This window comes from Antechinus flavipes, chromosome 5, assembly GCF_016432865.1.
Source record: "Antechinus flavipes isolate AdamAnt ecotype Samford, QLD, Australia chromosome 5, AdamAnt_v2, whole genome shotgun sequence".
Lineage (NCBI taxonomy): Eukaryota > Metazoa > Chordata > Mammalia > Dasyuromorphia > Dasyuridae > Antechinus > Antechinus flavipes.
This window is the reverse complement of record NC_067402.1, coordinates 225,190,308-225,262,396: the sequence shown is the minus strand read 5'-3', so window position 1 is coordinate 225,262,396 and position 72,089 is coordinate 225,190,308. Positions and strand designations below refer to the sequence as shown.

General features: G+C 38.7%; 2 protein-coding genes across 2 annotated transcripts; one reads left to right on the top strand and one right to left on the bottom strand.

Annotated features, from left to right (window-relative positions):
• The first annotated feature begins 24,249 nt into the window (after nt 1-24,249).
• KRT7 (keratin 7) lies at nt 24,250-42,819 on the top strand. The gene is made up of 9 exons (XM_052001154.1): nt 24,250-24,722; nt 27,423-27,634; nt 29,907-29,967; nt 31,735-31,830; nt 33,815-33,979; nt 34,585-34,710; nt 36,192-36,412; nt 39,295-39,329; nt 42,367-42,819. The coding sequence occupies exons 1-9, from the start codon at nt 24,348-24,350 to the stop codon at nt 42,528-42,530; spliced, it is 1,455 nt and encodes a 484-aa protein (XP_051857114.1). The 5' UTR covers nt 24,250-24,347; the 3' UTR covers nt 42,531-42,819.
• A 6,279-nt stretch (nt 42,820-49,098) lies between these two features.
• LOC127564151 (keratin, type II microfibrillar, component 7C-like) lies at nt 49,099-60,435 on the bottom strand. The gene is made up of 9 exons (XM_052000489.1): nt 60,052-60,435; nt 57,637-57,845; nt 56,180-56,240; nt 54,816-54,911; nt 54,028-54,192; nt 51,715-51,840; nt 51,149-51,369; nt 50,875-50,906; nt 49,099-49,709 (listed from the first exon to the last, which is right to left on the bottom strand). Exons 1-9 carry the CDS (start codon nt 60,433-60,435, stop codon nt 49,525-49,527), a joined length of 1,479 nt encoding a protein of 492 aa, XP_051856449.1. The 3' UTR covers nt 49,099-49,524.
• Nucleotides 60,436-72,089: the final 11,654 nt, after the last annotated feature.

Here is a 72,089-nt window from a genome sequence, read left to right as displayed (position 1 = left end):
TGTATATATGTATGTGTGTGTATATATGTATATATATATATACACAATACACATATATAATGTTATATAATATGTATTACATTGTATAATATGTATTACATATGTATAATGTTATATTATATATTATATAATACATATTATAACACACACACACACACATATATATATACATACAATTAATAAGTGTTAAGTGTCTGAGGCTAGATTTAAACTTAGGAACATTCTGACTCCTAATTTGGATATATAATATAGAATTCTAAGTGCTTTACAAATATTTTTCTAGGGGCAGATAGAATGGTGTCTGGCATATAGTAGGTACTTAATAAATGCTTGTTCCTTTTTTCTCTATACACATTCTATCTCCCTCCCTTTTCTACCTGCCGGTCTAGAAAAGGATTTTGCTTTCTCATCATCCAAATTAGGAGTTTGGAGAGAGAGAATTACTTAGCACCATAGACTTTTCTAGATTGTTATGGTTTGGTGGTATTTATTAAAATATAAAGGCATTGCTAGAAATCTTAGCCTAAGCCACTCAATATAATAGTGTCATTCATACAGACTATCACCTGACCCTTTTCACTTCTGGGTTCTTGGGTTGCTTGGTTTTGGTGGATGATCTGGGAATTTCAATGACCATGGGTCAGCTGAATGTATAGAATCAATAAATTAAGGTTGAAAGATCCATTAGAGATCTCTTAGTCCAACATCTTCATTGGACAGAAGAGGAATCTGAGGGGAAGAGACTTGTTTAACATTCCATAGGTAATAGGTACAGAACTAGTGCTTGAACCCAAATCTGTTTGGGTTCAGATAGAATTAGGTTCTAATCTATTACTCTTTTCAATATATCATGCCATTTCCTCCATAGAAGAGATCCTGATCCCAGACTTAGTCCTTTCTGATTCAGTTTCCTGAGGCATCACCTCCAACCATTGCTACCAGTCCCCACACCCTCTCATGTAGTCCTGGAGATGTCACTTTTGACTATGCTTTATGTTCTCAACCCCATTTATCAATACACCATTTGAGATATGAAGAATTCTTTAGCTGACTTGGCTCTAATCTCAGAGATCTGCCCTTTGGTTACCTTTCTCCTTTCTGCTGATATTATCACTGTATCTAAGTTCCCATTTCCAATACACAGTTCTCTCTCTCTCTTTTTTCTATTTCTGTTTATCATCCTCATAATTACAGATTACAAAAGGACAATTTTTTAAAAAGGTTTGCTTACAAGGGAAAAGAGAAAGTGCAAATTCAAAAATAATGTACCAGAACCTAATTAAAATAGCTCTTTAAGGGTTGCAAAGCACTTTATATATATTATTTCATTTGATTCTTGTAAAAAATTCTGTGAGGTAGGTGCTTTTTTATCCCCATTTTACAAATGAGGAAACTGAGGCTGGAAGGAGTGACTTTCCCCAAGTTCCAAGACTAGTGTCTGAGGTAGCCTATTTGGGAAAGGAATTTGCTTCCTGACTCTAAGCCCATTGTTCTACTTTCACTATGCCACTTAGCATGCCTAAATCGAAAGTGTGGATAAAAAGATAACTGCTCATTGCCAGACTAAGTGGCACCACATTTCTTGAGCTACTGAATTTGCCTTGGGTTTGTTGAGCCTTCGATGGCCCATGATGCTCTTCAGGTCACAGAAGACTCCAGAGCAGAGTGGGTCTCCAAGCAGATTGGATATTTGATACCTATCTGGATCAAGCTTATTGGTCCTTTTCTCTAGTTCCAGGTCCACTCTTAGGCAACCGAGAAGCCTCTTTCATGGCATGACATGCTTAGGTTGCTGCACATATTACACCACATAGCCACTTAGCCAAGGCACCTGGATTCTTCCTCCACCAAGAGAAAAGATGGGACCACAATAGCACAGCCAGGGTTCTCCTTGCCTCAAAAATCAAAGTAATTCAACTTCCATGTTCACAAAAGACAATAGTGTTTCTTACATTTATTTGTACTTGGGAGGGGATAAAAAAGTGAAGGGAAAATGAAGCTAGCTTAAAAGAACTGTAAGCCAGTGTTAAGTACAGTTATAGGACCATGACATCAGGGAGGTGATGTCATAACACGTAAGTGAATTGGGTTTAAGTGAGGGAGGACTGTGCAAGTTCTCTGCTCACAGTTCTGGTGGCATGCCACACGCAAAATACCTTTATATTTGAAACCAGAGGACTTGGGCTGGAATCTGTCCAATAACCCTGAATGACCCTGGGCCACTCATTTGGATCCATCAACAAGCATTTATTAAGCACTTACCATGTGCCACTGTACCAAATGCTGGAATACAAAGAAAAAAAATTCTCCCCCCCCCAAAAAAAAGATAAAAAGATAGATCACTGGATTTGAATTCCAGAAGATCTAAGTTCAAATTCAGCCTCAGATGGATGCTGTATACTTACCAGATCAAAAGAGCTGATTGTTAAATTTCCAGTGTAAATATTTACACTTTGGTAAATGCTCACAAATCAGAGCTTATTGTTTTGTTAATTGTTTAAGCTTATGATGGACAAATGTTAATAATTCAGATTTAACTTAAAAGTATCCCCTGCTGCTAGAGAGAGTTAAGTATTTACTAACACACTATTATGTGTGATATTGTCCAACTCATCTACTCTAAAAGAAATTTAATTTTTTCTTCCTCAGTTTCCTTATCAGTAAAATGGGAATAGTAATAACAGCTACTGCCCATGGTTGCTTTGAGGATCAAATGAGATGACATTTCTCAAGTACATAAAGCATTACACAAATACTAGTTATTATCATAACTATCATTGCATCTCCTAAAAATGGTCTTTACTTTTAAGGAGCTTGAAGACATGGATATATTTGTAGAAAGCAGATAAGGAGCCATTTCATAGAGAAAGATGAAAGCTTAGAGGGGCAGTCTGGTTGAATGGGTAGCAAGAGATGAGATTAAGGGTACACGTATAGAAGATAACCTTGGAAGAAGGGTCACTTCATATCAGAATCTGGAATGAAGAAGATAGTGAGCCATGATGTCAGAGCAGAAGTGAGATAAGGAGAGAAGAGGGAATTAACTCTGAAAATGGTGCTGCTTTTTTTGGTGACTACAGATGAGGTCTTCAGCTGGGAGACTGAGAAAGGCAATGTTGCAGGGAGTCTTGAGAAGAGGATAAAAGGTTTGGAGGGAGTAGAGAATTAATTAGAGAAAATAATAAGGGTTGCGTTGCTTCCATGAGAACCAAATTGAGATGACATAACCCAAACAAGTAGGATTTTATTTTGTTATTAGGACACGATGGAAATGATTCAACAACAATAATAACATAAATCTGTAGTGGTCCAAACTGGTAAGGTTTGTTGAGTTTTCTTCCTAAGTCAGATACTCCTTGAGAGGAATATCACCAGGCACATTGATGACTAAAGCAATACTAGATCAAATGGAGAATATTGTTGGAGAAAGGGGGATGTTGTCCAAGTTATGATCAGACCCTCTGAGGAGTTATAGGGGGTCAAATTGAAGTTAATAGGTAGTGCCTATTAACAGGCAGGGTGAAGGGCAGGAAAAGAAGGTTTTAAAGAAAGCATTGTTTAATCTTTCTCCTTAAAGTTCATAGGATTCAGAGCAAGAAGGGAAGAAGGGACTCTAGTTGGGGAAGCTGGCATGGAGTCATGGAAAATGATAACACAAAACAGGAGCTGTAGGGAATTCCCGAGTTAGTCTCCTTGCCCAAGGAAGGATTTAATTCTTTTATGGTTTCACTGTTTTTGACATGCCCCCTCCTCTGCTCTGGTGCTACTGACACCTCAGTATCATTCAACATGAAGCATACCTCCAAGTTCTTAGAGAAAGAAAGATATTTCTTTAGATTAGGACTGGAGAACATATATATTGTGGACTGCTTCCAACTCAGCTACTTTAAAGGAATAAGGGAGTAGATTATATCATTACCCCAAACAAAGCCTTAAACTCCAGCATTCACCCCTCTTATCATCATATTCATTCTTTCTATCACCTCTGGCTCAGAACCCTTGCCCTACCACCCTCAAAGGAGGAGGCGCATGAATGAGGATCAGTCCTGGCTCGGATCCCCCTCAGGAGACTTTCTTTCTTTGGCGCTTCCCTAAATTGGAATAAAATTCCAGGGAAATCTCTAAAACAGAGTTTATGTATGACTCAAGCCTTGGCTGGCCTCCCACAAAGGTACTGGATGTACAATATGGGTATTGAGTAGGGGGCAGCTTTAATTTCTGCCAGTGCAGAAACAACAGAAGGGCACAAAGGGAGCCTAGGCATGCATGAGCAATTGCAAAAAAAGTAGCCCATTATATTCCCCTGGAAGGTAAAGGGCCTTTGTGAGACTGCTGAACTGGTTTTTCTCATTCACTGAAATGGGCTTTCTTATCCAGCTGTAATAAGAGTTTAGGCAGCTAAGTCAAGTATTGGATAGAGTACGCCCTGCATCTGGAGTTACGAGTCCTGCTTCAGATACTTATTAGCTGTGTGATCTTAGGCAAGTCACCTAACTTATTTACCTCCGATTCTCCATCTGTAAAATGGGAATGATGATAACATAACTTAATTTCCAAAGTTGTTGAGAAGGAAAGAAATGAGATAATGAAAATAAAACACTTGGCAAACTTTGGGTACAAATGTTGACTAGACTCCTCTAGTAGGACAAGGGACCAAGGGATTCAAAGGTAGAGGATATAGGTTCTTTCTGTTGACATTCCTCTCCTCCTCCAAGAAGAAAGCTATTAATAAAATGCTCTCCCTCTGGACAGCTGGTGCCCAACTCTCCAATTCAAGAGCTCTCAAATGCAGCATTATCCAAAAGGTCATCCCTAAGGCTGGAAATATTCATGCCTCAGGATTGCTAAATTCTGCTAAGAAAAAGAAATAGAAAGACAGAAGAAGGGAGTTAGGAATTGGAAGACAAAGGAATTCCAGATTCAAAATCTTTGTGCAAACATAAATCAAGCTCTATGTGTTTTTCTCCCCCTTCCCTTATCTTCCCACTCCATTGCCTGGAAGGAATAATGAAAAGGTCTGAAAAGGGGTAAGGCAAAGTTCTTCCTTCTGGGCTCCAGCCTACTAAGCAACAGCTGGCAGCTTCTGCTACTGAGGAGCAGAAGAGTCCTATGAGTCCTCCTAGAAAGGGTGCATCCTTGTCAGCAAGGAACTGGGTTAAAGTTCTCTGAAACAGTACTTGTCTACCACCAACAGACATCTCTGCTCTGGATCACCTTTAGCTTCAATATCCTGGTATTAATTTGCTTCACTGCAGATTGCTTCTATCTCCCCCTCCTCCTTAAAAGAAGGGTTAGAATGTTTATCTCCTATTCATTTCCTATACTTACTTGTCCAGAACCACTTTACTCACAATCTCTCCTGGTTCTCCTTTCATCTGGCAGCTCCATTCTCCCAAGATGGTATCCTATCACCCTTCCCTTTGGAGATAAATGTTTTTTTTTACATCACATAGTCATTTCTATTTGCTCAATGACCCATGGGAAGAAAACTTTTCCAGAAAGCAACAAGAACTATGTCTCCAGGCTATATGCATTTGGATTTTTTCTTTCCAAGTTTATTGATGACCTTTTGCTGCTAACTCCAATAACTTCTTCTCATTCCTCATTCTACTTGAATTCCTTGAAACTTTCATGCTACTGACCACTCCCTCCTGTTCAGTAGATTCTCTTTTCTTGTGACCTGCTAATTTGACTACTCATATTCTGAATCTTTTCTTGGATCAGCATCTATGTCTCACCCCTTAATCATAAATATTTTCCAAAATTTTGTCCTGGGCCCTCTCCTCTTCTTTTTTTACGTTAAAAAAAATTAAGTGACTTCATCAGCATCTATTGGCTCATCGCCTCCATGTAGATGACTCACATATCTATATTTCCACTACCTGAGTGTCTATATAATAAGTGAAATTCAACATTTTCAAAACAACATTTCCTTTAAGTCTATCACTCTGCCACACAGATTTTGAACCTTAGAGAGTGAGCCATGACTTTTTCCACTCTTATCTCTCATATCTAATTGATTGTCTTGTCCTGCTGATTTTACTTTTACAATATGTCTGGCATTTATTGTATTATTTCCCCACAGATAATTATTGTAAAGTCTGGACTAACTCCTCTGGAGGACCTTGGTACCAGCCCGAGTCCTTGGTCTTAGAAGAGGAGTGAAGAGGCAGGACTCACATGGATGGTCAAACATAGAGTCTGTTTATTCCAAATTCTCTCAGCCTTATATACCTTAATACCCTTACATAACCACAGCATACTGCACATGCACTAACTATGCATGCAGAACCACATAAACAACTTGCTATTATGTGTAGATGACTCTTTGCCACTTGGCATTGCTCTGATTTAATTACAATATAAGTTGTCACTGCTCCCTGACTTTTCAGGAAGGGTGAGAGCTTTTAGGGGAGATGGAGAGCCGAACCAGACATTGTCAGCAGGTTCCCTCTGGGCTGAAAGGTCTTATACCTCACCCAGAGTTCCCTCACTATCTGTGGCCCTCTATAATAGTTGCTATTATTTCAGGTCCTCAGACTACAGTCATTTAATGTGTAGCTTAAATGGAGATCTATTATAAAGATAATCTTTAAGCATACCAGAACATGAGAAAATGCCTAAGAACAAAACCAAAATGAAGGTAATGACTTTATTATCCTATGATTTGTATTTTTTCAGCCTATTGCTCTTTTGCAAAATCCTTTTCAAAATGCAATCAACATATTGATTATATCCTCAGAATTTTTTCAATGTGTTTGAGAAAATTTTTTTTATATAACTGAAAGAAATATATCATTCCTATGTCTTTCATTTTTAAAATCTATGAATCTGACTGGGTTTTTTGCCTTTTTGAAGGACATCTCTTTAATGAGGCATCTGCTTTCTCCTTCTGACACTGAAGTATTTAAGTTACCTACTTTAAAAAAAAATTATAGCTTTTTATTGCCAGAACATATGCTTGGGTAATTTTTACAAATTCTCCTTTGCACTCTGTTCCAACTTTTCCCTTCCCTCCCTCCACCCCCTTCCCTAGATGGCAGGCAGTTTCATACATGTAAAACATGCCTAAAGTATATCTTAGATACAATATATGTGTGCAGATCCATACAGTACTCTTATTGCACAGAGTTTGTGCACTTTCTATTGCATAAGAAAAATTGTATTCAGAAGGTAAAAATAGCCTGGGAAGAAAGCAAAAATGCAAGTAGTCCACATTCATTTCCCAATGTTCCTTCTCTGGGTATAGCTGATTCTGTCCATCATTGATCAGTTGGAACTGAATTAGATCTTCTCTTTGTTGAAGAAATCCACTTCCATCAGAATACATCCTCATACGGTATTGTTGTTGAAGTGTATAATGATCTCCTGGTTCTGCTCATTTCACTCAGCATCAGTTCATGTAAGTCTCTCCAAGCCTCTCTGTATTCATCCTGCTGATCTTTTCTTATAGAGCAATAATATTCCATAACATTCATATACCACAGTTTACTCAACCATTCCTCAATTGATGGGCATCCATTCATTTTCCAGTTTTTAGCCACTACAAACAGGGCTGCCACAAACATTTTGGCACATACAGGTCCCTTTCCCTTCTTTAATATCTCTTTGGGATATAAGCCCAGTAGTAACACTGCTGGATCAAAGGGTATGCACAATTTGATAACTTTTTGAGCATAATTCCTAATTGCTCTCCAGAATGGCTGGATCCATTTACAACTCCACCAACAATGCATGTGTCCCAGTTTTCCCACATCCCCTCCAACATTCGTCACTATCTTTTCCTGTCATCTTAGCCAATCTGACAAGTGTGTAGAGGTATCTCAGCCTTGTCTTCATTTGCATTTCTCTGATCAATAGTGATTTGGAACCCCATTTCATATGAGTAGAAATAGTTTTAATTTCGTTATCTGAAAATTGTCTGTTCATGTCCTTTGACCATTTATCAATTGGAGAATGGCTTGATTTCTTATAAATTAGAGTCAATTCTCTATATATTTTGGAAATAAGGCCTTTATCAGAACTTTTAACTAGATTATCTACTTCCTGTTTTGTTTTATTTCTGTAAATAATGATCCATCTCTTTAGGTTCTTCAAATTTATTAGCACAGAGCCATGTGTAATGGTTCCTGATAAATTTCTTCTTTTACCCGACTAGCAAATTATTTTACTGGTTTTGTTAGTCTTTTCAAAAAGACAGCTCTTCAAATTATTAATTTGTTTTCTTATTTTCAACAATTTTAATTTCTTTTCTTAGTTATACACACACACACATGGCCAAGGATTCCAGATTTACAGCTAGAAGAGATTTTTTTTGTTTGGTTTCTTCAGCCTTTGGATCTTTGGGATCCTATTTGGGGTTTTCTTGGAAAAGATACCAGAGTTCTTTGTCATTTCCTTCTCCAATTCATTTTACAGATGAAGAAATTGAAGCAAGCAAAATTAAGTAGCTTACCCAATAAGTATCTGAGGCCAGATTGGAACTCACTCTTCCTGAACCTGGAACTGTGCCTTTTAGCACAAAAGGGACCTTGGAGGTGAGCTAATCCAAACTCCTGTTTTACAAATGAGGAAACTGAGGTCCAGAGAGACTAAATGCCAGGGTCACTTAGTAAGTGGCAGAATCAGGATTTGAACTCAGGTTCTTTGCCTACAAATCTAGCATGCTTTCTATTCTAATTTTGGTTGCTTTGTTCTTTTTTTCAGTTTTAAGTTGAAGATGTCCACTCAATTTGTTTCTTATTCAATAGATATTCTGTGTTGTGCCTATAAGGATTACTTTGACCATTTTTCATAGATTTCTATATGCAATATCTATATTGTTATTATTATTTGTATAATCTGTTACTGTTTTTTAATTCCTCTGTCATTATTTAATAAATCATCTTTATTTTCAAGAGAGCCTTGTGCACTTTATTCATTCCATTTTTGGTCTAAACTAAATGTGGCTTTGGGAATTTTGTTATAATCAGCTACCAGATATTTTCAATTTGGTCTATATGATATATTTGGTAAATTGTAAACTATTTGATATACAAACAACTTACCTAAAAGCAGGCCAAGGAGACTCACCTTAGAATTATTGGACTCCCTGAAAATAATAATAAAAAAGAAAACCCCAGATTCTACATTTTAAGATACCATAAAAATTGCTCAGATCTATTTCAACCAAAGAGGAAAATGAAGAAATATAGAATTCACTAATTACCTCTTGAAAAACCCCACAAAAAGACAAGTCCCAGGAATGTCATAATCATAATCCAGAGCTTCCATATTTAAGGAAAAAAATACTGAAAGGAGCTAGAAAAAGTTTAAATATCAAGGAACCATGGTCAGGACAAAGCAAGACTTGATAACTTCTCTAAGAGAGCTTCTAAAAGAAAAAAAAAGATGTGAACTTGCAACCAAGAATAACTTACTTTTAAAATTAGTATTTTATTTTTCCAAATACATAAAAAGATAGTTTTCAACATTCATCTTTGTAAAATCTTGGGTTCAAAATTTTTCTTCCTTCATCCCCTTCCTCCCCAAGACACAAACAATCCGATATAGATTAAATATGTGCAGTTCTTCTAAACATATTTCCATATTCGTCATGCTGCACAAGAAAAATCAGATCAAAAAGAGAAAAAAGACACAAGAAGGAAAAAGGGAGAAAAATTTAGAACACAAGGTTTTGCAAGAGTGGATGTTGAAAACTATCTTTCCATTGCATTTATTTTGACAAAATAAAAAACTATTATAAAAATGCATAATCTTCATTTTTTTCTATTATGTGTCCTCCATATATTTATTAGGTCTGGTTTGTTTAAAACTGTTTATTTCTGTAATATCTTACATTTTATTGGATTTACCATATATAGATAATAGGATATTAAAATCTAACTACTATTTTAAAATTTGATTTCTTCACAAATAACTTTAGACTTTCTTTTATGAATTTTACTGCAAATTATTAGTGCATCTCTGTTTAAGACTGAACTGCTTTCATTCGCACGTAATCTTTTCACATAATGCAATGTCCTTATTTGTCTCCTTTAACGTTTTCTAGTCTAAATCCAACTTCACCAAAATACCATTTTGGTCATTCTCACTATTTCTGATTTGGCATGGTAAATTTTGGAACACTTTCATTTTGAGTTCCCTTAGAAATGTTCTAGATTAAATATGTTTCCTGTGAATAGCGGAACCCCCTACCCCAAAGTCCATTAGTCTCACCTTCTTGGTTCCTTCATGAGGGATGGGGCAGAGTTGACAGGTAAGAGTTTCATTAAGTTTTAAGTATTATTTATGATGTCTCTTTGGGATCTACTGGGTTTCCAGTTTCAAGAGAGAATTTGGAAGAATCCAACCCACTTTAGATTGCTGAAGAAAAAAAATGTTGGGAATACATGAAAGGAACTGGTCATCTTCATCATATCCCTATTCTTAGCTTAAGACTCTAGAAAAAGCTGTGTCATTCTGTGTTACCTGGCATTTATTCTTTTATTTACATTTTTTGTTTTGGGATGATTTAGGGAAATGGGATTTATTATTATACTCTATGTTTGTTCATTATGGAACTGACATCAGGTAGAAAAGGGGTTAAACTTTTGATATAGAGTTTGGGGTTCCACTTTCCCTTACAAATGACACAGTGATCAGATGCTAGGTATTCAATCATATCCCCTAAAAGAGAGCAGATAGATATAATTCTAGCCCAGTACTCCCTCTCTCTGAAGGTAAAGGTCCTCAGCCTCAACTTCCTGCTTCCCCTACTGGCAGGAGAAGGTTGGAGTTGTTAGAAATATCTATTCTGTCTCCCTTCAAGACAAATATTGATAGACTAAATGAATATGTAGGCCCCTGTCCACATATAGTATACCCTTAACCCCACTCTATTTGCTACCGTAGCTTAGTGTTAGTTTTTTTTTATTTTTAAATTAAAATTTTTTTTCTCTATGATTTTTTTCTCATTTTTTCCCCCTTTTTGATCTGATTTTTCTTGTGCAGCATGATAAATGTGGAAACATGTTTAAAAGAATCACACATGTTAATCTATTTTGGATTACTTGCTGTCTAGGGGAGGAGATGGGAAAAAGAAAAATTTGGAACAAAGTTTTGCAAAGGTAAATGTTGAAAAAAATCTTTGCATGTATTTTGACAATAATAAAAATTATTAAAAAATTTAAGAATATGCTTCAATATGCATTCTGATTCTGTCACTTCTCTTATCTGGAGATGGATAATATTTTTTATCATTAGTCCTTTAAAGTTGTGGTACATCATTGAATTGATTAGAGTTTTAACTTGATGTTCCTTACAAAATTGCTGATGTTGTGCAGAGCCTTCTTTACTTTATATCAGTTCATATAGTTCTATCCAGATTTTTTGAAACCATCCCCTTAATTATTTCTTAGAAAACAATCGTATTTCATCAGGTTTGTAGACCAAAACTTCTTCAACCATTCCCCAATTGATGGGCAGCTCCTCAGTTTCCAATTCTTTGACACCACAGAAGAAGGTACTGCTATAAATGTTAGTGTACATATAAATCCTTTTCCTTTTATCTCCTTAAGTATTTAGTAGCAGTATTTCTGGTTCAAGGGGTATGCACAGTTTTATATAGCCCTTGGGGCATAGTTCCAAATTGTTCTCCAGAAATGTTGGATTAATTGATAGCTCCATCAACAGTGGATTAGTGTACTCCCTCCACCTTCTTCCCCTCCAGCATCTGTCATTTTCTTTTTCTGCAATTTTAGCTAAGCTGATGGATATGAGGTAGTAGCACCTCAGAATTGTTTTAATTTGTACTTACCTAATTATTAATGATTTAGAACATTTTATTGATAATTGATAGCTTTGATTTTCTTCTATGAAAATTGCCTATTCATATTCTTTGATCATCAATCACCTAGGTAATATATCAGAGCTCCTCTAGAGTTGCTCTGCTTCCTAATAATAAATACTTAAACTTGCTCTCCTTTTTTAAGGTTATGAGCTTCATTTTGGGATTACCTTTTTCTTTTCTTGAATACCATTCCTCCTTTTTAATTGCCCCATTCCCTTTTCTCTGAAACACCCTTAGAGATTAAATAATTTAGGTTCTGTGAATTCTGACTTGTTAGTAAGGCATTCCCTTTAGGAAATACAGTTTCAGAGTAGTTTGGATTACCATTGATTCAAAACCATTGTTCATGTCCTTACCAAAATATTTCTCTCTGTCAAGATCACAGTAAATCACAGTAAACAAAATTTAAAAAAATGTCTCTGGAAGGAGTTCCAAAGCAAAACAAAAACAAACCAAGAAAAGTCCAATTTAATTAACTAACAGGATAGCCAGGTAAATAACAAAGAATCAAATCAGATAGTAAACGTTTCCAAAATCTGTACAAAAATGTCTACCATTTTCCACATATACAGGGGAATGCAAATCAGTAATTCCTTCCTTAATTTTCCTGAATTTTCAACATAGTGAGAGGACACTTCAGAGCAAATACACTATACCCATACTGACATGCAGCATTCAAAATTTTTGCTTTCTCAGGCTTATCATTGCAGGCTAAAAAATGCTGACTCCTTGGAGGTAGATGAATACTGATGCTTCTTGCCATGGGGGGATAATGGAGTTCAGGATGTGATGGTTAAATTTATGCCATTTACTTTTTCTTGCTTTCTTTTGTTCCTTTTTCTGCTGCCCGCTATCAGACTTTCACAGTACCTTTTAAATCTGCCTACCGTAGAACCTTTTCATGAAACTGGGATCCATACTGCGTGATTTCACTTTTCTTTCCCTTATGATCTACCTTTATGTCCTTGGGTATATGTTGTAATGTTATTTCCACCTTCATCTTCAGTAGCTTGTAAACTTTTTGAGGTCCGAATTCTTATCCTTTTTCATTTTTGTGTATGTACCTTTTGGCATAAAATAGGTACTTAATAATAATTTGATGTTTTGTTTAGTTGAATATAATCAATCATTCTATTCTAAAGGTTTATAGAACTTAGCATCCATCAGAAGGTACCTCAGTAGTTAAATGGTTCAATTTCTATCTGAAACATTAATCTACTTTACAGCATTTCTAACAAATAGTCATCCAACTTCTGCTTTAATATACTAAAGATAGTGAACACACTATTTCCTGAGACAACCACACTGGAGCCCTCCTGCCAAGCCTCCCTGAAACGAGAGCAGATGTATTATTGGGAGTGTCCTCCTTGTCATATCTACTTGTAGCATACAAACTCTTTCTTTTTGCACCCCATCTCTCTACATGCAACTTTCATTCCACTCCATCTTATCTCCTTCATTGGATTCTCCCCTCTATCATCCTTGCACTCAAGTTAATCTTCAGTTTCTCATTATTTATTTGTTGCTTTTTTGTTGCCTAACAACCTGCTCATGTCTCTCTCATCCTTATAATAATAATCCTTTGCTTGATTTAAAATAAATCTCTCCTCCCTTTCATGATTCAATTCTTTGAGAAGGCCATCTATCTCCACTTCCTCTTTCATCATTTTATCTGAACCTTCTCTAACTGAAACTCCTGTTTTCAGGGTTATCAATGATTTCTTAATTGTCTAATCTAGTGTTTTTTCTCAATTCTTATTCTTCTTGATATCTCTGCAACCTTTGACATAGTGCATCATTCTTTTTCTCCTTGGATATTGTCTTCTGTTAGTTTTTGTGACATTGCTTTCTCCTCATTTCACTTTTACCTGTCTGAACTATTCTTTTTTAGTTTCTTTTACTGGATTTCTTTTCCCTCCCTTCCCCAGTTACATACATTAATCATGGGTGCTCTCCAAAACTTCATCTGAGTGTAGAGTATGTTCAGGGAAGACTAACACATTTGGTGCAAAGGATGCTAAGTCCATTTTAGGGCTGCTTTCCATGTTTGGTGTCCACTCGATCCACCTATCACCTATGGCTTCCAGAAGTTATAGCATGTGCAATGGACACACCCCAGCAAACTTTTTGGGCAGATAAGTTAAACAAAGTAACTCAGGGGTCTCAATTCTGTTGGTGAGTGAGGGAAGTGTCTATGTCAGCTTGTGAAGACTTCCCTTGGTGGAATAGGTGGGTGAAAACAATTTGTTCCAATGGCCATGAAGGCAGCTGAAGCAGGCACAGTGGAATACTTAGAGCTTGGTTAGGCACTGAAGATGCCATTTTTTTGTATCTTGAGCCCTTATCAGTCATCTTGACTCTGTCTTGCCACTGAATAATGATGATGATATAAGAGTGTAAGAGGAAGGCTGTCCACTTTGTACAATTCTGCCTCACTTAAATCCAATTTATGCACAAATCAAAAGCCATCACTCCTACCATTTTACCTCTCTCAAAGTTCTTTGGCAACAGGTAAATGATGAAGCAGGAGGTGCAAACACACTGAGAATGGCCTATACATGGATGGCCTGGGCCTTAGGATCTCCTTCTCACTAGAAAAAGCAGGGGGATTTAGCAGCAACTAGGGTATCTGAGCAGTCTTTTAATGACTGCACTGCTCACCTCTTGGTGGGAGAATGGAGCTAGAAAGGTGCCCTAAAAATTATCTGCTTATCAAAGTCTGGTCTGATCACTGTGGCAGGCAGGGATCCTAACTTATAATTGAAATACCCCAAAAATGTACAAGATGATTCCACTCACCACTGATACATGAAATGTGTAGACTCTTGCAGACAACACAAAATCCAATGACCTGAAAAATGAACAGCTCTTGTGAGATAACCCAGTAGATACCACATCCAAATAGCAGCCCTGAATAAAACAAGGCTGGCAAATGAAGACCAGCTCACTGAAGATGGAGCAGGGTACACATTTTTTTTTCATAGAATGGTCATAGTGAAGGGGAGCACCCTAAAGCTGGAGTAGGTTTTGCAATAACAACTAATCTAGTCAACCAACAAGCTTGTATGCCTTCCAAAAGGAGTAAATGGAGGCTCATGACAATGCAATTGGCATTTGCAGAAAAATTCCACATTATTATCACCAGTGCCTGTGGTCCCATGATGAACTCTGATGAGGTAAAAGGAAAAATGTATGAAGATCTGGAGACCCTTATCATTAATGTGCAAAAAGAAGAGATGCTCATAGTTCTGGATGATTTTAATGTCAGAGTAGTCTCAGCTTACCAGATGTGGAAGGGAGTCCTTGGGTGGAATGGAGCTGTGGTCACTTTCTGTTGAAGACTTGTGCATCTCATGACCCTTTCATCACCAACACTATCTTCCATTTACCTAAATGCAATAAAACCTCATTGATTCATCCTCACAGCAAACATGGCATTTAAAAGATTGTGTGATTGTAAGGAGAAGAGACAGATAGGATCTGAGAGGACAAAGGTGCAGAGTGCTGTAACTGATGGTTCCACATAAGCAAAATAACCTTCAGAAGACTTAATATCAGTAGACTAGAACAATTCTCTGAGTGGGAAGAGCCAACACATGGTTAGCCACAGTGGAGTAGAAAAGGAATAAGCAGAGATTTGATGTCCAGTACTGCATTTACTCATGTGGATCAGAACACTAGCAAACATCAAGATTGGTTTGATGAAACTGTTGGGGAAATTCAGAAGTGCTAAATGAAAAACAAGAACTTCACAGATGTACCAACAAGATAGTTCATTCATCTCTAAAAAGGCTTCATTTAATTCCATAAAAAATAAAATACAAGTGAATCTTAGAGAGATATAGGGTTTTTGCCTCAATAAGAAGACAGATGAAATTTGGTTTTATGCGGATAGTAACAATCCAAAGTTCTTTCATGATGCCCTGAAAGGTATTTATGGGCCAAAGACATATGGTATATCTCAACTACTCAGTGCTGATGGAGCCACATTGATTGGGGTAAAGACATGATTATGGAGCAATGGGTTGAACACTTCCATAGTATTTTTAATAGACTGTCATTAATCAATACTGAAGCCAGTGACTGTTTATCCCAGGTTGAAATCAATCCCTCTCTAGACAAATTTCTAACTGAAGACGAGGTTTTGAATGTCATTAGACCCCTCTCCTGTGGCAAAGCTCCTGCTGCTGATTCTATTTCAGTGGAGATTTATTTACAAGGTGGGGAGGTCCATTACTGCTACAAAAGCAACATTTAAAACAAAAAGAAAAGCTATTATTATTTAGAAAAGCAAAAAAGGCATCCAAAAGTTAACTAATATTTTCCAGATTTATATGGTAAGAGGAGGTTATCCCCCAGGAGTTCAAGAATGCCTCCATCATCCATCTCTATAAAGGTAAAGAAAATAGATTGTTCTGGAATAATTATGGGGAGTAGGAGGACCTCAGTTTTGGTCAATGATGGCAAGATTCTTGCCAGACTCTTCCTTAACAGGCTGATCCTTCACCTGGAAGATATTCATTACTTGAGATCCAGTGTACTTTCAGAAAGGGCTGAAGAACGGTCAATACGATGTTTGCTACAAATGTCAAAAGCAGAAAAGAGGTCTGCACACAAGATTTGTAGATCTGACCAAGGCCTTTGATACTGTTTCTCATGAGCACTTATGGAAAATTATGTCAAAATTGAGCTTCTTGAAGAAATTCATCAGTATTGTACGTTAATACTGGGTTCTGGGCAGGCTGTTGACAATACTCTCATGCTTCCCCAGTCATTAATGGAGTGAAACAAGGCTGTGTGCTTGCTCCCATGCTTTTAAGAATGATGTTTTCAGCCATGTTGTCAAACACCTTCAGTGAGGACAAACACAGCATCAAGGTCAACTATTGCACAGAGGTGATTTCTTCACTTTGAAAGGACAATAAGCCAAGGCTAAAGTGGAGGGAGTATGGGTGCATGATTTTTTGTTCGCAGATGATTGTGCACTCAATGTAGCTTCTGAAGCTAAGATGCAGCCCAGTGTGGGTTGATTTCTGCTTTCTTTTAGCCTAATAATTAACTCCAGGAAAACAGAGGTACTCCATCATTCATATGTAGAACCATCAATTATAGCAAACAGAGATGTTCTGAATGCTGTGGATAAGTTCACTTACCCTGACAGTGTACTTTCCAGGGATGTACACATTGACATAGAGGTTGGCCATGCATTGCCAGAGCTGGTTAAGCATTTGGGAAGCTCTGAAGGAAAGTGTAGTCTGATCAAAGTGGGAATCTGATTGGTATAGCACTAAATAAATAGATTAGTTTAGGGAGTATTGTCATTTTTATTATATTTGCTCAGACTATCCAGGAGCACTTAATATTTTCCCAATTGTTTAGATCTGACTTCATTTGTGTGGAAAGTGTTTTGTAGTTTTGCTCATATAATTCCTGACTTTCCTTTGACTGAGGTCATTTCTTGAACTAAGCTTCCAAGCACTCAAACTCTCCTGCAGAGAACTCAACTCTAATGGGCTGGCCACATTATTTGAATGCCAAACATATGCTTGCCCCAAAGACTATTTTATGGAGAACTCATACAGAACTCATGTAGTGGTCAGAAAAGGCAATACAAGGACACTCTCAAGGTCTTTCTTAAAAGCATTGGAACTGATTGCATGACATGGGAGACATTGGCACAGGACTGCCCAGCATGGAATAACCTCAATTAGAGAGGATTCTGTGTTCCTTAAGCAAAGTAGAATTGATGTAGTTCAAGAGAAATGTGCGATGCACAAATTTTGAGAATACACAACAAATGTTCATGTGGGCTATTTGAACCTGTGTTCGAGCATTTTGAGCTCCTATAGGTCTGATCAGTCACAGTCTAATGCACTGCAGCTTTACTCTAACATAATGATGTTATTTTGTTCCTCTTGAGAATGAAAGACAGCAGCCATGTCCAAGGTTTCATCATTGATACTCTCCTTTTTCTCACTTGGTGATCTTAGCAGTTCCCATAGATTCAGTTACCATTTATATGCATATGATTTTGGCCAGCCCTTATCTATCTCCCATTACTAGCTGCCTTTTGGTCATCTCAAATTGGATATCCCATAGATGTCTCAAAATCAACATTTCCAAAATTCATTTCCCCTCCACCCTCTCATCTCTTTTGAATTTTTAAAAAAATTATTGTTGAGGGCACTGATATATTCCTAGATACCTAGGATCAAAACCTCGGTATCACCTTTAATTACTCACTTGAACTTACCACGCCAAGTCTTATCATTTATACCTTTATAAGATCTCTTCTATGTGTCTTCTTTTTACTTACTTGGCCACCCACTCTCCCACTATTAAGTCTCTCCCAGCTCCAGTCTGTTCTCAACTCATCTGCTGCTACAGGGTCCTTTCTAAAGTACAAGTCTGCCCATACATGTTAAATAAATTTCCTTTCTCAATAAACTCTGATGACTCCCTATTTATTACCTCTAGGATCAAATATAAAATCTATTTGGCTTTCAAAGCCCTTTCCAACCTTTACAACCATTCTTTATATATTCTGGGATACAGTGACAATATCTATTTGCTGGTATTTGAACATAAGATTTCCTACTCTATGACTTTAAAAAAAATAACATTTTACTTTTTCCTCAATTGCATGTAAACATTCATTTTGTGTTCCAAATTTCTCCTTCCTTCCCTTTCCCCCTCCCTGAATTGATAAACAACTTGACATAGGTTACACATGTGCAACCATATAAAACATATTTCCATATTAGTCATGTTGTAAAAGAAAACACAAACAAAAAAAAACCCATGAAAAAAATTAAGTGAAAAATAGTATGCTTTGATCTGCATTTAAACTCCATCAGTTATTTTTCTAGAGATGGATGGCATTTTTTTATCATGAGTCTCTTGGAACTGTCTTGGATCATCATGTCATTGAGCATAGCTAAGTCAGTCACAATTGTTTAATGTAACAATATTACTTTTTGTATGTATAATGTTCTCTTGGTTCTGTTTACTTCACATATCAATTCATGCAAGTCTTTCCAGCTTTTTCTGAAATCATCCTGCTCATTATTTCTGTTTTTAAAATTAAAAAAAAACTTTCTAGTTTTCAGTAGTATTTTATTTTTCCAAATAAATGCAAAAATAATTTTCAACATTCACCCTTGTAAAAGGTTGTGTTCTAGTTTTTCTCCCTCCCTTTTTCTGTCTTCCACGCCCAGACAGCAAGCCATCTAATATAGCTAAAGCTTGTTCAGTTCTTCTATACTTATTTCCATGTTTGTCATGATGAGCAAGAAAAAGCAGATCCAAAGGGAAAAAACATGAGAAAAGGAAAAAACAACAATAATAAAAAGGTGAAAAGATTATGCTTTGAGCCACACTAAGTATCCATAATTCTCTCTGTGTATTTTTCATCACAAGTCTATTGGAATTGCCTTGAATCAACTCATTTTTGAAAAGCTTCTCATTATTTCTTATAGCACAATAGTATTCTATCACAATCATGTACAACAATGTGTTTGGTTATTCTCCAAGTGATGATCATGATCATCCCTTCAATTTTATTTATTTATTTATTTATTTGCTGAGGCAATTGGGGTTAAGTGACTTGCCCAGGGTAACACAACTAGGAAGTGTTAAGTGACTGATGCTAGGTTTGAACTCAGGTCCTCCTGATTTCAGGACTGGTGCTCTATCCACTGTGCCACCTACCTGCCCCCCAATTTTCATTTCTTTGACACTACCAAAAAAAACTACTATAAATATCTTTGTATAAATAGGACTTTTCCTTTTTTTCTTTTTTAAATCTCTTTGCAATACAGACTAAATAAAGATATTGTTGGGTCAGAAGGTATGCACAGTTTGATTGGTCTTGGGCATAGTTTTAAACTGCTTTCCAGAATGTTTGAATCAGTTCACAATTCCACCAATGATGCATTAGTGTCCCAATTTTTCTACAGGCCCTCCAACATTTATCATTCCCCTTTCTGTCATATAGCCATTCTTATAGCTATGAAGTGGTACTTCAGATATTTCATGCATTTTGACTGACTGTTTTCCGTGCTTGGAAGGCTATACTCCTTTCTCCCTCTGATTAGATAATATACCTATTAAACTTCAAAAGGTCAGAAGACTTGGACTTCCCATCAGTGTCTATTTTTGAGAAGAGTAGGAATTTACTGAAGTATCAGTCCTTAGTAGTCAGCAGAGACCTATACCTAAAGGGAACTTCATGAGGACTCCATAAAAGGAGAAAAGAATTTCTAGAAGCTGTGAATTAGCCCTTTGTTACATGTATTCTTTAAGTTAGAACCCACTTTCCCCTGACTCTAGATGTACTTGTGGGAGAGTATGTCCCAGACTTTTGGGGAGATTGATTTTATATTTTATATTTTATTTACTATTTATACTACACCTGCTTAGTAAAAATCCTTTTCTAAAAATCAATTAGGTTTTTGGTGGGCTGATAAACAATGAGAAACAATTGGATTGGAGTTCTTGAAGGAAGTCTATAATTCAGGGTTACCTTTTAAAACCCTGAGAAAGTAATTGTCAGTTTCTCTTTGAAGACTCAACTTGACAGTACTAGTGCAGTTTGAGAGACTGAGTCCAAAGGCAGTGTCACATATTTTAGGTATTTATTGAATTGGACTAAGTAATTTCTAAGGTCCTGGTCAAATCTTTTTTTTTTTCTTTAACTGGTCTTAAGATTTAATTTATGTAAGGAATTTTTGGTAAGAAACTTCAGTCAGTTTGTAGATCCTTCTGCTACTAAGTAAGACTTCATTCTTGCAATATGAGATCAGGAGGTCATGAGGTAAATCCTTCTCCCATAGATAGCGCCAGCAATCAATTCTTGTCATTTTTTTTTTTTTTTTTGAGGCAGTGGTAGGAGACAAAAGGCAATGGAAGACTTGTTTTATTTTTAAAAATATATGTTATTGGGGCAGCTAGGTGGTGCAATGGATAGAGCACCAGTCCTGAAGTCAGGAGGCCCTGAGTTCAAATGTGATCTCAGACACTCAACATCTCCTGGCTGTGTGACCCTGGGCAAGTCACTTAACCCCAATTGCTTCAGAAATATATGACAAAGTAAAACAAGTAAAAACTTCTGCTACAGCCACATCAAGTTACCCAGCACTTATTAAGTACTACTATGTGCTAAATGAAGCATTTGGGTGATACAGTCTGGGGCCTGGAATTAGGAAGGTCTGAGTTCAAATACAACCTGAGATAATTACTTGACTTTGAGGAAATCATTCTGCCTCTGTCTCAATTTCTTCAAATGTAAAATGAAGTTAAGAATAGCGTCTCTCTCTCAGGGTAATTGTGAGGATAAAACAAGAAAGTATTTATAAAAAGCACTTAGCAAAGTAACTGGCAAAAGTGAGTACTTAATAAGTGTTTATTTCTTCCTTCCTTTCTCCTTGCCCAGGGAACCGTTCTGTTTATCTATTTGGCCCTTTACGTCTTTGGGTCTAATACATAATTGGGTCTCTCTTGACCGATTTTACATATTGTTCTCCTCCTTCTAGGCCAAACTGGCCTCTTTGTTCCATTTCCAGTCTCCAGGCCTTTGTACAGGCTGCCCTCGATGCCTGGAAAGTAGTCCCTCTTCACCTTTGCCTTTTAGAATCCTAAGTTTCCTTCAAGGCTCAGGAGATTTCCTCAGAAGCAAGCATTTCACTCTAATGAGCTTATATTTACTTTATATATATTTGCATATACTTGTATGTGCACATATTTATTTCTGTTCCCTGGAGGGTTGATTCCCATTTTTGTTTGTGTCTCGGTAACCCCCATGCTAACACCCAGAAGTCACTGCTGGGAATTCTTGGGACACCAAACATCCAGGAAAAGGGTTTTGTATTTGAATTTATAGCACCACACACATAGGTATGTACACACGCATAAGCATTTACTACTTGCTAGACTGATGAAAGCCGAGTGACAGACCATAGGTCATGCTCACACTTCCACAGACAAGCAACCTACTGTAAGTGCAAAGTATTCAGATTTTGCTTAGGCTAACATCTCTGAGGAAGCTAATACTGCTCAGTCTTTCTTTTGTCTAAATGACATTTCTCTTGCTGCTACAGGGGAAGTTTAATTTCTTTCCCACGCACAAATATCCCGAGGTTCCAGCCACTCCAGGAAGAGAAAGCTTGACCCTAAGGAAGACCAGCTTTTCTTATTTGAATAGTCAAAGTTGTCTTCTAAGGTTTTATATGAAAGGCACCAAAAGTGCAGCTCTGGAGAGTTTTCTGAAGGAACCTCTCAGGCAGCCTGGGGTGAGGCAGGGCTGGCAGAATCTGGCTATAGCCCAGGGTTACATACCTGGAAGGGCTGACCTTTTGCTTCTCTCTGGATTTATTACTCAGTCTAATGTTTATTTCCTTTTAAGCAGGGTTTTAAAGCAGTTGGGAATTGTTTGCTAAGGTCCATGGGAGGATTTGAGGGAGGAGATAGGAGAGGTATGTCTGACTCACTGTTAGGAATTGTTAAGATATTAAACACTCAGGAAAAGGATTTTCAGTTCAAAGCAGCACACACATGCACATGTGGGCACTTATGTGTATAGATACACATAGAGATATACAGCTTTGTACCTACAAAGACATCACTTTGTATATACAGATAATGAAAATACACAAACTCCAAGCAGATGTAGGTACAAGGGGGTAGGTACCAATAAACACCAGATGTAAAGACATACCACAATTATAATGGAATTTGAGATTGGGTGAGTTGAGTTTGAATTCCGCTTGTGTCACATAATAATTGTGTGATTTGTATCATGAAATCTCTCTGAGCCTGTTTCCTCATCAAGATGAATGAAAGAGCTGGACTAGATGATCTTTCCGATCCCTTTCAATCTAACTTCTCATTTTATACATAGAAGCACATTTTGGGACATATATATATATGCATATAAATACTCATATGTATATGTGAGCATGCATATACACACAAATATACTTCAACACACACAAACGCACAGATACATGTACTGGGATAGATATCCACTTGCACAGGTACAAATATATATGTCCCTCATTGTAATTAAAATCTGTGAGCTCCAGAGCTAACCAGGAAGGACTTTTCAGCCATTGTATGAAAGCTGGCAGACAATATTCAAGACTCTTGGGAAGGTGGGGGGTGGTGGTCTTTTATTTGGAGGTGGGGGGGTGGGATGATAAGGATGATGGAGGGAGGTTGTCCTGCTCTGCTTTTTCACAGGGGAGTGAAGCAATAGTTAGGAATGGCTCTGAGCCCCAGATATCCAGTAAAAGAGAAAACCTTCCTGTGCTCTCCTTGCAGAACAGTCTAATCTCCCTTCTATCGATTTCCCTAGCAGAACATTCCATCTTCCATTCATTTCCTCCCCCACCCCACTGAACCATGTATGAATGTCTTTGTGTGAATGAGAATGTGTGTATGACTGGGACATGAGGCAGATTTTCCCAGCATATCTGACCACAGCTTCCTACAAGGGGAGGGAACTGAGAGTTAAGAACCAGAATGGTAAAGAGAGAGGGAGGTAAAAGTGGGACCCTACCTAAAGTACTTCTTAAGTGGAAATTCAGACCTGGGGGTGGAAATGCTCAGGTATACCTGTTAGACTAGAGGCTGAATCCAGCTCTAGGGCCCCGGAATAAGGGGTCACCTTGCTTAAGAGGTGAGCTGTCCCTCAGGGAAGAGGATACCCCTGAAGCAAGGTAGGGATGGGATTATCTTCAGGGCCCCAGTGTCTACACATAATCTTATCTTTTCCCCTCACCACTATCACCACTTCAGTCCCAGATTGAGACACCTCAGGTCAGGGAGTGTGGGGCTTAGCTTTGGAAGGAATCTTGAGGTCATAGACTCCAAATCCTTCATTTTCTAAATAAGGGAACTGAAGACCATAATGAATGAATATTCTTGCCACTGATCCACTTTGTCAACCTTGCTCCACATCCACCCATCTTGTCCCAAAAGTAAAAAATTCCTCCCTAGAAGTTTTAACAAATCCTTTCCCCGTCTTCTCAGAGTTACCAGACTTCCCTTTTTTTCGATCTTTATCTCTATCTTTGTATCCTGAATGGAGGTACTGTGTCCCCCATCAAATGAGATCTCCCAGATGGCAGGGTCAGTGTCTTCTTCCTTCAGGTGGTCTTCTCTGGGGACTTCATGATTAGGTGGTATCGATGGCAGCACAGGACTGGGTGTGGCTGGCCTTGAGACTACACCCCCCTCCCCTTCAGCCAGTCCCTCTGGCAGAAGTGGTCTGGTCTCTCTGGGGAGGTTCCTGGCAGGTTGAGAAAGGTGGCTGAAAGCCAGCCCCGCCCACCTACCTGCTGTAAACTGATCTCTCCAGCTGGCTAGGGGCAGGGCCAGCCCAGCTCCTAACGGATAAAAAGGGGCCAGGCACTGGGGGGGATTCCACAGAGTTTTCTGCTCTTGTTTCATCCAGGCTTGTCCAGCTGTATCCAGCCCAGTTCAAGGCAGCCCAGCCTAAACCTTATCTTCCAACAGAATGTCTGTTCGCTTCAGCTCCCAGACCTTCAGCTCCCGCTCTGCAGCCTTCCCTCGAAAGGGGGGCCAGGGGCTGGTGAGCTCAGTGACCACCAGAGGCAGCTCAGCCGGCCACATAGGGGGCTTTGGAAGCAGCAGTCTCTATGGTTTGGGCACCTCAAGGCCCCGAGTGGCTGTGGGAGTCCACTCTGTCTATGGAGGAAGCTCAGGGGGAGTCTGTGGAGCCAGAGGGGCTGGCATCCATGAGGTGACCGTCAACCAGAGCTTGCTAGCCCCACTCAATCTGGAGATTGACCCCCAGATCCAGCAGGTGCGCAAGGAGGAACGTGAGCAGATCAAGACTCTCAACAACAAATTTGCCTCCTTCATTGATAAGGTAAGAAAGGAGTAGGTTAGAGACTTGTGGGGTAGATTCTCTTTCCCTTTTCTTTCATTTCCCACTCCCCACTCTAAACTATAGAGATCTTTATCGCCAAGTTGCAGGATGGCAGCAAGGAAGTGGGTGAGGGTGAGAAGGCAGACAATGGACATGGGAATTCTTCTACCCTCTCACCCCTTTCTAAGGGCTAGCCTTCTGACCAACCCTTATTTCTCTAGACCCGTTCTTAAGTATCCCTTTCTCCTGGGAGTCTTTCCTGTCTTTCTACCCCACTTCCCTCCATCCCCAACATGATCTAAAACTAGGGGTGTGTCCTACCTTCCCCATCAGACTGGGAACAGGTGAGTTCCACTTCTCTCAGGAGTGAGAAAATAGGATAAGCTAGGTGGATAAATAGTTCCAGTACAAATCCAGTTCAGACACTTACTATCTGTGTGATGGTCGACAAATCACTTAACACTGAGTGCCTCAAAAAAAAAAAAGAATGTAAGCTCAGTGAAGACAGAAGTTATATCACATTTCTATTTGTATGTCCAGTGTCTGGTACAGTGCTTAATACAGGATTATTTGATTAACCAGAACTGAAGGCAATTGGGAAGGATCAAACTTAGACATAACTATTGTGATGTTGTTATATTAAATATTAGAAATATGTTAGATATATAAATTATAAATAAATGTTGGAAAGAACACCATACTTGGAAGCAGGCACTGTGGATCCTGGCTCTGATAGTGACCATCTGACCATCCATAATTCAGTAACTTTGCATTTCAGTCTCTGCCACTTTCAAATGGGGCTAATGATGCATGTCCCCACTGACTCCCAGAGCTGTTATGAAGAACATGCTTTGGTTGCTTTACGCAATGAAGAAGTTTTGAGTTAGCATTGTTCTGTGGACAAAAGCCAGGAGGGATGTAGCGGAGAGTGCTGGCCTTGTAATCACTGGACCTGAACTCAGATCATGCTTCTATACTCACTGTCTGCTTGACCTTGTTTTAGTCATTTATTCCCTTTTGAACCTCAGCCCCCCCATCTCTAAATTGAAGGAATTGGGCCAGATAGTAGCAAATGATCTACATCAGATCTATATGTATCTGAAAAAGAATTCAGAATTGGAGGGGTACCAAGAGAGCTGGGCCATGAAAAGAGGATGAGGAAGGGCTGAGGTTTGATTGCTTTCTTTGGAGGGCAATTCTGGGTGATTTCATATATCCTCATTCCCCTCTCTTGACTTCCCCAGCCTCCTAGGAGACCCAGCTAAAATCCCACCTTGTTCAGGAAAGCCTTTCCCAACCTTTCTTAATTCTGGTGCCTTCCCACATTAATTGTTTCCAGTTTATCCTGAATATAGCTTATTTTTACACACTTGTCTCATTAGATGCTCTTTGAGAACAGGGACTATCTTTTCCCTTACTCCTCAGCAGACACTTAATAAATATTTTTTAAAATGACAGGCCTCTTTACCGCCCTAACCCAGATTTTTGGCTTTTGAAATACTTCATATTTTCAACCTTATTTGTCTAGCATTCCCTGCAGGAACATTCTCCTCCTGAAATGTCCATTCCCTGATCCTATTTCCTTCACTTCCTCATTGTTTGCATGATTCCTCTTACTTGGAATACTTGGCCCACATCTCAGTCCTTTCTTTCTCAATGCATTCTACCCCAAGACAGAGATCAGATTTCTTCTTCTTCAGGAAGCCTGCCATTTACTGGCATTCAGTATACACTGACTTTTTGTTCGCTATCTATTTGTCACCTTGAGTCTTGTCTCCCCAACTAGACTGTGATGGTGGAGATCTGGTCTCATTCACCTGAATTTTTCTATAATACAGAGCAGGAGACATGGACAAAGCACCAGATAATTGGGCTCAAGCCTGTGCTCTGCCTATGAGTAGTATGAGCTGAGTAGTGTGGTCCGCAATTTGTAAAATGGGTGCATGGCCCCAAAAAGTACAAAATGAAGGTAAAGAAAGTTGCTCTTTAAACCTTCAAATTCTTTAGAAATGTTATTGTCATTATTATTAATTATTACTATTATTATATTAGGGATGTCTGGATGATACAGTGGATAGAGCATTGAGCCTGGCAGGAATTCAAATATGGCCTCAGATACTTACTGGTGTGTGATCTTGGACTTATTTGCCTTAATCTATTAGAGAAATAAATGGCAAACCACTTTAAGATCTTTGCCAAAAAACTGCATAAACAGTATTGGCATATTGACCCTATGTGGTCTATGGCATCAGGAAGAGTTGGACATGACTGACTGAACAATAATTTTATTATAATAGTATCCCCAGGGGGGTGAGTACAGGTCTCAGGATCATGAATTCTGAGTTCAGCTTCTAGCTCTTTTTTGTGACTTTTGCTAAATCACTTAATTCCTACAGACCTCAATTGTTTCCACCTGCAAATAGGGATAATAATATTTGTACCATCTGCTTCACAGGCTCATAATGAGGAAAGTAGAATAGAAAGGCGAGTTATTAGCAATAGTAGAGTAGCAGATAGAGACAAAGGGCATATGAATATCGATTGGGATGGACCCTTAGATAGTAAACTGGAATTAGAAGCATGGAGTTCACATGATTAGGAAGTGTTTAAGAGCCTGATTTCAGGGCCAGAAATCTGTCCACTTTGTTACCTGACTGACCCACTCCATCCCTTATCATCCCTTCTTCTTTGGGTTCTCAGGTTCGCTTCCTGGAGCAACAGAACAAGATGCTGGAGACCAAGTGGAACCTTCTCCAAGAACAGAAGTCACCCAAAGGCAGCTGCATTCCATCCATGTTTGAAACTCAGATTGCCAACTTGAGGAGGCAGCTGGATGGACTGCTGACAGACAGGAGCCGCCTGGAGGGCGAGCTGAAGAACATGCAGGATGTGGTGGAGGACTTTAAGAACAAGTAAGTGGAGGGGCTCCTGGATGGGGGCACAGGATTGTGGGGCTCTATCTACCTAAGGAAGTAACTTCTCTCTCATGTAACCTCTGCTCTTATTACCTCCAAAATGTTGAGACTTTCACAAAATCTCAATTCTGAGAGAATTTAGAGACTAGTACTACTCCAATTTGAACCCTAATCCCACCTACCATAACCAAGACATCTCTTTGAATACTCTCCAGTCATGGGGAGCTTACCCCTTTATTAGACAACTCTAATTGTTAGGAGTTTCTTCTGATCTCAAACCTAACATTTGACATCTTCCATTCATTGCTCCTAGTCTTTTTGCCCATTGGGGACAAGTCTCATTCTTTCTTTCCCATAATAGTCTTTTAAATGCTTAAAGGAAGTTTTTATGTTTCCTTCTAAGTCTTTTTGGGTAAGTAATCCAGTTGCAAGTCAGTCTCATCTCCATCTGTTATATAGCAAGCCTAATTTTGTCTTGTTGGAGCTTCAAGAGTGACAGGTTGAAACTGTCTGATTAATGATTGTTTATTGAGAAGTCCTGAGTTGTCCCTTCCTCTTTTTCCCCAGTCTCCCTGCAAACCTGTGTATGTATGTGTGTGTGTGTATGTGTGTGTGTGTGTAGGGAACTGCTTTGGACATCAAAATCCTATGGTCTCTTTTGAAAATCAGCCCTTCTTCTCCCCTATATCTCCCCTTCCTAGTCCAAGGACCTTCCAGAGTCTAATAGAAATGAATCTCCCAAGTTCTTCTATATGAGTTTTTCTAGAACTTTGTATGGGGCAAGTAGTATTCTGAAATTGAGTTTTATAGACACTAGAATAGACAGGATCACAAAAGTGAATTAACTTTGTCTCACTAGGTAAAATTAGGTGTTGGAGAGAGAGGACATATGTTTTTCCTGGACAAGGCATGATCATACCTGGGGTGGTCCCTTCTATGAGTTGCTCTTGAAAGAGAGAGGTGCTTGAGAAGAGAGGATATTTTAATGTAGTAGGGATGGAATTGATTCAGATGGATGAAATCTTTCCAAACGAAATATGGACAATATTTATGTGAGAATGCAGAATAAAGGATTTCTGGAAAGGTGTCAGTGTGATAAGGTGGAAGGAGTAGTAGATAGGGATTCAAAAAGCCTGGGGTTCAGAGATGGGAAAATTGCAACCTCTTTAAGTCCCATTATTGGAAAATGAAGAAGTTGTCTTATTTGAACTTTTGGTTCTAAATCCTATGTTCCTAAGGGACAGGATTGTCAAAGTGGGTGAGAGGAGTCAGAATCCAACAGGAAACATGAAAACAAAAAAAGCTCACCTGAGAATGAACTGGGCATTTTGGCTAGGGGTAGTACCTTTCCCATCTCTCCTGGAGAAAAGTCAATAGCCCTAATCTCAGAGCAGGTGCAATGGAGACAGGTGCAAGAGAGAGATTCCGAGGGATTCTAAGCTCCGGATTCAAGTTCTTTTAACTTGAGGATTTTCTCTCCTTTTCTCCTCTTAGCTGCTAAAACTTGGATCTCTTCTGTGCTTTGTTCTATTGGAAAGCTGAGGAAGGGAGGGCAGGTGGAGAAGGATTCTGGAGGGTAGGGAGGCGGTCTGCTCTACCTTTCTGTTTGTACTACCTTGAAACAGCTGTTCACTTCTTTGTCCCCTTCCTTCCCCCCTCTGTCTCCCTCTGGCCATAGAAGCTAATTTCAAAGGCTAGGGTGGAGCACAGGGAAACCTTGAGGTTTTTTGAGCTATTAACTTAACCTCACTGAACCTCATTTTCCCCAGTAAATAGAAGTCCCTCTTGATTCTCTATGCCATGATCCTTCTTGGTGACTTGGTGACTATCCCTGAACAGGCTATCCCTGAACAACCATCAGATGCTTTCAACTTCATTACCTGCAATCCTATTTAATGTTTTGAGATCATCCAGTTATATAACACTGTATTAAATAAATGTCCTTTCTCTCCCCAACTCCTAATTTTACCTAGTGAGACAAAATTAATTCGCTTTTATGATCCTGTATATTCTAGTATCTATAGACCTCAATTTCAGAGAACCATTTGCTTCATACAGAGTTCCAGAGAAATTTAAAGATTACATTTCTGTTAGACTCTGGCAAATCCTTGGACTTGGGGGAGGGTAAGGGAGAAGAAGGGCTGATTTCCAAGAAGGACTATTGAAGGACTGGATCAATAGATTACTTTCTTTTAAGGTTCTTAGTGGGGTAGAATGAGAAACATCCTTGCTGTCCCACCCTTCTCACTCCATCTATTTCTGTTTTTAGGTATGAAGATGAAATCAATAAGCGCACAGCTGCTGAGAATGAATTTGTGATTTTGAAGAAGGTGAGTAATAATCAGTAATAATAAGAAGGTGGTCAGAAAGTGGCTAGCATATGTCCCAACCATGTGGTCAATATTATGGTGAAAAGACATTTGTGTAGAACAACACTGAGATATAGTTAGAAGAATGCTGGACATGGTGGCTGGAGGTCTAGTGAATACATATCCTGGTGGTTCTGATGTGGATTTCTTCTTTGAAACAATTTCCTTATGAGTGAAATTGGGAACAAAGTAGAATACGTTTTTTTGAAGTCAGCAATAATTTTGCTTTTGGATCCGTAGCACTTATCAATATGTTTTTTGTATAGTAGGCATTTATTAGATGTTTATTGGATAAGTCTTTCTTGAGCCCCCTTAATAATACTGCCTGCCAGCCATTGATTTTTTTGTGTTTTATTTGTATATGACTATTTTTGTTATATCTCCCCATCAGACTGGGAGCTCCTTGAAGAGCAGGAGTTACATTTTACCATTCTTTGTATCTCCAGTGCTTAACATAGTATCTGGCATGTAGTCAGCACTTAATGCTTATTGACTGACTGATTGTTTTGTAGCATTGCCATTTGCTTGTTGTGAGGAAGGTTCTTTATGAACTTTTAAGATACTACCTAAGTGTGAATTTTGTACCTAGGGGATTTTGGTTTTAGTTGTGACTTTGCCACCGAAGTGTTGTGTATCCTTGGCCTAATCCATTTCCCTCTACCACCTTTAGCTTTCTCTTTTGAAAAATGATTATCTCAAAGGTCCTTTTATTTTTGATGTTTGTTAAGATTGTGACTAGGACAGATAATGTCATACCCTAAGGTCAATAGTCTTGCTGAGGTAGAGCAGGGCATGGATGGTTCAAGTGTAATGATTTCCAGCTCTGGGTGGATCAGGTTCCTGTCTTGTACTCTGGGCTGTACTCCTAGTCTTGACCAAGTACCCCAGAAATGGATAAGTGTTCTTCAGAGAGTATAATTGGCTCAACACACACCCATCTTTACTGATGGAAAAACCAAGTGGGTCCGAATTTTCATCTTCACAAAGAAGACAGCACACATAATACATGTACTAGTTATATTAAAAACCACCATGATAATTAAAGATTATATTTGTAAGATACTTTGAACTATTCTGAAAGTACCTTCATTTCCATTATCTCATTCAATCCTCTCATAGCCTTATGGAGACATCAAGATAACAATTATTTTAAAACATTTTTTACAGATAAGGAAATAGATTCAGAGAGGAAAAGAAACTTTCTTAATTAAGGTCATGTAGCTGGTTGGTGATGGAACTGGGAGTCTAATCCTAGCTTGAATTTTAGGAAGAGATTACACTGCTAAACTTGGAAATTCAATGTATCTTAACCTAGTATTAAGATCATTTATCAAGTATGTTGGGTGATAGAATATGGAAAGAGTTTTGGAACTGGATTCAGAAGATCTGGATTTCAATTTTGGCTCTGCTACTTTATGTGACTTTTGCTAAGTTACTATAATTCTCTGAGCCTTCTTTATAAAAGTGGGAGGTTGATTCTATGACCTCAATGCTCCTTTCTAGCTCTTGTCATGCTGATCCAACAATCGAACACCTCTGTGATTAAGAATAACCAATAGCACTTGGTTATCCGGGAGATAGCCTGTCTTCAAGTAAAGGGGACATACATGTATAAGCCATGATCTTAAATAAAAATGCAGTCAGTAAAATCATTTGGGTGGCAGTGGTTCAATGTGGCTGCTCCTAGTCTTGTGGACTCATGCTGTGTTCCTTTCTCTGACACTCCAGGATGTGGACAATGCCTATATGAATAAGGTAGAGCTTGAAGCCAAGGTGGATGCTCTGACTGATGAGATCAACTTCCTGAAAGCACTTTATGAAATGGTAAGTACTTCTGGGAGAATGAGATTCTTAGGAACTGAAATTGGGAGATCATTTGCTTTGGGACAGAATGACACCTGACCAGATATCTTGTAGAGAGTTGGGTTTTGGTGTATATATGTGTGCATATACATGCTGGTAATTCTTTATACTATTCTACTAGGTGATAAGGACTTATGTCAAGGAAGGTTCATATTCCCTCAATCAGACTTTATGTGGGTTACACATTTGGTCATCATTTCTTTTTTTTTTTCCTTTTTTTTTTATTGAAAAACGTATGCAAGGATGATCTTTCAATACTGATCCTTGAAAAACTTATGTTCCAGTTTTCCCACCTTCACTCCACTTCCTCCCCTAGATGGCAAGTAATCCAATATATGTTAAACATGGTAAAAAATATGTTAAATCGAATATAGGCATATATATTTATACAATTATCATGCTGCACAAGAGAAATCAGATCAAAGAGGAAAAAAAGAGAAAGAAAATAAAATTCAAGCAAATCACAACTAAAAGAGTGAAAATGCTATGTTCTGATCCATCCTCAGTTCCCACAATCCTCTCTCTGGGTGTAGATGGCTCTCATAATCACAAGAACATTGGAATTGGCCTGAATCATCTCATTTGTTGAAAAGAGCCACATAAACAGAATTGATCATCATATAATCTTATTGTTGTGGGGTCATCATTTCTAAAGCTGTTACATCAGTGATATTTTATCATTTTATATCATCTTAGAGTTGAGAACATAGGAAGAAATAAGGGAAACTGGGTAGGGTCAGTTATGGAAAGTATCGGAAGTCATGTGTTATATATGGAAAGAGAAAAGGAAAAAGTGGAATTGTAAGTGCAAATGGAGGAGGAATTGACCTGGGCTGAGAGGAAATTGGAGAGACTTCCAAGTTCTTTATATGTATGGAGCTAAAAGCCAGTTAGGATGAAACAGGAGTCTAGTCAACATGGAAGGGGTTTGTGTAGCTGAAGACTTAACATTTGTACATTGAACAACCATTTCATGAGAAGTCTGAGGTGACCGGGGTTTTAGAATATGCTGCATTATTTGTTCACATTCCTTTCTTCTGTCACTATTTTTGCTGATTCTTTCCTACCTATTTCTAATCAGTTCTCACACTCTGACTCCAATCTTTTTTATACACTCTTTCCTTCCATAGAACCATGTACATTCTCATCAGATCAACTTAACTGTTCCTTGTGTGTCTTGGTGGAGATGTGGAGAACTGGACGCATAATGTTCATAGAATCAATTAGTGTGTGTGTGTGTGTGTGTGTGTGTGTGTGTGTGTGTGTATGTGTGCGCCCCTAATTCAAAGACAAGCTTACACGTAACTTTTCTGTACAGCAGAATTACAAGCAGAAATCTAATTCTTAAAGGTGTTGAAAAGATCTTCTCTATCTATGTCTCTCAACACTTTTGTCCTCCCAGTCTCCTTGTATCTTTAGGTATCTCTGTTTAATCTCATATCTCTCTGAGTCTCTCTTTAAGTTTATCCCTTGCAATATCTTAGTATTGTGCTAGAATTGTGGTCAGGAAAACCTGAATTCAAATCTTGCCACTGACCACATAAGCTGTTTAATCTTTCTGAGCCTCAGAAAAGCTCATCAATAAAATGAGGATCACAATACTTGCAGTGCCTCCTGTGTAGGCTTACTATAAGCCTCAAAGAAAATAACATGTAAGCTATTTTGAAAATTTTAAAGTGTTATATAAATGCTCACTAGCTTACCATGCCTATTGTTGCTTGATTTCTTTTAATATTTCTCTTGGTATCTGTCCCCTCTCTTTCTTCATTTCTCTCTCAGTATGGCTGTGGGTATTGTTATCTTGTAATGTCTTATCTTTGTTTTGCTGCCTTTCTCTTTGCTTCATTTCCCTTGATTCTTCTTCTTAACTCTGACCTAATGGAAGCTGGGAGGAGGAGAGGCTCTGCCCACTGCTCCCTGCCCATAACTGTCCAAATTTCTACAGGAGCTGAATGAGCTGCAGGCCCAGATCTCAGACACTTCTGTGGTCCTCTCCATGGACAATAGTCGTAACCTGGACCTGGACGGCATCATTGCTGAGGTTAAAGCTCAGTATGAGGACATTGCCAACCGTAGCCGAGCTGAAGCTGAATCCTGGTACCAGGCTAAGGTGAATGGGGCTTTGGGGTTGGTTCAAATCCTCCATCTGGTGAGGACCTGTAGGAGTCAAACTAGTAATTCCCCTCACCCACTCAGTTTGGACACAGATTTATTCTTTAAAAAAAAAAACAGAAAAAAAATTTAAAAGGCCCAAAGTACTATTCTTCAAGACTAAAGATGTAATAACCTTCTTCACATACTAGTCAGCCTCAAACAGGAATTTTCAGTCCATAGTGTCACAGTAGGATATCATTTGGTCTTCTTGGGTCCAGAAAAGATAATAGATACTACATATAAATGTTAGCTATTATTAATAATTATTATTGTTACACAATAAAGTGTCATGTGAAATCAGAGAGAGAGCATTACTAAAAAAGGGATTTAGGAAAGACTTCACAGAAGAACTAAGTATGCATTGAGCTTCCAAACATAGGTAGGACTTCAGCAGGTGATGGGAAGGGAGGCCATTCTGATAAAAGGCTTTATAATGAAGAGAAGATTGTTGGGGAGGCACACCTGGTGGCTGAGCAGGTAAAACTGAGGACTGCCTCCTTGACCTTTGAATGAATCATTCATTGTCTTTTGTCACCTCATGTCATTCTCTCGTTTTTTTAGTTTGAGTACCTCCAGGCCCAGGCTGGAAAACATGGTGATGACCTTCGAACCACACGAAATGAGATTGCTGAGATGAACAGAGCTATACAGCGGCTGCAGGCCGAGATTGACAATGTCAAGAACCAGGTAGTGTGGGGTCCCTCCCCTACCATGACTGACCAGCTTCAAATGACCAATATTTTGATTCCTAAAAGAATGAAAATTGGCATTGTAGGATTAGTGGATTTTCAGCATTTCAACCCCTGCTGAAACCCTATTTACTCTCAATAATTCCCTCAATGATTCTTCCTTTTTGCCTTCTGTATGTACTTCTGCTTTTTACCCCACATGACTCTATGGAGCACCTGTCTAAATAATTAGCACAATCCCATTCCCCATTCCCCATTCCTATTCCCCATTCCTTAAACTATTCTACCGTATCTTCTTCTATTTTAGTGCCTTAGGGATGAAATCCAGGTCTCTCTGTTCTAGTTTCACTTCTAGTTAGAGCTGCTTGTTCATTCTGGGCCTGAAGAGTGCTAGACTGGAGTATCTGTTAGGGAGATTCCAAGGAGGAGCAAAGGAGAATAAATGGGACCATTTAAGCTATCAGGACTGATGGAATAAACAGGTTCTTTTCCTCATTCTTTCTCTATCCCAGGCTGATCCTAATGTGTCTCAAGTTCTTTCTCCATTTCTGGGCTAGGACTCAGATTTAAGAAGCACCCTCAGCTGTCCCAGGGGTTCTATTCCAAACTGTATTTGGATTTGGATGTATCCTAGGAGGGATTTCTGGACTAATTCAGTGGTTTTGAGTTCTTCAAGGAGTTATTCTTCCAGAGAACTTAGAAATTCCTCTCAGGGGTCACAAATTGGGTCCCAGACCAGGAGCAGAGTATTTTTTTCTACCATGACTCTTATGATTTTATTGTTCTTAATGAAGCAAAAGGCCTGGGACCTTCTGAAGGCCCAGAGTTTAGCAGACCACTCTGGACATTGTAGTTCACTAATAATGTTTGGTAATTAATTATATCCCATGGGGGAGATCTGAGGCAATCCAAAGTATCTGGAGTATTTGGTCTCACATACTTACTCTGAGCAAGTCACTACTCTCTGGCTCAGTTTTGTATTCTATAAAATGTGGATAATAATAGCACCTTCCAGCTGTGATAATAAAATGAGAAATATTTATAAAGCATTTTGCAAACTTTAAAACACTATATAAAATGTATATTTATGTATCTATCACCTATGTATGCATGCACGTGTGTATATGTGTATATATATTCCTATGTATATTTCTCTCTCAGTCTTTCTGTCTCTCCGTCTCTCTGATTCTGTCTCTGTGTCTATCTTTGTCTCTGTCTTTCTATCTATCTCTCTCTTGTCTGTTTCTGTCTTTCTCTGTCTCTGTTTCTCTCTGTGTGTCTCTGTTTCTGACTGTGGCTGTCTGTCTGTCACTCTCTTTCCCTGTCTCTCTCTTTCCCTCTCTGCATCTCTGTATCAATCAAGGACGTGAGATCCTCTTTATGGATGCTATTGCAAATCTCCAAGCTGATGCCTTAAAACTTCTCTCTTCTCTTTTGTCCTTGTGCCTTTTCCCACCTCTCACCCTCTCTACCCAACAGCGTGCGAAACTGGAGGCCTCCATTGCAGAGGCTGAGGAGCGTGGAGAGCTAACTCTCAAGGACGCTCGGGCCAAGCAGGAGGAACTGGAGGCTGCCCTGCAGAGAAGCAAGCAGGAAATGGCCCGGCAGCTGCGTGAGTACCAGGATCTACTCAATGTCAAGCTGGCCCTGGACATCGAGATTGCCACTTACAGGAAGCTGCTGGAGGGCGAGGAGAGCAGGTGGGCATTGTGACACTTGGGGGTGGGAAGTAAAATGGGGTCTCCTGTGAAGACCTGTGAGAATCAATCAACCTGCCCCCAAACCCTTAATGTCCACTGCCCTAATGAATTTCAAGCCTCACAGAAAGGTGCAATGGACATTTCCAATGAAAGGGAACTCATGGCTTCATGAGGAAGGTTATTAAATTTTCAGAAGCTCTAATTATCAAGAAGTGCGTAAGCTGATCTTTAACGGATGGACTAGGAAATAGCCAAGCAGAGAGGATAACAACCACTACCACAAAAAGGGTAAAAAGAACTCTGCATGCTTGAAGTCAATACTCTGCTGTAGGGAATATCAAAAGTTTTTTTTTTTTTTTTAAAGAGAATACCAAAGGCATGTAGGTTACCTGTACAATTTTGAGTTTCAAGATTTAAAACTGTTTCAGTTTAATCTCATTTGTATCTCACAAAATTCCCATAAGGTAGGTCATAGAGTAACTATTACTCCCATTTTAAGATAAGCAAATAGACTCAAGGAGGGTAAGTGACATATAATGAATGGTCACACAGACTGTAAGTAGTAAAGCAGGATTTAATTTGTTTTGGGTCTTCTGGCTCTAAGTGCAATATGCCTTCAGTATTTTACTCTATCCAGTACCTATGAGTTTGTCTGGGGAGAAAAGGCTTAGACCAAATACATAATTAGATAGCAAGGTAGAATAGAATCAAAGGCTAAATTATGGGTTATATATCATCATATCTAAAGCTAAGGGAGTATCATCATCTGAATAGGATTGGTAAGGAAGTTCGACTCCTCCATTTGTTTCCTTTTTAAACTTTTATTGAGGATTTTTATTATTTATACCACAATTATTGATATACCTTCTCCCTATTCTCAGTAGTAAGACCCTCCTTTGAAATAAATAAAAACAGTTCAGGCAAACTGGATTTATCTGGTAGTCTTTAGAATTTACTCCTACATATGAGGAAACTCATAATCAAAGAAATTGAGTTATGAGATTTTATATATATAAATGTATATATATGAGTGGGAAGCAGTCCAATTAGGATTTGAATGCAGGTTATCTGATTGCTAACCTAGCATTCTTCCCCCTGTATTCTCCTAAGGTCCTTTTCAGTTCTAAATCCTTTGATTTTGTGAACTCTTAATAAAAGTCAGGATTGGGAGTAACTACTAACTTCTATCTCAGGGCGGGGAGATTAGGGGTACAGAGTGGGGAATGGGGTGGGGCTGTGTGTGAGAGGATAAGTGACCTAGTGAAAGGCTGGAGCAGTGAGAAATGTGAGATAGAACCTTTGCCAACTGTGGTAAAATGAGGTGTGTATGAGAGGAGGTTGAGATTGGAAAGGGAATTTCTTGGCCTATTGTTTTAGTCTTTTTTTGGAATGGGCATTGCAGTGTCAAATGGATGACTTTACAGTATGCAAATGTCCCCAAGAAGAAGAGGAAATTAAAGTCCCAACTGCCTTGGGGAAATGGGACAACTAGATTAGCCACTGAGCTTTTGGAACAGAGAACATTCCTCTTTTCCATTCCTCCTCATTTCATAGGATTTGGAAGTCACTTCCTCTTGAGAAAAGAATGATTTGTCATTAATGCTGTTTCTCAGAATCCACTCTCTAGCTTAACTTCTTTTCTCTAAAATCTCCAACCTCCAAATCTCTGTGCTCTGAGAGAATCTGTTATGAAAGGGACTTTAGAGATCATGAAGCTTTCAGCCCACATTCAACAGATGAAGAAACTGAGGCTATGAAGCATAGAGTAATTTTCCTCAGTGAATTAATGGCTTCTAATCTTTGTTCCAACTGAACATAATATTCTATTCTTGGAGGAGGAAGGACCTCACATAATAAGAAGCCCCTTTCAAGAACTAGAATATAATTCTTTGGTATCTCCCTTGATAAGTAGCCTTGATCCCCACAGTCTTTTCTCAGTGACTCCTATTCTTGGCTGCAGAGAATCAGAAGGTGGGGCAGGCCAGGCTCTCTCCTAGCAACTGTTTGCTCTGCAGAACAGAGCCAGAGTGGCCCCAAGGCCAACTGCTCCTTTCTAATGGGGTGTGAGTCACAATACAAATAGACATGAATGAATTTTTTATCTCATAACATCTGCAAAAATCATAAGTTTGCTTAAGGCTGACCCTTCACTTCCCTCTTCCTTTCCCTTTACTGGCATCAAGTTAAGCCTTATCGAGAGCCAGTTAATTCCCTATTCCTTCATCAGGTACAAAGAGAGTCTCTGAGATGTTGACAGTCTAGGAAACAGCCTTGTTGGGAGATGCTGAGATGGAAAAGAAGAGATAGATAAAGACTAGGGAGTGGGGAGCAAGGTTGCTAGACAAGACCATTCATTTCTTTTTCTTTCACTTTTCCCCATTCAACAGACAATTATTAAATGCTTTGTTATGTGTCAGAAACTGTGTCAAGGTGGGGAGATGATACAAAGATGAAAAATTACACAGTCCCTGCCTTCAAAGAAATTGTTGGGAGAGAGGATATGGGATTCAACATGGAGAGGACAAAATACATAATACAGGATGCTTGAAATAAAAAAAAAACTTGCCAGGAGAGAAATAATTTTTTAATTTGGGAGTAAAGTGCAGATTAATGGAGAAAGATTTAAGTACTGAAAGAGGTCTTGAGGGAAGAGAAGGAAAAGGAAGTGCTCTCTAGGCATCAAGCAGGGAATCAAAAGCATGGAAGGCATAAGAGAAGTGGAGATGGAGCAAGCACCAGATATTATAATAGGAGAGAGGGCATCAAGGGCTAGGATGAAGAGTACAAATTTGTTACCCAAAATGACTAGAAATATTATAGCTCTCTAAACGCTGGAGTAATATAAGTTCTAACTATCTCCCCCTTCTCTTTTTCAATTGTAGGTTGTCTGGAGATGGAGTCGGAAGTGTCAGTATCTGTAAGTCATTTGTTTTTGGAATTGAAAGTCAAATCACCAAGATCTAGGGTCAACTACCTCAGTCTGCTGAGTCTCCCAGCTGAGCAAGGAATCAGTGATCTAGATTATTTAGGCTTAGGACTTTGAAGCTATCTGCCATTGCCTTAACCCTTTACTATCTTTTTCTTGGCTGCCATAACTGGCACAAGAAAGCAAGTTAAGTTGACATTCTATATGTCAGCACAAGGTGTGGGATTCCTTGAGACTAGAAGTAAAGAGAGAACCTCATGGGTAAAAAATCCTCAAGTTTTAGTTTATGATCTTGTGTAAATTTCTCCCCAACTCCAGGCCTGTCAGGGATGCATGTAATAACCCAACACATGGGCCACTGGCAAAACCATGTAGAGCAAGATATGTATTAACAAAAACATAGGTCAGATACAATACATTACATATGTTGTGGGTGCTTATAGAGTGAATATTACTCAGGTATCAATCCTTACAACAAAGCCCATTACCTCTCTCCCTGGGTAATTATTTTACCTTTTATACCTTATGCATTCCAAGAAAACTTTGTTAGCTTCCTATTCATCCTAGATCTGGGACTGTGTTTTCTCCCCACAGAGGAGATGCTGCTTCTATGGCAAACTCATGACTCCACACCTTTGAGCAATCACAGTCATGAGCTTGTATATAACCCAGGCTATCCATCACTGTCTCCAAGCCCTATAGGCAGCTTCTGTTCCATATCTGGGACATATCTGAAAGCATTAGGCAGTACTATGGTGATTTTCAATGTCAGCCTTACCCTTCCACCCTCCTGCCTTAACCTGTTTGGCCAGAGGTTTGATTGATTGCCTTCTTGCATAGCCCAACAGATATCAGGAGGCAGTTTCCTCTTCATCTGAATCATCTTGGCTATTATCCACTTCCAGAAATCTATATTCAACTGAGCTAGCCCATCTTCTTGAAGCTTCCTTGGCCTACCCTAAATCAATCTTTCCCTGTTGGTCACTAAGGAGCACCAAGGAACCTTCAATGGGAAATATCTTCAGGTCTCTAGGGGAGATGCAGTATATCTGTAGAACTACTTACTTCAGTAGGTGTGAAGTGCTACCAAACTATGCTGCATCTTTGAAGAAAAAACAAGCAGAATGGTTTCAGAAAAACCTGGGAAGTCTTATATAAACAATGCAAAGTGAATTGAGTTTGTTATTTCTTATAGCATAATAATATTCCATCACAATCATATGACTAAAACCCACTGAAATAGTTAAATACTATTAGGATATTGCTTATATTCTTACTATCTCCTTTGAGAGTTTAATAAGTCTATATGCACTAGTTCCAAGGATTTGCTAGTATTTATAATCTTCAAAGTTGAAGCATGATTTGGTAGCATTTCCATTTGAGCACACTGAATATGCTTCATAATTCCTTTAGACATTCTTGTAACATTTAGAATTTTTTTCTTAATATTGCCATGGTTTTTTCCTCTATATTTTAAATTTTATTTTAATAAATTTTAATAATAATAATAAATTTTTAATTTTATTTTGTTAAATATTTTTTCCAATTAATTTAGGTTTTTTTTAACATTCATTTAAAAAATTTTGAGTTCTAAACTCTCTTTTTCCTTCCCACTTATATTGATCATATATGTGAAGTCATGCAAAAGATTTCCATATTAGCCATGTTGCAAAAGAAAATACACAAAGTAGCAAGAAAAATAAAGACAGAGCATGCTTGCATCTGTACTCAGAGTTCATCAGTTTTCTCTCTCTGAAGATGGAAAGAATTTTTTTAGCATGAGATCTTTGGAGTTGTCTTAATCAGAATGGCTAAATCTTTCACAGTTGATCATTGTTACAATACTTGTGTTACTGTGTACTACATTCTCCTGGTTCTGCTCAATTCACTTTGCATTATTCATACAAAACTTCCCAGGCTTTTCTGAAACCATTCTGCTTGTTGTTTCTTATAGCATCATACTATTCCATCACAATTATGCTATAAATTGTTCAGCCATTTCCTATTTGATGGGCATCCCCTCAATTTCTGGTTCTTTGTCACCACAAAAAAGCTGCTATAAATTTTTTTTGCACACATATATCCTTTCCCTTTTTCTCTTTCTCTTTGAGACATAAATATAATGGTATTACTGGTTCAAAAAGTATGCATAATTTTATAGCTTTTTGGACACAGTTCCCATTTTTTGTCCAGAATGGTTAAGTGTTTCTATTTTTTTTTACATCCCCTTCATTGTTTGGTCATTTTCCTTTTCTGTCATGTGAGCCTATTTGATAAGTATGAGATAATGTAATTCAGAGTTATTTTAATGTCCATTTTTCTAGTCAATAGTAATTTAGAATATTTTTCTACACATGACTTAATAGTTTTGATTTTTTTTCCTGAAAATTGTTCAAATTCTTTGACCATATGTCAGCTGGGAAAATCTATGATTTCCTCTTTGGGTATTTCCGAATCTTGTCTGACATATGTAGGATAATTTACAGTTTATTCCAGCACTCTGCTGCATAGATACAACTTCTTTCTAATCTCTGAGCTCCTCATCAATCTTGACATTCTAGAATGAATTTCCCAGATTGGGTTGGATTCAAGGTTCATTGGAAATAGACAAAGCTGAGGCAGGAAGGAAACAGTCAAGGTTGCTCTTCCCCCTTTCATGGAAAAGTACAAAAATGGAAGGGATGTTCCCCTCTACCCCCCACCCTCACCCCAGCAATCTGGCCAGTCAGTGCCTCCTTGCCCCAGGATTCCTAAATAGCTTTCCACTCCCTCAGTTCCCATCCTTTAGATGGCACTAAGCAGGCATCCTGTTTTAGCTCATATTCAATAGAACCACTCCTAATGATTTGATGTTAAGGGAAGAAGGAACCCTCATATGAAATAAATCCAAAGACAACACAAAATATATATTTTGACTGAATTCATAGCACTAGTGCTAGGGAATTGTCTGGCAGTACTGGAGTTATCTAAATAACTCATCCCATCATGGAATGGAAACATAGTGACCTCTCTTCTCTCTCCTTTTCAGCTGTGGTGAATTCAGTTGGAGGAGGTTTAGGCAGTGGAGTGAGCTTTGGTGGAACAATGGGCACCAATTCCCTTGGTTTCTGTGGTGGAGCTGGATCTGGAAATGTGAAGAGTTATTCCATCAAAACAACATCTTCTACTACTCGCAAGAGCTTTCGGAACTGAGCTCCGGAGCCATCGAGGCTTGAATAAGAGTAATGGCAAGAAAGAAGAGAGATTTTTCCCTTGTGTCCCCTATTTCACCCTTTGATCTGCTTCCTCTCTCTGGAGCTACAGTAAGAAAAGAGATATGGAGAAGCTGGATCTCTAGATGGCTTTTTTCCCCTTGCTTCATATCCACCTCACCCCATTACCTTTAACCACTATGTAGCAGTGAGAAAGTGGAGATTAGTGTGTCTTGGGGCCTTGGGGAATATCTGAAAAAACTCTTAATAAAGTTGTTCTGCTCAGGAAAGCTTGTTGTCCATGTCCTTGTATTTTGATCTTAGAATGGTGCTAGGACATCCAACCATCTAGGGGTGGGATGATTGATAAGTAATAGTGGTGTCAATATTGATGTTTTCAGAAACTAAATAGTCTGGGGACTCTGGAGGAAAATTCAATCTTTGAAGGCTTGTGGTTCATACACATTCCCCATCTCCCCCTCTTCTAATGTGAACCTCCATTTATAATATTCCCAGTCTCCCACACTTCAGTTACTTCATTAAATGATGACTAAACTAACAATAAAGAACACTGAGCTAGTTGCTAGGGGAGATACAAAGATAAATAAACAAGCACCCTTTGCTCTCTTTGAACTTATAGACTAGTGGAAGATATAACTGACAGAATAAAAGGTAGCATCAATTTTCATTCCAGTTAGCTGCATTAATGGTAGTATCATTGGAAAATCAGGAAGAAGATTAGGTTTTGAGGAAGAAATAAATTCAACTTAAGGTATATTAAATTTGAGGCACTAGATAGATACAGGGAGACATTTCAGTTTCAAAAGAGACTTTTTTAAAGTTTAAAATTAAATTAGTTTAAAACTGATCACAAATGGAATGACTCACCATAAAAGATAGTGAGTTTCTCATCATTAAATCTATGCAAGTGGAGCAATCACCTGTCAGGAATATTTCAGATGAAATCACTCACATTCATTGCAATTCTAAAATTGGAATCTATAAAGATGTCCAATGGGCAGCTGAAAATTCAGATCTTCAGCCTGCTGGAGAGATGAGAGGGAGAGGGAACAAGCATGTACTTAGTGCTAAATATTATCTGAAGAAGGTATAAATTTGTGACTCATCTACACATGAATCACCCATTTGCAAAATATATCCACTAGTGTTATTGGAAGGGCATCCTCTGTGGATGAGATCCCAGATCTTTTGGAGCACTGTAGTAATTTGCATATATAGTTGAAAACCAAACCTTGGGGAAGCAATTATGTAAAGGGATTTGGAAAAAGATCAGATGAATGAAGGAGAAAGAAAAATGGTTAGAGTCAGGAAAAGAACCAGGAAAGTATGGGAAACCAAGGGAATGATGATTCTGGAGAGAGAATAATAGTGTTAAAAACTGCAGAGATGTAAGAGAAGATAATGACTTTTTTTATTAGTACATTGAATTTGGCAAGAAATGATCACTGATAATCTTTGAGAGATCAGTGGGAAGCTCAATGCTCTAGTTCATGTCTTATAAGTGAAGGATGAAAGGACTTTGGGTGCTTAGTTTGGATAAAAGCCTTGGAAGAAAGTGGCAATAATAGTTTCAGGGATATTTGAAGGTTTGTCAGTTAGGTGGAGAGCAAATTGTTCTGCCTAACTCCAGGAGGACCAGGCTAGGAGCAATGGGTGAATTCAATGTGAACAAAACATCTTTAAAAATGACAGTTGTCTTCATTCAGAATGCACTGCGTCACAAAATTGTGGAAGCCCACATATAGAAGATGAGAATAGAATAAATGATCTCTATTTGGAATGGGATACAACTCCCCAAATCCATTTGATCATAATTGGAGGCCCAAACCTCGGCAGTTTATTGGGTAGGAGGCAGAATTCAGCCTTTTATGGGTCTGCTAGACACAGAGAGTGAGGTAATTCAACTTGGGTTATACATAAATCTCCATGAAGGTGGGAGGTTTTAGGAAAGCTATTTCACATGGGAAATAAAGTCTGGAAAATGTGGGAGCAAGACCAGCAAATGTGCCCCAATCTCAAACATAAATTTACTCAGATAGATTTGATGGTATTGTTGGGATGATTCTATCTCAGGCTGATATTTATTCAATTCAATCCATTATGGCAGGAGAAACTGATGAGAAGTTTTTTAATTTGCTCAAACCTTTCTGTATTGTTAACATTAAGCAGGTTTGTAATCCTGGGGTGTATTGCTGAGAATTTTGCCCATACACAAACATTAACTTTAACAGAACACACAGAGTCCCAAGACCATTGGAGCTAGTACCTACTGCAAAATAGATAGAAAAAAAAATAGAAAAATCCTTCCTTACCAATTCTTCTTTAATTCTAGTGCTTTCCTTCGGTTGATTATTTCCAATTTGTCCTATATATATATATATATATCTTATTTATACATGGCTTGCAAATTGTCTCCCCTATTGGTCTATGGACTCCGTAAGTTAAAAATGGATATCTTTGTCTTTCTTTGTATCCTCAATATTTAGCATAGGGCCAGGCACATAATAAGTACTTAATGACTATTTCTGTGCAGTATCTTCCTCTGCAGTGAATGGTCAGGTTTCCAGGATAAGTCTTCTTAAAATGGCCCTTTATAAGGGGAAGGAACTGATTTGGTTGAACTCAGATTGTAGCTGTTTGCCTGTCTTGGTGGTTGGAAGCCTGGAGATTCAACAATTATCCTAAAAAGAAGGCCACTTATGGATGTAGAATTGAGGTAGAATACCAGCTTTTTAACAATGCTGGGATACTCCTTCAACTAAAAAGAATAAGCTTTTTATCTAAAGATAGACTTTTTTATGATCTCTCCACTCTCATTTCCTTTAATTCAAGGGCTCCTCTCACCTCTAGCACCATAGAGGCCTGAGTTTAATCCTTAAGAGATTTTTTGCTTTTTTCTATATCTATTGATAAAAATCACCAATTTTAATTGTTTTTGTTCTCAATATGGCTCTCAAGGTTTTGGTTATTAATGTTCAAAGAATCCTTCATTAGCAGTATCCAGATTGGTCACAATGTAATATTTATAGAAGTCTATCTCTTTGTTGCAGAAATCAGGTCACTTTAAAAGTAATGAAAATATTAACACCGGACATTTAAGTGGCACAATGAGTAGAGTGCCAGGTCCAGAGTGAGGAAGACACAACTTCATGAGTTCAAATCCAGCCTTAGACACTTAGTAGCTGTGTGGGCAAGTCACTTAACCCTAATTGGCTCCGTTTCCTCATCTGTAAAATGAACTGGAAAAGGAAAGTGCAAACTACTCAATATGTTTGCCAAAGAAAACCCCAAGTGGAATCATGAAGAATCAAACATGACTGACAATAATACAATATTAATAAAATTTCATATACCTCTGGTTACAAAGCATTTTCCTTAGAAATCACCCAGTGAGATGGTCCATGAAGGCATTACTGTTACTTTTGATAATAATGATAGTTCACCTTTATATAGCATTTTTAGGCTTATACAGCATTCTTTTTTCTTTTTAAATCTTTTAATAATAGTTTTTTATTTTCAAAATATATGCAAAGATAGTTTTCTTTTTTTTAATTTAATTTTATTTAATAATAACTTTGTATTGACAGAATCCATGCCAGGATAATTTTTACACAGCATTATCCCTTGCAATCACTTATGTTTCGCTTTTTCCCCTCCCTCCCTCCTCCCTCCCCCCCCAAGATGGCAAGCAGTCCTATATATATTAAATATGTTGCAGTATTTCCTAGATACAATACATATTTGCAGAACCGAACAGTTCTCCCGCTGCACAGGGAGAATTGGATTCAGAAGGTAAAAATAACTCGGGAAGAAAATCAAAAATCAAATAGTTCACATTCATTTCCCAGTATTCCTTCTTTGGGTGTAGCTGTTTCTGTCCATCATTTATCCAATGAAATTCAGTTAAGTCTCTTTGTCAGAGAAATCCACTTCCATCAGAATACATCCTCATACAATATCGTTGTCGAAGTGTATAATGATCTCCTGGTGCAAAGATAGTTTTCAATATTCATCCTCGCAAAACCTTGTATTCCAAATTTTACTCCTTCCCTTTGCCCCACCCCTTCCCTAGAAGCAAGTAATCCAATGTATGTTAAACATGTGCAGTTCTTCTATACATATTTCCACATTTATCATGCTGCACAAGAAAAATCAGATCAAAAAAAAATTAAAAAGAAAAAAAAGCAAATAAACAACAACAAAAAGGAGAAAATATTATGTTGTGACCCACATTTGTTCCCCCCAGCCCTCTCTCTGCATGCAGATGGCTCTCTCCATTGCAAATCTATTAGAATTGGCCTGAATCATTTCATTGTTGAAAAAAGCCAAGTCCATCACAGTTGATCATCACATGATCTTGTTGTTGCTGTGTACAATGTTCTCTTAGTTTTACTCACTCCACTCAGCATCAGTTCATGTAAGTCTCATGTAAGTCTCTTCAGGCCTTTCTCTCTTCAGGCCATCCTGCTGATCATTTTTTATAGAACAATAATATTCCATAACATGCATATACCATAATTTATTCAGCCATTCTACAACTGATGGGCATCTTTTCAATTTCCAGTTCCTTTGCAAAGCATTTTTGAGGCAGCCAAATGGCAAAGTGATTGGAGCACTGGACCAAGAGTCAGGAAGATCTGAGTTTAAATTCAGTCTCAGATACTTACTAACTAGGCTGATCCAGAATCAGCCACTTAAATTTAGACTGCCTCAGTTCCCTCTACTGTAAAATGGGAGCAATCATAGCTCCCAGGGTTGTTTTGAGGACCAAATTAGGTAATAATTGTAAAGTCCTTAGCATTGTGCTTGGCACATAGGTAGCATTATGTAAATAAATGTTAATTATGATGATGATGAGGAGGAAGAGACTGCAATTAATAGGGTGTTGGCCTGGTTCCTGGCTAGAGAAGGCAAAAAGTTAACCTATTGGGAAGCCAGAAAGGGAATCCTAGATTCCACTGGAGTGGAGATGGATTGAGAGAAAAGACCACGGCAGGAGGCTGCAGGAAACGGCATGGAGAACTAGAGCCCTAGATGGAGATTTGAGACATGTGAGTTCTTATTCCAGTAATATCCTTAATTCCCTTCAACATGCCACTTTTAACTATTTTGAACCTCAAATCAGAGCCATAATATTTGATTGTGAGACAACAATGGTTGGTGAAAGTCCCATGGCTTCAGGACCTTTTTCCCACGCAAAGAAGTAGATGGAGGACCCAGCCCCTCACCTTCCTGGATACCACAAACCCATGTGCTCTTCTTTAACTATAGTAGCTTTTTGCAGGTAGGCATATTGTAATATTACAAAATATTATTTTCCCCCAACTCTCCCAAATCTGTCCAGCTCTTCTCCATAGCTGTGTAGTTTTGGAAAAATCACTTTACCTCTGGGCCTCAGTTACTTCATCTATAAAATGGGGTGGTTGGATGATTTTTGAGCTTCTTTTCTAGTTCTAATATTCTCCAAGTTGAGGATTTTTCTAGCTTGGAATTTGCTATAATGAAACAAGGATTCTCATTCTAAGCTCATGGGCTATTCCTCTTATCTAGATCATTTTTCCTACCCATCTCTCCTCAGCACCATTCTTTAGCTTCTGAATCCCATTTCCCCCCTGTATTATAGGTCAGTGATTTTCAAACTTATGTTCTCAATGTTTTGAAAATACTAAAATTATTGAGGATCTGTCCAAAGAATTTTTGTTTATGTGAATTATATTTATAGATATTTTCCAGATCAGAAATAAAAATGAATTTGTAAACCCTCTGAAAGAGTTTCAGAGACTCCCAGAATTCTCTGGACTACACTTTGGGAATGCTGATCCATGATATGCTCCCTCGTACCTTCCCTATTCTTTAGCATTGGTACCTGAACTTACAACCTCCTTATTATTTTTGAGTCTGTACTTTGGTTATTGTGTCAACTATCTCCATAACTTTGTGATACTTCTATGGTTCTTTTTTAACACCTGAAAAATAAAGAGGTTGGGCTGGGAATAGGCATTTATCTACCATAGACAAGTATTATACCCTCATTGCATCCTTGTAACAATTCTGTGAGCGAGGAGCTATTATTATTCCCACTTCAACTGAGGCAAATAGTGAAATGATTGCTCAAGTTCACACAGCTAATAAGTGTCTGAGGCCAGATTTGAACTCAGGGCCAGCATTTTGTGCATCAAACCATCAGCTGGCTGCCTCTGAGATCTTTTACACCCTGACATCCTGTGATCTGGATCCCTGTGTCCTGGATATGTGTCCTCAGAATGAGGGCTCCCTAAGGGCAAGGAGTACTGTCTTTACTCCCTGTAAGTTCCTCCCTCCATTGTCCCCAGCAGAGCTTTGCCCACACTGGCAGACTCAAATAAGGCAGGAAGTCTTATCTGAATCTATCCCATTGAATAAGGAACTGGGATGAGCCAACATTTCCTTAGGAAGGTCAAAAAGATGTTTGCATGACTGGTTGGGCTGGAATGGAATCATGTATGGGTGTACTTTCTGGAAGCAGGTCTCTAGCTAAATCACTCTCTCAGAACAAACCACTAGGTTACTGGAGTGCAAGAAAGATTAATTTATTAGAAATTCAGTAGTCAAGTCCAGAGGAAAGGCGGAGAGAGTACAGGTAGGGGCTAGCCAGTCTAGTAGGTCGGGGATTGGACAGGGGCGAACCGGTTCTGGCTTGGGGAAGGTGCCCCTTCAAAAATTTAAGATATATATGGGACCAAAGGAAGTTGGGAGCCGGCTAGAGGTAGCTGTCCAGGAGATACAGCTGCAAAGTTGGAAACTCCTCCTCTTTCTTTTCTCCCCCATTCTTTTCCCCCTCTCCGTGGGCATCCTCAGGTCTCCCAATAATTCGGCCTCCATTCCGAAGTTTGGGTTCTGAGTCTGCGCATTTTCGTTGTCCAGAGAGGAGACTATACCTTTTGATTCCCACGGGAGCGGGGAAGGGGTTATTTACAGCTGAAGTTTGGGGGGATCTAAGCAAACCGGACCGAGCGGCTGCTCCCGCGACTGAAGCTCTGAGAGCAGGGCACACAGGAGCCCCCAGTGCTCACCACCAGATTCCCACTACACGGGGCGCTGCAGACGCTGCCCGTTACTGGACGTGAGCCCGACACACAGAGATTTCCGCAGACCACTCCGCCCCGGGAGCTGCTCACACCTGTAAGGGAGAAAGAGGTCAGAGGACAGATTATTTTTCTGAGTCATTGCCGAATCCTGCCCTACAAGGGGGACATCTGTGGCAATGCCACATTTTATCTCATTTGGAAAGACTACCAAAATCCTGGAAAGTAGAAAGGAGCTGTAATTTATTTTACCAAAATGTAAGGAAAAGGATATAGTAGGTACAGATATGCATAAAGAAACATTTTTAAACAATATCTGAAAAACAAAATGTCTGGAAAGATTTATTTAAAAAAAAATACTTGCTACATTTACCAAAGATGCCTTGGATTCAGATTTTAAATTTCTACAGTTTTCTCAAAACCTCGAAGATAAGGGAAACCTTTAGCTGCCCAATTTTTAGCTGCCCAATTCTCCTGATAGAAGCTAGAACAGTCTGCTCTATTTAGAGGAAGACTCAGAAAGTTAAACATCTCAACCCTTGTTTGAGATAAGACAGACAGGAAGCTCTCCTAACCCAGGTGTCTCCCACTGGACCAGACACAGGAGAAAAGAATAGGTACTTTTGGGTCCTACTTGTCTAGCTGAAGAATACTTTCTTTAATTTAACCCTCCTGCTGAAAAGATGAGATTATCTAATTTTAGATGTAAAGCTGAAAGAAAACTTTGAGATCATCTAATCTAGCTCCCATTTTACAGATGAGGAAAGTATGATCTGACTGGCCTCAGGTTGCACAGCTAAGTGACAGCTGCGTTTCTAATATAGGTCCTCTCACATTTTTTGGAGCATTTTAAGGTCCATAAATCTTTTTCTTCTAGCAACCCTATTGGGTTGGATTATTGGTATGAACAGAAATCCATTTGTAATCATTTTATAACTTACTATGTAAACCTTCCCCAGAGCACCATTTTTGGAACACGGAGATCTAGGCAATTTGAACTGGGTTCAAATATTATTAGCCTCGTCTTACAGATAAGGAAACAGGCTTGAGAAAAGTCAAATAATTTGCTTTAAGGTCACACTAGAATGTGTGCAAGGCCTGCAACCCACTGGGTCCCAGATTGTTAGAAGATGAGATAAGATCTCATTTCAGGTCATCCTATTGAAGTCTAGAGTGATTAGCATCCTAATACACTGTCATGTCCATCTGACCATTTCTTCTTGTTGTTTAACAACTCCTTTCAGGACCTCAATTACTTACAGACATTCACAGCTCCAACACCTTCACACAACCTGGGGGAAAGGAGAATGGCACAATATTAGATAGGAAGTGTGTGAAATATTTTTTAATAAAAATTATTGGGCCTTAAATGCTGCTTATCTCTCTTTCCAAAAGCTCCAGTGAGAATTTTGTGCAAATAGTCACAAACAAAAGGTAATGTGATTATGGTAATCTCAAGTATGGATGGAGAATGGCGAATAGAAAATCAATGTATAGAGCCCTGAGGAATTAAGGCTTGATCCTTGGGATTCACCTTTGCTCCTCGCCCTCCAGCAGCCGTTTGTAGGTGGCAATCTCAATGTCCAGACCTAGCTTGGAGTTCATAACCTCCTGGTACTCCTTCAGCAGACAAGCCATGTCCTGCTTGGCCTTCTGCAGAGCCTCCTCCAGACCTGCCAGCTTGCAGCGGGCATCATTGAGGGCAGCCTCACCATGCTGCTCAGACTGTGTCACAGCAGCCTCCAGCTTGGAATTCTGGAGGAACACAAGAATTGGGGGAAGGAGATAATGGATTGTCAAATTGTCCTGGAATCACAGACTCCCTAATGGAGGTAAATCTAATTATTTAGCAATCTTTGTGCTAAACTCTATTCTTCTCCTCCTTTCTTTTTCTCTCCCATACCCATATGCCCATCAATCAGACAAGAATGACAAAGGCTTCTTTACAGGAAAAGTTTTCATGGCATCTGTCTGTCATTTTTCTTAGTGTGTCACCAGGTGGACTTGTTGGGAAATTCTCCTAGGTATATAAACAGAACTACTTCTGCTATAATCTAACTGAATTTTTTTTTTTTTTTGGAAAGTGATCAGTGTCCACACCTGGCACTTGGCATTTTCCACTTCAGCAGTCAATCTCTGGATCATGCGGTTCAGCTCATTGATCTCCTCCTTAGTTCTACGCAGACTTTCCCCATGGCGGATCACTGTGGCTTTCATCTCCTCACACTGTAAGAGGGAAAGAAGGGAGGTATTCAATACTCACACATAGGCTATAGACTATCTCGTCTATCCCTTGTTCCTTTCTAGAGAAGAAGATTCCATAATTCCCTCAGAAAGGAATAGCTCCAGAAAAAGGGAAAATCCTTCAACATCCTTCCCATTGGGGCTATGTAATACTACTATACCTCTCATCACTTCATTATCCTATTTCCCACAGCAGGTGATCCAAACCTTCCAAACCTTCTCAAGCTTCTCATGATTCCCTCTTCTCACACACTCTGAGATGTGAGCTGTGCTTCATATTTTACAGAAAAAAAAATGAGGCTATGACCATCCTCTTCATCCCTCTTTCTTCTCTATATCACTCATAGACCTTTTCTCTTGATCTCCTTTTCATCCCTATCTCACATGATGAAGTGTTCTTTATACCTTGTCAAGGGTGACTCCTCTACTCAATGTGATCCCATTTTTCCTGTCTCCTCCAATAGATTGCCCCTCTGTCACCCCATTTTATAACTCATTTTTTATCTTTCTATTTTCTTATTGCCTACAAATATGCCCATGATTCCCTAGTCCTCAAAAAAACCCACCTGATTCTCCATTTCCATTAATAATCTTTCTACATAGCACCTGCTCATTGTGGATGAACTTGAAAAAGTCATCCATCTACAGTAGATACCTCTGTTTGTCTCCTTTTCTTCTCTTAAAGCCTTACAACCCTTCTCCTGACCTCATTATTTCATCAAAACTACTCTTTCCAAAATGACCAGTGATTTGTTGATTGAGAAATTCAACGGCTGTTCCCCAATTCTCAATCTCCTGGACCTTTTTTTCAGACTTTAACATTGTGGATCACTCTATATTCCTTGATACTCGATTCTCTTTGGGTTTTTGGGACACTCTGTCCTGGTTCTCCTCTATAAAGACTGCTTTTTCTCAGTCTCTTTTCCTGGATCTGACCATAGGTGCCCCAGAGGGATCTTTTCTGGTCCTGCTCCTTCTTCTCCCTTCACTTGGTGATCTCCTTAGCAACCAGGGATTTAATTGCCATGATTCTCAAATCAACTTATACGCTATTCTTTCTGCAACTTCCAGTCTTACATCTCCAACTGCCTTTCATCTTGAACTGGATATTTAGTAGATAGCTTAAGCTAAACATGTCCAAAACAGAACTTACTCTCTTTCTTAAATTCTCTCTTATTTAACTTTCCTATTATTACTTGTCCTCAAAGAATTTGTTCTCAAAGAAAACCATAACAACAGGGAGGTGATGCTATGACATGCAAGTGAATTGGATTTAAGGGAGGGAGGGCTGTGCAAGATCACCTGCCTTACTTTCCCCTCTGGAGTTATCTGGGTCCAGTGACCAGATATAGATCAAGACGACTGGAGATGATCCTGGATGAAATTAGAGACCTTGGTTTTTTTAATCTAACAGATCTCTATTTGATTGAGGTCACACCCATTCAGTGATTAGGCTAGGTAGCAAATGAGGCAAAGAATCTTTTTTGCCTCAACTTCCCTATTACTGTAGAGGATAATGAAATCCTCCTGGTTCCTCAGGCTTGCAACTAAGGGCCATCCTTAACTCCTCACTATCTCTCATCTCCTATATCCAACCTATTGAACATTTCACCTCTGTAACATCTCTCAAATATGTCCCCTTCTCTCCTCTGATACTGTCACCACTTTGGTGCAAGTCTTCATATCTGAATTATTCCAAAATGCTGCTAGTGGATCTCCCTGCCTCAAGTATCTCCCTACTCCAAATACATCTTCTATTTAGCCACCAAAGTCATTTTTCCTAGAGTGAAGGTGTCATCTCCCCTACTCAAAAAACTCCAGGGATTCCCCATTGCCTCTAGGAATAAATATAAAATCCTTGTTTGGCATCTATACTCTTTATAATTTAGCCCTCTCCTGTCTTTTCCGTCTTTCACCTTACTGCCTTCCATGTACCTTTTTTTGGGGGGGGAGGGAGGGTGAGACAATTAGGATTAAGTGTTCTATGAGGATAACACTTGTATCTACCTTGCAGGACTTTGAGATAATAACTCTGAAGTGCTCAGCAGAATGCCTGGCACATAGTAGATGCTATGCAAATGTTGGTTATTGAAATAACAATAATAAAAATAATAAATGTTTGCTGATTAAATGCTATTTCTTGTAGATGAGAAAGTTAGGCTTATTTACCTTGCTGCGGTACCAGGACTCGGCCTCAGCCCGGCTGCGGCTGGCAATGTCATCGTATTGAGCCTTGATTTCAGCAATGACACAGTCCATGCTGAGGTCTCGGCTGTTATCCATCTTCACCACGATGGAGGTATCGGAGATGTGGGTGTGGAGGACTCGGATCTCCTGTAGGGGAGCATCACCAAAAGCTTATTCAGAACAGATTCTTACTTTTCTAAAACTGTCCCTAAAATCCTCCTTCTCCTTTACTTTAATATGGATCGTGTGTTGCTCACATCCTTAGAATCCCCCTACCCAGGGTCCAGTCCCATGGAAACCCACAAAATGGGGCATTTTATTTCTGCTGATGTCAAACAGACCTACAGATTTCTTAAAAAATACCCTGCCCGCATATTTTAGGTAATAGTAAACCTATTGCGTAATTTCTACCTGACCCACAGATCCTGTAGAAATTCCTTATCTATTTGTTTATTCTTCTCTGTATTCTTTTGAGTACTGGACTTCTGCCAGAGTTTAGTTCCTTGGCAGGTTACTGGTATTTATAGCCATCTCCACAGTAATAGTGAATAACATAGTATGATGAAGCAGGATGATCTCAGGTCATTAGGACACAGGGTTTTCTGTTCCCCAAGTTCTCATTAAAAATAGCTTTTTTCTGGTGCATTCCCTGATTCCTCCCTTAACCCATCATCCCTTTGGCCACTAGACACCACATCTTCTGCCTGATTGGTTCCATAGTTCAGAAAGGATGGAGTTCTTGCTATCATCCTTGTCTCATTGCTCCTCACCTCTTCATACAGAGCTCTCAGGAATTGAATCTCCTCTGTTAGGGCTTCTGCATTGGCTTCCAAGTCTGATTTTTGGAGGTAGGCACAATCCACATTCTGCAGAAGAGAAAGGGAGATTTAGAGATTCTGAGGCAGATATTCTTTCTCTGTCCTAGTGACTTCACTGCTAGCCTTTGAATCAGTTTTCATATCTGCAAAACGGGGATAATAATATACTATCTATCTCAGGAATGTTGTTAGGAAAACAATTCAATTATAAAATATCATCTAAATATGTTATGATGATGATGATGAAGATGATGATGATACTAGGTGTCACAATGGATAGAGTGCCAGGTCTGGAATCAGGAAGACTCATATTCCTGAGTTAAAAACTGACCTCAGACATTTGCTAGCTATATGACCCTGGGCAAGTCACTTAACTAAAAGGTAAGTTTGCCTCAGTTTCCTCATTTGTAAAAATGAAATGGAGAAGGAAATGGCAAAGCACCCTAGTATCTTTATCAAGAAAACTCCAAGTGAAGTTGCAGAGTCAGACATTACTGAAATGACTGATCAACAGCAACAAAATTATTATTTCCCTTACTTTTTTTGGGGGGGGAGGCTAAAGTTAGATAAGGATGTTTAGAAAATTTTCATGATACACTGTCACTGGGAGGAGTCAGGAAAAATTTCTAAGAATTAATGACATTTTAGTTGATGATATGAGGGATATCAGGTCTAGAAAGAGCCTGGACTAGGGGTAGACAGGAAAATTAGGTAGCCTCTTTGGGCAGACTTTTCAAGAAGCACAATGAAGAACTCTTTTAATGTGACTTTTTCCAAATACACATGATTTGGGTTTTAGATAATCAGTAATACTCATAGCTAATATTCCTCAGGAGCATCAGATATAGAATTAGAAGACCTAGGTTTAAGTGCTAAATTGTGTGACCTTGGTCTCAAGTCACTTCTTCTAATGAATCTAAATTTTTTTCATCTAAAAAAATGAGAAAGGTTAGATGAGCTATTATGGCTCCTTCTATCTCTGAATCTGTGCTCCTTTAACCTTAGGTACACAGTATCAATTGGACAGATCAAAGCTATAGGCACCATTAAGTGTCACTGTGATGCCAGAGGGACATAGGGAGTACAGGGTTGAGGGTCTGGGGTTATCCTCAAATCTTACTCTGTACTACAAAAAAAAGAAAGGGAATGTGATAATGGTGGGCAGTGCAGGACTGGGTTACAAGATGTTAGGATACTGTGTGATGTTGACAAAAGTAATTAAGTCTCCTCCTGGGCCTTAGGCTTCCAGTATTCTTCACATGAGGGTTGTACCCTCTCCAGTTTCTAATCTAGGACATCCTGGTCTGAACACTTACCTTCTTTAGGATTACAAATTCATTCTCTGCTGTTGCCCTCAGGACCACCTCCTCTTCATATCTGGGGCAGGGAAGAGATTTTTAGTTTCTGAGATACTCAAAGCTCAGGATTTGAGAAGAAGGAAAAAGAGAGAGAAAGGAAGGAAGGAAGGAAGGAAGGAAGAAAGGAAAGAAAGAAAGAAGGGAAGGAGGCATGATAGAAAAAAGGAAGGATGAAAGAAAGAAAAAGATAGAATAAAGAAAGGAAAAAAGAAGGAAGGAAGGAAAGAAGAAAGGGAGAAAGGGAGGAAGGAAGGAAGGAAGGAAGGATGGACGGAAGGAAATGAAGGAAGGAAGAAAAGATGAATTTGTATTGGCCTGAACTTTACTGCCAGAAGACTGCCTTTTAAAAATCCTAGATGTCTTAGAATCAAATAGATCATGGAATGAAAGTTTTCTTGGTCTGTGAAAGGAATCTGAAGAGGTAATTTTGCTCAGTCCTCTACTTCTATGCTCCAGAGTATTCAAAACACCACCAAGAGAACTCTACTAAAAACCAAAACCAAAATCAAGGAATCAACAACTAAAAATCCTCAACAATCTAGGAGTCATCATTATTCCTCATCTGCAAGAATAATCTAATTCTTCCTATGGGAGAAATTCTAAGTATTTCACCAGAAATCTTTCTGCTGAAGTGTAAGGGTGCATCTTCCTGCTCTCAAGAGACACTTGCCTGATATAAAGCTAGAATTCATTTTTCTCTCCTCCAACTAGACTATAAATCTGTGGAGGGTAAGCAGGATCATGTTTCATCCATGTTCCACACAAGTGCCTATCACAGTTGTGGGTACACACACACACACACACACACACACACACACACACAGATAGATGGGGGGGAGAGGGAGGGAGAAAGAGAGAGAGAGGAGAAGAAAGAGAGAAGAGAAAGAAAGAGCGAGAGAGAGAAGAGAGAGATGTCAATAATAAATGTTTTTGTTAGTTGTTGATAAAAACAGGGTTTTTTTTTCCTCTTTTGTTTCAGAGTACAGGGTTAGGAGAAATGTTCCTCTTAATGTTCAACAGATAAGGAAACTGAAGTTCAGCTAGTGAGGCAATTTGCTTTTTCCCCATTGATACCGACCACTGCTTGAAGATGACATGATGGAAAGGAAATGCTTTAAGGCAAGAATTTGCCTACTGTCTATCAATCAGAAAATGCTGGGGTCTTGAGATGGCATACTATCAGTATTCCCATCCTCATGCAGGGTCCATAATAAAACACCCCTAATAGAATCCAGAAAGGTGAGAACTGTTTCTGTGATTAACTCCTTCCTGCTTCCCTTACACCAGAGAACATCATTTCACAAACCTCTTATGTCTAACAACTTTCACCATTGGGAAACTCGTTTTGTTGTTGGATTCAAATCCTTTCTGATGGAACTTAAATCCATTCCTGTTATTCTTTTCCCAACACTCACTTCTTCTTGTAGCCCTCCAGCACTTCCTGCACATGGTTGAGTTCAGATGCCAGGCGCCCACTGTCAGCCTCCACACACTCTAGTTCCCGCTTCAGGGTCTCAATGTATCCCTGGAACAGGGGCTCCAGGTTGCTCTCACAGCATTTCCGGCTCTGGTAGAATTGCCACTTGGTCTCCAGGAGTTTGTTCTGCTGTTCCAGAAATCGAACCTGGCATTCCAGAGAAGAGGAAGAGTTATAAGGGATTTTCAAAGTGAGAGAATACCTCAGCATCTCTTGGAAAGCATGGAAACATGGATCCAAATCATGGCAAATGTCTACATAGGAGCATGGATAAGATGATCTCTCATGGGAATGTTATCACTCATATCCCTCAGTCTTAGAATAGAGGCTCAGCCTGTGATTTCATTATTACTGGGTAAGGAACCTGCTTCTCACCTCCAATGTGCAGGTCTTTAGGATCTTCAAGCCTTAGAAAAATGCCTAGAGAATAGAGATAAGGGGCCTGCCCAGTCTCACAAAGCCAATGCTGTCGAAGGTAGGACTTGAACCCAGTTTTCCTAGCCAAGAGACTGCATTTCTATCCATTGTACCATAATGTCTCTTAGTATGAGAATCCTATAGGGGAAAGCCCATTGTCCCAGGATGACCTGATTAGAAGTTCATGGGCTCCACCTAGGAAGCCAGGGTTGTAAGCATTCTAAGAAATTTGGGGATAGTAGTTCTCTTTAGAGAACTCACCTGGATTCTAGCTCTGCCATCTGTCACATCACTACCCTCCCTTTTTTTTTGTATTTCAGTTTCCATTTGAAAAATGAAGTTGTTGGACTAGAAACAATGGGTAGAAGGTGCTGGGAGACAGGGCTGTGAACAACTGGAAGGGCATTTCTCCTCACTGGAGGTCTTCAGGCAAAGGTTGGATAAACTTCTACTCAGGGTGCTCTTGGGACAGGGAGATTCCTGTGTAGTTGTAGATTAGACAAGATGAAATCCTCTTTCTCTAGTCTTTTTTCCTCCCGAGCTAGAGGATCCCTAAGAATCCTTCCAATTTTGAGTGTAGAGTTTTGTGATTCTGTGTGAAGATAGTGTAAAGGAGGGAGCTTACTCTCTCTCCTCATCTCTTAAGAGTCCCCTTCTTTCAGGACCCCATTTAAGTACCAATTCTTAAATTCTAGTCTTTCCCTCTCAATTAGTACTCTCCCCACACCTTCCAAAATTATTTTGAAGATATTTTCCATTTACTTATCTGTTTACATGTTGTTTCTTCTTAGCAGAATATAAGTTCCTTGAAGGCAGACTATTACATTTTTGTCCTTGCATCCCCAATGTCTTGCTAATTGAGATGGAGTTCATTGTCTAGATTGTTCTAGCCACTCTCCACCCTCCTTGAGTGTTTGCCATCTGGAAGCCCCCAGCTGATGATGGAATTAATGTGGAGATGTCTTATTACTCAGCAAAAGTACATTTTATCTCCATCCCTCCAAACACTCTTCCTATTCTCCAGATGAATGGGAGGTAGATGTTCTTCCACTAAAGACAGAGCTGTTACTCAAACATCTTCTCTCTATTGCCAAGATTTCTCTCCCCTTGGAAAATAATATCATTTTATATTTGTATAATCTGTCCACTTTCTGAAGTACTCTTATTTTTGTCATTTCATCTTCATGATAGTTTCCATGAAGGAAGAACTCAGGAGAATTATTGTCCTATTTTATCAAAGATGATACCAAAATTTAAGGAAGTTAAATGATTTCTCCAGCATTACACAGCTAACACTTCTTAGCGCCATGATTGGAACCTAGGCCTCCTGAAACTAATATTCTTTCTTTCTGAAAATTTGCATGCTGAAATATACAATATTAATATTTGCATATTGAAACATATTCCCATACAACCCTTGCAAGTAGTCTTTGTGCTTGCTATCTTGGCTGATGTCTCCATTGTCTCCTTAAAATTTCCTTTGTGTTTATCAAAGACCACTAGATCTAAAAGAGATCTAGTCCAAGTCTTCCATTTGGCTGATGAGGAAATTAAGGTTCAAATGGTTTGTTAATGCTCCTTCTCTGAAAGTCTACCCATGAGTCTCACATGAGCTTCCACAAAAGACTCCTGAGCAACTAGCTCCAAATCTGTGTCTTAACCTTCCTGCCCAAGGATGTGGGGCCCGGCAGAACAGTGGGAGCATGACTCAATGACTAGGAGTGGAGAATCTGCCCTACCTGGGGAGAAGAGGGGAGTAGCAATGACTGAGCCTGTGGACATGAGGCCCTGTGACCTTTGCTAGACTGCATAGGATCAGAGCCTTTAAAGCTAGATTAAGATACCTAGTTCAATCTTTCATTTATATGAAAGGGGCTCATAGTGGACTTGTCCAAGTTCTGCCTGCCCTAAGGGAAATTGTCTGACCCCAGTTCACCTTGTCGATGAAGGCTGCGAACTTGCTGTTCAGGCACTTAATCTGTTCCTTCTCCTCGTGTTTCACACACTGAGCATTGGGATCGACCTCCAAGTTGAGGGGGGTCAGGAGGCTCTCGTTGACAGACACAGTGGTGATGCAGGGGGGGCTGGGTCCGCACACTCCGCCAGAGCGGTAGCCAAAGCTACGGCCGCAGGAGCCAGCCCTGTAGCCTCCACAGACGCTGCGGCTGCCAAAGCCAGTCAGTCCCCTGTAGCAGGACACTCCTCGGTAGGGAGCAGCAGTGATGCAGCAGCGGTCACCCATCCTGGGCACGAAGGCTGAGCAGGAGCTGAAGTTCCGGATTCTACTGCTTGACTTGGCTTGGAAGGAATAACAAGACATGATGCTGCTGGAGAAGGGAGATGAAGTCAAGAATGGAGATGGCACCAGGTTGTCTGTGCTAATCTGATGCCATCCCTTTTCTTATATTCCCCAGCCCAATGGGGTTGGGCAGCATAAAAACACTGAGAAAGCATTTATGAGCTTGAACTCCTTGTATAGTAAGTATTTGTAAGTATTTGCTCACTAGCTTTTCCTGGGGACTCCTCCCCTCCCTCACCCCCAAAGGGGGACACATATCAAAGCTGGGTTAGCCTGTCTACCAGCCCCTATAAAACAGCATCCTTCTCCTGCCCTGCTGTTTTATGAAATTGCAGAATAGAATGAAAATTAAAAAACAATTTCTTTCCTGGTCACCCTAATTGGGTTATGGGAAGTGAGGCCTTTCTCTCCCTGTATGACTTCAGGGCAAGTAGCTAGAAGACAGAGAGTAGTAGGGTTCATAGTGGATGGGGCTTCTTGGATTTCTAAAGTCATGAAATTTGGATGTGATGTTGAGTCATCCTCACTCTTCCTTATGCATTTCTTATTTCCTTTCCTAATTCAGTTCAACTCTCCTTCTGTGCTCTTTCTCTGATCAATCTCATATATCCCTAAAAGACCACCCTTTAAGTAAATTTCCTTTCAGCATTTTTCTGAGCTCAATTTGCACAGACTTTGTCTCATTTGTTTTTCATTTTGTGTTGTTTAATTCATTTTCAGTAGGACAGAAGAGAATTATTTTTTCCCAAGAAGAAAAACAAGAACAAACACCATTTCCTCAGAATTCATTCAAGCAATTCTTTCTTTAACAAACCATTGCTAATATACTATGTATATTGTTTTATGCTAGATGCTAGGAGAGAGCATTACAAATGTCTCATCTTGAATGCTTTCCTGGTCTACTTTCCCCCTTCCCAGGTTCCTTGTATGGAAATGAGGCATTCAGTTTGGATGGTCCCTGTTTCTGTGCCTTTGGTTTGTATCTATTCTTCCCACAAGACTGGTAGTTCCCTGAGGGTAAGTTGACTTATAGACATAAAATTAGAAGTGGGAGGGATCTTGGGGGATTGTTTTAACTAACTCCCAATTTTACAGATAAAAAAAAATGAGTCCAAGAGAGGGAAAATTAATTCCTTAAAATCTTACTGATATCAAATAACAAAGGTCAGAATTTAAGAACAAACTTTCTGCCTCTTGATCTAGCTCTCTTTATAGCTGATCTAAAAGTGGTCCCATTTTGATTGGAAACAAAGGGAATGAATTCTTTGAACTCTTTACTTGTTGGGGAAAACATTGCCTTCATCTGTATGTTTGGTCAGAGCTGAATCTTCCCAGAGGAGTGTACAGTTCACAACCCACAATAAGGGAAGTTGATGATGATCTTAATTAGCAGAAAACTGTGAAGACTCGGCAGCATCATTGTAGATGAAGCCAGCCTCTTTTGCTTTTAACTTCATATTGTCATCGTAGAAAAATCAATTGACTCATAAAGCCCCAGAGGGCACCAAGGCAAGCCCCCTGTCTACTGGATACTAGCTAACCCTGAGTTGTCCTAATGAGAACATTGTTCCAGGGAAAGACCAATCATTGTCACTCCTCTTCCTTATTCCAGAAACTCCCATCCCAATATTTAGTAATTCCTTTTTTTTTTTTTTTTGCAAATAGTTCACATTTATTTCCCAGTGTTCCTTCTTTGGGTGTAGCTGTTTCTGTCCATCATTTATCCATTGAAACTCAGTTAGGTCTCTTTGTCATAGAAATCCACTTCCATCAGAATACATCCTCATACAATATCGTTGTCGAAGTGTATAATGATCTCCTGGTTCTGCTCATTTCACTTAGCATCAGTTCATGTAAGTCTCGCCAGTCCTCTCTGTATTCATCCTGCTGGTCATTTCTTACAGAACAATAATATTCCATAACATTCATATACCACAATTTACCCAGCCATTCTCCAATTGATGGGCATCCATTCAATTTCCAGTTTCTAGCCACTACAAACAGGGCTGCTACAAACATTTTGGCACATACAGGTCCCTTTCCCTTTTTTAGTATCTCTTTGGGGTATAAGCCCAATAGAAACACTGCTGGATCAAAGGGTATGCACCGTTTGATTAGTAATTCCTTTATCAAAGTCTAATCTAAGAACTCTTTCTTTTCTCTAGCTGTGGTCTCATCTGAGTCCCTGTAGTTGCAGATCAACCCGATTCCCTTAATTCTGTCTTCTTGAAAGTAGTTTTGCCATAGGGAAGAAAGGAGAAGATTTCTATCTGTAAAACAATTTTTTTCTTTGGTTCCTTTCATCTTTAGCTGTTTTTTTCCTCCCCATTGCATTCTCACTACAGAGAGCATCCCTAAGAAGAGTGAATGATATTTGTTGAATTTTTTTTCTCCATTTTTCTCTTTGGACTGTTATTGCCATTACCTCCCTCCATTGAGAGGAAAGGGACTGATATTGAAGCTTTTTTATAAAGGAATCAAATGAGATATTGACAGGGAGCAGAAATAGACAGATGGTGATATTGGTATAAATGATAAAGACTTGGAAAGGACCTGAGGCTTTTAGTTGTTTACAGGCAAAATAGCACGTACAAGCTGCAGCCAGCTTATTTGGACTCCATAGTTAGTTGTTAACTTTTCAGAGTGAGTATTTGTTCTTCAGAAATTTTTGATTGATTGATACATGCTGCAATTCAGGAATTGATTGTTTTGTTGGTATTCTAAACTTAATAAAGTATTGAAGAAAACCCTAATAATGAGGGTTAAATTTAATTTGGCATGAGTGTGTTTGAATAACCAGCTATTTAACACATACTAGCATACTCCTCTCCATGAGCTAATAAAATGCTAATAATAAAAAAGACTTTAGAGGCCATCTAATTCAAGGTATATTTATCTAAATGAAAATCTCCTCTAAAAGTTACCCAGAGCTTGAAGGTCTGCAGTGAAGGGGGAACCATTATCTTTGGAGGCATCTCATTCCATATTTTAGAAAGTTCTAATTGCTAGGAAGTTTTCCCTTGCTACAAGCCTAAGTGAGCTTTGCAATTTTTATCTGTTGGTCCTTTGGGGGCAAAAAAAGCAAATCCATTCGTTCTTCAATATAACAGTCCTCCAAATACTTGAATATAGCAATCATAACTCTACTAAATCTTCTCCAAGCTAAACATCTCCATTTCCTCCAAGTAATTTCTATATGGCATTAACACGGGACTCCTTACCATCCTGCCTGCCCCCTTTCAGATACCCTACTATTTATTTGTATCCTTCCTAAAACATTGTTCTCAGAATTGAACCTACTACTCCTGATCTGATCTGACCAGGACAGACTACAACAACACAACTACTTCCTTAGTCCAGGATACCATTATTCTCTCAATGATCAGCTTTTTAAAAATACCATAAAATTGTCTTTGCGTCCCCAGCACTTAACCAGTTATCTGGCACACAATAGACATTTCATAGGTGCTTGGTGACTGGTTGGTTGATTGACTGATTTGTACAAATTCCATGCTTTGAATGCTTTCTCCTCAACTCCCTACCTCTTTTTATGGCTCAATTTAGGTGCTACCTCCTACCTAAAACCTTTTTTTTTAAATTCACATTTTATTTATTCACATTGTCCCTGTGTGGTTATTTTCTCCGTGTTAGAAGACTTCATAAGAGCTTGTCCCATCTCTCCTGGTTTGAATACTTTTCAGAACTCTGCTGAATTGTATTAGTTTTTTTCTTCCATGATTAATGTTACAGAGAAAAGTCAGGAGTTTTGGATCTTAGTCCCTTTGGCTGAGTGGGGTGAAGTAGTTAAGGGGATAGAGTTGGGAAGAATGAGGGTATAATGGGCTTTAGTCATGTTTTTGTTAGTTCTTTTGTAATTTGTGAATTTGTGCTGCCCTGAATGACTTATGGGGCTGACTGAAGGAGGCATGTTGGAAACAGAAAATCAAAACATCATCTTCATGTGGATCATTATGCTACGACACTGAAGGAGACAAACAGAATGATTAGCTAACTCTTACATCATAGTGTTTACAATCAAGTGGGAGACATGAATATGGATTGATCACTATAATACAACCCATGATCATTTCATGATACAAACCAAGTGTGGTCTAAATGGACAGAAAGGTCTCTTTGGATAGGTTCTGTGAACAAAATAGAAAAGAAATGTTTCTGTATATTTAAAAAGTTGTGATATTCATTCATAGTTGTTCTGGACTGGGTTCAAATTCTATGGCCTTCTGTAAATCACTTCTGTTCCCTGGTAGTCAATTTCCAGTAATTAAGTGGCATGGTGGGTAGTCCAGCATTGAGTCCAGAAGACCCAAGTCCAAATCCTGCCTCAAACTTTTATTTAGTTGTGTGATCTTGGTCTAGTCACTTAATCTTTTTCAATTCCTTTAATCATTTGTAAAACATGATAACAATAGCACCTACCTTATAGGGTTGTGGTGAGGATAAGAGAGGAAAAATACATAAAGTACTTTGCAAACTAAATACTAGCTATTTTTCTTCAGCTATAAAATGATGAAATCTTTAATTAGACCCAGAGGAAGTCTTGGGAGACAGATAAGATGGTTTTTGAGTTGGACTTTAAAGAATGGGTAGGAATTTGACAAGAAATAGGGGAAGGGAGGGAGTTATCTAGTTGGCATACATTGTGAACCAAGGATGAATAGAAGTGATCCATTGGGAACAATCTAACTTGGCAGAATGATGGACTTTATAGGCTACTGAGGCCTCCCAATCTTGCATACTGGCTCTGCCCATTTCCCACCCCCACCTTTCAATGGGTGTGAGCACTTCAAGAGAGGCTGCCACTTGTGGTGATCTCTGTGGTATCCACTCCTAGAAGATCTCTTCCTGGAGAATAGGCACCTGGGGAAATAAGTGTCAATGATTGGCAGTGCCTCCTGCTACCTCCTGAATAGTTTTTTTGGCACATTCCATCCTAAAAATGGAATATTGGCATATCCTGGTGAGTACTTCTGCCTTTGTCCAACTTTGCCTTTCCTGGATAGATAGCATGAGATCATTGGGTAGAGAGAAGTAATCTAATGTTGAGATCTTGTGCTTTTTTATCTTCCTCTTCCTAGGGGAATCCTAACCCTTCTGATCAAATTTCTCCCAAGCTGTGAAAGAACACTCAGAGATGCAGATCTGGCTTAAAATCTTTCCTTGATACTTATTCGCTATATGTGATTCTTACCTGTAAATGAAGGTAGTGGATTAGATCAAAACTTCATTAGCTGTAGGTTGCAACTCCATATGGGGTCGAATAACTAAATGTGGGGTTGCAAAAAATTTGGTCACAATAAAAAGATTTCTGAATGCAACTATCAAATTTTTTTTTTTTTGCAACTATCAAAAATTAAGGCAGAATCAAATGTGTAATGAATCTAAGGTGTTTTGGGCAGTGATTACCCATGTTGCATTGCAACTTCTCTGCAGTGTTGATCCTGAACACACACATACATTTTGCACTGTTTATGCATGAATGCTGCCAGGTACACCTTGGCTCTGATTCAAGACAGGTGTGATAAAAATTTCTCAGGTGAAAAGAGGTCGTGAGTGGAAAGAGATTGAGAAGTCCCGGGTTAAATAATCTCTAAGGTTCTCTCTATTTCTGATATTCTACAGTATTTGCTGTTGTTTTAAAACTTTTTTTCAAAATTATTTTAAAATTTTCAATATTGTTTTCTTTTTAAATTTTGAATTCCAAATTCTCTCCCTCTCTCCTATCCCCTCCTCAAACTACTGTAAAGGCAGGCAGTATGATAGCAATTATGTGATATGCAAAACATTTCCATATTGGCCATATTGCAAAAAAAATAAATGAAACTGAGAAAATTATGTTTTAATTTGAACTTAAAATTTATTTGTTCTTCTCTAGAAGTGAGCAAAAGTCTTTTTTTTTTTAATTATGAAAAATTGAAGCCAAGTCTTTCACAGTTGATTATTATTATAACATTGTTGCTACAATTCATACTGATCTTCCATTTCTTCTCACTTCACTTTGCATCAGTTCATATATATCTTGCCATATTTTTCTGAACATCCCCTGTCATTTCTTATAGCACAATAGTACTTCATCACAGCTGATTTGTTCAACTGAACATTTGTTCAGTTGAATAGTATACTCAATTTCCAATTTTTTGTTACTACAAAAAGAGCTGAAATATGTTTGTACAAATAAATCCTTTCCCCTTTCCTTTGATCTCTTTGGGATATAGACCTAATAGATGTTGCTGGGCAAAGAATATGCGCAGTTTTTATTGCCCTTTGAGCATAGTTTCAAGTTGTTCTCCACTTTACTATTTCAGTTCATTAATGTACCTATTTTTTGTCATCTTTTCTAGTATTTATCATTTCTGATAGGTATAAGGTAGCACTTCAGAGTTACTTTAGTTTGAATTTCTCTAATCAATAGTTATTTAGAGCATTTCCCCCATACATATGCACATTATAATTTTTCATAGGCAGTTTTGATTTCTTCTGAAAACTGCCTATTAATATCCTTTGACCACTTATCAATTGGGAAATGACTTCTTTTATATATATATAAATTTGACTCAATTCTCTATGTATTTGAGAAATGAGGTCTTCATCAGAGAAATTTGTTGTATTTTTAAAATATTAGTTTACTTCTATGGTCCCCTTTAGCAAAATGTAGTCTATTTGTTAATTCTTCTAATTAGGTTAGTTTTTGCTTTTGACTTGAGATCATGATTGCTACCCTTGTCTTTTTTACTTCAGCTGAAACATAATAAATTCTGGTGCAGTCCTTTATTTTAACTTTGTGTGTCTTTCTGTTTCAAGTGTGTCTCTTGTTGGATTCTGAGTTGTGATCTATTTTGCTACCTGCTTCTATTTTATGGATGAACTCATGCCATTCACATTCTCAGTTATGATTACTGTTTTCTCCTGTATCCTCCTTTCCTCTGTTTCTTCTTTCTCTTTTTATCTCATCCCTCCTCAAAAGCTTATTTTGCTTCTAATCACTGCCTCTCTTAATCCACCTTCCCTTTTATTAGTCCCCTGACATCCTCTTATCTTTTTCCCTCTATTTTTTTTTTATTGGGTAAGTTAGATTTCTATGCCCAAGAGTAAGCTTCAAACATTATCTGCCCCTCATTTCCTCCAAAAGCCCTTTCTTATGCTCCTTTTTTACATGAGAAAATTTCCCCCATTCTTCTTCTTTGCCCCACTACCAGTGCATCCCTCTTTCTTACCCTTCATTTTTTTTTGGAAGATCATTCCAACAAAATTGAATCATACATATCCATGCCCTCTGTCTATATAAACTCCTTTAACTGCCCCAATAATGATAAAGTTCTTAGAAGTTACATGAATCATCTTTTCACACAAGAATGTAAACAGTTTAACCTTATTGAGTATTTTATGATTTTTCTTTCATGTTTAAAACCCTTTTTATGTTTCTCTTGAGTCCTGTGTTTAAATATTAAAATTTCTATTCAGCTTTGATCTTTTTCATCAGGAATGCTTGAAAGGCCTCTATTTCATTAAATTTCCATTTTCTTCCCTGAAGGATTATATTTAGTGGGAGTTTTCATTTTGGGACCTCTTTCAGAAAATGGATTCTTTTAATTTCTATTTTACCTATTGGCACCTAGATGTAGGAACAGTTTTCCTTTATAATCTTGAAATAAGTTGCCTAGGATTTTTTAAAGTCATGTTTTCCTGGTAGATCAATTAAATTGTCCTTCTTCAATCTGTTTTCTAGGTTGATTTTTTTTTCTGATGAGATATTTCACATTTTCTTTTTCTTTTTTTAACTATAGCCTTTTATTTACAAGTTATATGCATGGGTAATTTTACAGCATTGACAATTGCCAAACCTTTTGTTCCAACTTTTCCCCTCCTTCCATCCACCTCCTTCCCCAGATGGCAAGTTGACCAATACATGTTATATATGTTAAAGTATAAATTAAATACAATATAAATATACATGTCCAAACAGTTATTTTGCTGTACAAAAAGAATCAAACTTTGAAATAGTGTACAATTAGCCTGTGAAGGAAATAAAAAATACAGGTGGACAAAAATAGAGGGATTGGGAATTCTATGTAGTGGTTTATAGTCATCTCCCAGAGTTCTTTCACTGGGTGTCTCTGGTTCAGTTCATTACTGCTCTATTAGAACTGATTTAGTTCATTTCGTTGCTGGAGATGGCTAGGTCCATCAGAATTGATCATCATATAGTATTGTTGTTGAAGTATATAATGATTTCCTGGCCCTGCTCATTTCACTCAGTATTAGTTCATGTAAGTCTCTCCAGGCCTTTCTGAAATCATCCTGTTGGTCACTTCTTACCAAACAATAATATTCCATAATATTCATATACCACAATTTATTCAGCCATTCTCTAATTGATGGGCATCCACTCAGTTTCCAGTTTCTGGTCACTACAAAGAGGGCTGCCACAAACATTCTTACATATACAGGTCTTTTTCCCTTCCTTGATATTTCACATTTTCTTCTACATTCTTCTTTTCTTTTGACTTTATTACTTTTTGATGTCTCATGGAGTCATAACTTCTACTTAACTAATTCTAATTTTTAAGAAATTATTTTTATAAGATTTTATATCTTTTTTCCCATTTTGTTCTATTCTGAATTTTAAGGAATTCTTTTCTTCAGTGAATTTTTGTACCTCTTTTACTATTAGGTCAATCCTGGTTTTTGAGTTGTTATTTTCTTCATTTTTTGGTTCCTTTTTCATTAAGTTGTTAATTCCCTTTTCATAATTTTTTACATTGCTCTTTTTTCTTTTTCCATTTTCCCTCTATCACTCTTATCTGTTTAAGTGCCAGAAATTTGGGGGTAGTGGATTCAGTTAGCATTTTTCTTTGAAGCTTTGGTTATAACTGTTTTCCTATTATTGTATTCTTTTAAATTTGTGTCTTGGTCTTCCCTACTATTATTGTAGATTCTTATGTCAATTTTTTTGGTTGTTCATTCATTTTTCTAGCCAATTTCTTGACTTTGAACTTTATATTAAAGTTGGGCTCCACTCATCTAAGGGTAAGGAAATTCTTTTCCAAACTTTAGACTTTTTTTGTGCTGTTGGTTTCAGAATTAGTTCTGGAGATCTGCAAGTTTTTGGTTATTGATTCCAAGGTGGTGTGGTGATTCCAAAAGGAGAGTTGTGGTCATTGCTTTCCTGGTGTGTGCTCTGGTAAAGACTCAGGAAGGACCCCTAATCTCCCGAAGTTGTAAGCACTAGCATTCCTTTAGGTCCTGAAACTGGGATCAGAAGACCATCACCTCAGATCTTTCCTGCCAACCTTCTAAGTTTTCTTAGGCTAAAAAAAAGTCTCACCCTGGCCTTTTTTAAAATACTTTGCCACTCCAAAATTTGTTTTGAGGCATAATTTTAAAGTTGTTTGGAGGAGAATGTTGAGAGAGCTCAGTTCTTATGGTTCCCCATATATACAGCACACTCCACTTTTGACTTTCATATGTATCCTTCTTGGGACTGATTCCCTTTTCTATTCTCCTTGTTTGGTTTATTCTTAAGCTTTTTTCTAGTTTTTTATTCCCATCAAATCTTTTCCAATAGTATAATTTGTGCCATGATTATCTTCCCTTCTATAACACTGTTTCCATAGGACCATTAATAGTCTTGTACTTGATTATATCCAGTTTTTAAATTATTCTTCTTATTAATAAAAATTATAATAATAGCTTACATTTTTTGAGAACTGTATGATTACAAGATGCCACCACATACAAGTTTTTGAGTATAGATAGGGCAAGTATCTTCACTACAGATGAGGAAATGGAGATTGAGTGACTTGCTCAATCACCAACTTGCTATTTTTCACTATTCCAAAAAATTGACTGTAAAATTGACTTAAAGGTGGGGATTTCTCTGGTTTCCCTGCCAGAGCCTAGCACAGTACCATTCTATTAAAGACATTTGCCAAATATTTTTTTCATATGATGTACCCTTTGTCACAGTGAATTTGAACCAAACGATAGCATTGAGGAATTCAACAATAGTTGGGTGATTGTCTCTATCTAGGCTGAACAGGCCAATAGAAATACCTACTGCCCAACTCAGGTTGAATCCTGATAACAAGGAGAAGTCACCGTGATCCTGGTAAGGGGATTGAATAGTGCTCAGACCTTCTGAGAGATGGATTCTGGGAGATTCTTGCCCAGTGGTCCTATACTGAACCTTAGAGAGAAGATTGGAGAAAATTCCCAGTAGTGCATGTCTATACATTTGGATGAATGAAAAAGAGCTGATGGAGGGAAGACTCCAGCTTAGGTCTTTTGGAACCAGCCTGTTTCAGACATGTTCAGCTGTGTTCTATATTCTTTTGTAGATAGATAGAAGATGGGTGAGGAAGCTGGTTGGAGCCCATCTACATCTTATCTGTAAAGCTAAGATTTTGGGGGGAAGGCGGGTGGATAAAGAAAGAGGAACAGGAAGATCTATTTCCAGTCTTTAGAAAACAAGTTTATCCTTAACTTCTAGCAAGAAGACTCTTTTTTTCCCTCCTGGTTTGGTATGAGCAGCTTCTTCTCCTTGACCAATTTCCTACAGGGTAAGAGTTTGGGATTGTTATGCTTTGATTTATCCTTTGTGGTATCTCCAGGCTGTGTGTATAAAGTCCAAGGCAAGCTGAGCATGGGAAATTGCCTCACGAGTTTGACGCTTGTAAACAACCTCCTCCACAAAGTGGTTTTGTGTTTAAGAGAGGAAAATTGGACAGAGCCCCAGCCTCTGCAGCCAAGAGCTCCACAATGATTCGGCCATTGCCCCCATCTGGGCTCTGCAGGGCAACAGGGACACCTGCTGTGGAGGAGATTATTTACAATGGTCAAATTTATGAGACAATTTCCATGTTGTAACTTGCCTCGGATTTCATATACACAGAAGGTCATCCTATTTACTGCCTAGCCTTCAACTACATTTCGAGAAATAACTCATTGGATCCTTGTGCTTCTCCTTAGTTTAAATTTACTTCCTGAATTTTGGGGTATGATCTGAAGGCATCTGGGGACTGACCCTAAGGGTTGGCTGATGGGGTGATGGTGGCGTTGAATGGGGAAGAGAAAGGAAACAGATCACCATAATCTTACCTGTGGCTTACTTAACCCCTTATACTTTCCAAAGTCCATTCACATTGATGGTGGGCTATAATTCTTTCAACAACCCCAAGAGCTAGTGAGGAAGGTGGTCTAATACACATTTTCCAGATGAGAAAACCAAAGCTAGAAGTTAGATGTCCTGACTCCAGATACATTGCTTTAAAATTTGTCCTCCTGATCTCTTCCTGCATTTGTCTATCCTGCCCTCTCATCTGGGTAGTGTAAGGACATGAAAGGTGACCTTTGCATCAAAAAAGTAGGAGTTTAACAAGCTTAATCAGGCCATTCAGCAGCTCATGGCTCAGGTGAGCAGCACCAAGAACCAGGGAGGCAGTGGTCTTCTCAGTCAGGGACTTGTTCATCTGGCATCGTACTTTGCAATTTGCCTGAAGGGATAGGACAACACTTATCTTTCTCACCCTTCCTATATTCCAGCTGGGTGTTTGGCTAATAAAAAAGAGAGGGTGGTCCAGAGGAAAATGGTGGCTTGGTGTGTAATGTGTTTGTGTGTTTATGCTCCCATTGTTATCCATGTATGTGTACATGCCTAC

What these genes read in the sequence shown, in the direction of transcription:
- KRT7 (XM_052001154.1), top strand. Translation starts at nt 24,348, where the DNA reads ATGTCTGTTCGCTTCAGCTCCCAGACCTTCAGCTCCCGCTCTGCAGCC. An exon ending in TTGACAATGTCAAGAACCAG is followed by an intron (nt 34,711 to 36,191) that starts GTAGTGTGGGGT and finishes TCTACCCAACAG; the next exon opens with CGTGCGAAACTGGAGGCCTC. An exon ending in AGTCGGAAGTGTCAGTATCT is followed by an intron (nt 39,330 to 42,366) that starts GTAAGTCATTTG and finishes TCTCCTTTTCAG; the next exon opens with CTGTGGTGAATTCAGTTGGA.
- LOC127564151 (XM_052000489.1), bottom strand. Translation starts at nt 60,435, where the DNA reads ATGTCTTGTTATTCCTTCCAAGCCAAGTCAAGCAGTAGAATCCGGAAC. An exon ending in AATTTGTAATCCTAAAGAAG is followed by an intron (nt 54,912 to 56,179) that starts GTAAGTGTTCAG and finishes TCTCTTCTGCAG; the next exon opens with AATGTGGATTGTGCCTACCT. An exon ending in TGAGAGCTCTGTATGAAGAG is followed by an intron (nt 54,193 to 54,815) that starts GTGAGGAGCAAT and finishes GCTCCCCTACAG; the next exon opens with GAGATCCGAGTCCTCCACAC.